Raw genomic sequence first — 72,089 nt, 5'->3', positions numbered from 1 at the left:
GACTCCTCACTAAGCAGGTCATCTGGAGAAGCTCCTGTGCTTCTCCTGTTGCATATTTGCTTGGGTGATATTTCCATCATCAGCTGGCTCTGAAGCCAGGACCATGGACAGAGAACTCTGCTTCTTGGAATAACCAGATGCCCTCCATAGCCAGCTGCTGAAATCAGTCCAGTTCCTTTCTGCTGCCTGGCTTGGTACATGCTGGGCCGAGAGTTGTCCGCAGAGAACTTTCAGCCTGATTGGGGGGAAAGTTTGGGGGCGGGCAGGCAGGGGAGTGGGTCTGGCTGGACACTGAGGAGCTGTGACTGGACACTGATGATGATATAATTTATTACTTGTACGCTGCCCATCTGACTAGGCTGCCCCAGCCACTCTGGGCAGCATCCAACAGAATATAAAAAGAGACATAAGACATTAAAAACTTCCCTAAACAGGGCTGCCTTCAGATGTCCTCTGAAAGTCATATAGTTGTTTATTTCTTTGACATCTGATGGGAGGGCGCTCCACAGGGTGGGCGCCACCACCGAGAAGGCCCTCTGCCTGGTTCCCTGTAACTTCTCACAGTGAGGGAACTGCCAGAAGGCCCTCAGAGCTGGACTTCAGTGTCCAGGCTGAACGATGGGGGTGGAGACGCTGTATTGTGTTTCTAATATTTGGTTGGGAGCCGCCCAGAGTGGCTGGGGAAATTGTTGTTGTTGTTGTTGTTGTTGTTGTTGTTGTTGTTGTTGTTGTTACTACTACTACTACTACAATGAACTCTTAACCATGTCTACTCAAAAGGAAGCCCTACTCAATCCCATGTAGCTCATTACGAGGGAAGTGGGTTTAGGATGGCAGCCTAAATTGCAAATTTGTCGTTGCTGTGGTGGAACAGGTACATAAATGGAAAAATAAAGAAGGACCTCAAGTTTTGGGAGATCAGAGCTTGGATATCAGTTATGGATGGGGAGAGGAATTTGATTCAGTTCACCTTTATAGGTGAACCTGCTTAATTCACACATCCGGAAACGATACAAAGACCAACATACAACCATCCTTCAGAATTTGCATTGCTATGAATTTTGCAATGCACATAATATGGACCAAAATGCATATACTGGAATAAAAGGTGCCCTAAAATGCACGCATTAATGAAAAAAAAGTATTAAAAACACATTCTATGAAGGAGAAATTGCTTTGCAAAAATGTATATGTTAGGCAAAATTAGATAAGAACATGTGTATATTAGAAGAAATGTGTTGATAAACTTTCATGCTGACTTTATTTTTGAAAAAATGCAAACTGATGTAGAAATGTGGCGAACTGACTGTAAGAATGGTAAAATGAGAAACTGAGATTGACAGATTCACCCATCCCTAGCCTTTGTAATTGGCCAACTGGATCAGTCCCCGAGCTATTTAAAAACAACAGTGACAAAGTGGATTCCTGGTCACCCAGAACAGCCCAGAAGTCATTCCCACTTGCTCACAAGCCATGTAAAAGAAGTTAATGGAGCTCTCGGTATAATTTCTGAAAACTCCCCTATCTGCCTCAGCTTGCTCCGTGCAGCCTTCTTATCGATTACTTAGTTAACCGCTGAAAAATGCATTGGCAAAGGATGTGGTTCCATACAGAAGTGCTCAACAGGCATTTGCAAATACAAATGCACCCATTAATAAAAGATTTGGGCCAAAGAGCCAGGCAGTTCGTGTGCCGACATGCATTTGCCAACATAAATAACTCCTCCATTGACATTCTGGTCTTTCCCCGATAGGAAATGGAATAACTTAAAGAGTCCGCTACATGACCTAAGAGATGGAGACATGTTCTCTCCAGAGTCGCTGCAGCAAAGTCCCGGCACGTCACGTACGCAAAGTAAGAGAAGGAAACAGTTCCATTTATCTTCTTGCAGGGAAACTGTCTCAAACTGGATTCTTTTAATACTAACATTTATAATGGGGAGATGCTACACATTTATTGCCAGAGGGTCCAAGTCCCCAAATCGCCATGACCCTGAGATTGGATCTCCCTTCTTCAGGGGATGAGATTGAGGACACTGAACTGGAAGGCCATGCAGAAACACTTCCACGAATTGATACTGTAATGCTGACAGCCCTACCAACTCAAGGTTGCCACCTTGCGACTCTCTGACTCAGAGGACTCCATCACAGAAGCCCAAATACAGTTGTACCTTGGAAGCCGAACGCTTTGGCACTCGTATGTTTTGGCTCCCGAACGCCACAAACCCAGGAGTGCTCCGATTTGCGAATGTCCTTTGGAAGCGGAACGCTGGTGCAGCTTCTGATAATAATAATAATAATAATAATAATAATAATAATAATAATAATAATAATAATAATAATATAATAATAATAATTTATTTATATCCTGCCTGTCTGGCTGGGTGGCTTCCAACACAATATTAAAATACAGTAATGCATCAAACATGAAAAGCTTCCCTAAACAGGGCTGCCTTCAGATGTCATCTGAAAGTCTGGTAGTTATTGTTCTCTTTGACATCTGCTGGGTGGGTGTTCCACAGGGTGGGCGCCACTACCGAGAAGGCCCTCTGCCTGGTTCCCTGTAGCTTCACTTCTTACAGTGAGGGAACTGCCAGAAGGCCCTCGGCGCTGGACCTCAGTGTCCGGGTAGAATGATGGGGGTAGAGACGCTCCTTCAGAAATACTGGACCGAGGCCGTTTAGGGCTTTAAAGGTCAGCACCAACACTATGAATTGTGCTTGGAAACGTACTGGGAAGCTCCTGCAGCCAATCGGAAGCCACGCCTCGGTTGTCAAATGTTTTGGAAGTCGAATGGACTTCCGGAACGGCTTCCAAGCTACGACTGTACAACCAGAGTCTCTACTAGGCTGCAGGTAGCTATAGGTAAGCAGGTAGCCCCTCGTTTTTCCAGCGTGAGGATAGTAATGTTTGGCCTACCTAACAGATTGTCTTACGGGCTGCTGAGAGAAATGTACGAAAAGCTCTGAGCACTCTGTTGTTGGTTGGCATCTGTCTGTCTCAGGAGACAGCAGTGGAGAAGTGTGCCTTTGGGGGTGAAGTCAAACCATTGCAGACTTACAGCGCCTGCTGTGGCTGTAGAGACTGAAGCAGGAGAGAGATGTTTTGTTGCAGCTGGGGCAGATGAAGGCATCCGGTTGTGCTGCTGCAGATGCAAAATGCCATTTTTTCTCTCCTCTGTGGTCATCCCTCCTCTGGCCCCTGCTAGGGATACACAACCTGACTATCTGTCTCCAGGCACTGTGGTTGCCTGCAAGGGATTCCCACACAGCGGGCTTGATGATGTCAGCCTTCATGTCATGTTGCAGACATCTTTGTAATGTAGTCTTGGTCTGCCAATGGGTCTGGTGCCAGAAGCCAGTTCCCCGTAGAGGACGTCCTTGGGGATTCTGCCATCTTCCATTCTGTGGGCATGACCAAGCCAGTGTTGACGTCGCTGAGACAGGAGTGCGAACCTGCTGGGAATGTGCACTTGGGAGAACACATCTCTGTTTGAGACTCTGTCCTGCCATGTGATGCCCCAAATCTTCCTGACACAGCACAGGTGGAAGGTGTTGAGGCATCGCTCCTGATGGTTGTAAGTTGCCCATGATTCACTTCCATAAACCAGCGTGCTCCACATGCAAGCCTCAGTAAGACATACAAATGTCAAGAATGGTTAATACAAAGAAAGATGAGCCATTGTGCAAGAGTAGAGGATCTCCCTTGCATGCAGAAGATCCCAGGTTCATTTTTGGCATCTCCAGGTATGGCTGGGAGAGACCCTTTCCTAAAATTCTGAAGAGCCACTGCCAGTCAGTGTCGGCAGTATTGAGCCAATGTCACTAATCCTGAGCTTGATGGACTAATGACCTGATGCAGTATAAGGCAACATCCTGTAGGGACGCGGGTGGCACTGTGGTTGAAACCACTGAGCCTCTTGGGCTTGCTGATCAGAAGGTTAGCGGTTCAAATCCCCGACTCTTTGCTCTGCCCTGCTCCTGCCCACCTAGCAGTTCGAAACCATGCCAGTGCAAGTAGATAAATAGGTACCACTGCGGCGGGAAGGTAAACAGACTTTCCATGTGCTCTGGCTTCCATCACAGTGTTCTGTTGCGCCAGAAGCAGTTTAGTCCTGCTGGCCACATGACCTGGAAAGCTATCTGTGGACAAGCGCCGGCTCCTGCTGCCTGAAAGCAAGATGAGCGCCGCAACCCCATAGCCGCCTTTGACTGGACTTAACCGTCCAGGGGTCCTTTACCTTTACCTTTCCACAGTATATTTTTCTATAAAAAAATGTTTAGGGATACTCTCATTTTGACTCAAGAAAATCACCATTTTATAGTTCAAATCGGGGAAAATAAATACAGTAAATGGACAAAAGTGCAAAGATTCACAAAATGTTTAGGGGTATGCATACCCCTGCGTGTCCCCCCCCCCTGAAAAAAAGCACTGCCTTTACCTAAGGCAACTTCCTGTGCCTCTGTGCTCTTAAGAGGTTTTAAACAGAAAATGTCATTTGGGGTTTTTAACCTCACAGAATCTCTTTACTACAAAACCTAAAGGAAATTCTGAGTTTCATTCCTTTGCCACAAAGGCGGAACAAGAGAATTAAAACTGACATTCCCTTGGTTTAAGATGCCGACAGTTGGTCTCTTGTTAAGTACCCCAGTGTATTAGCAAAATAATTTTTACCTCGGAGGAGATTAAGAGGAAGAAAGCAAGACTACTTCGCAGACCCATAAAAATATGCCTGTATTCAATGCAGTTGAAGGTGGGGTGGGGGGGTCCGGGGGGGAAGTGTAGAAAAGGAAAGAAAGATGTTCTCCCTTAATGCTGGCAGAAAAACAAAATTGGCATTAGAAGCTGTGGAGAAGCTGAAGATGTGTTACTATGGTTACCTCGCGTGAGCAACCCATTCACTTCCCAGTGGTATGGTACCCTAGGGTAGAAGCAGACAACCTCAAAGAGCGAGGCCTTCCCAGAAGGCATTGCAAACAGAGCAGTGAAAAGCAGGTCTAGGAAAGGGAGGGAGGGAGGAGCGTAAGAAGTAGAGAACGGCTGCAAGAAAGAAGGAAGGTGGGAGACAGGGGTGGATGCACCTGCCAGTTTCTCCCAGTTTCTTGTTTCTTCCAGCCATGCATTCAGTTCTTCATCAGCATGCAAGTCCTCGTGAAAACTCATCAGCATCCGAGTGCTATTTCCTTCTAATTTTGTGGCTAATTTCGCCTAATATACACACCTCTACAAGCAATGTTCCCTTATATATTACACCCTTTTGTATTGTTAAAATAATTCTAAGGTCCCAAATATAAAAGAAACGTTCATAAATGTACAAGGCAAACACACACATAAGTATATAAACCACGTGTCCGAAATAGTACGGGAGAGCAATCCTGAAACCGTTATGACTCCCCCAAATTGACCTCAATATATTTCTCTGCAAGGAGGGGGGAAATGGGGAAAGCCTTCCCTTTGTCTTTTTGCTTATAAATCCTGTTTTAAGGACGTTTTTGTGTATGAATAGGGTGAGCCTGTGACCTGGATTCAGGAATTAAAAGTATTAGCCATCACAAAAGAATGGCCAGGCTGCCCAGGTAAAGCAATCAGTGACTATTAACAGATATTCTAGCAACCAGAATTTCTGCTGGAGTCTGCCTCCTTCTGTGATGTATGTATGACATATTGGGGAGTGGTCTTGGGCTACAGGGTGGGCAATTTCAAAAGTCTGTATAAGGGCTTGCGCACCATTGTTCTGGGTTCTCTCCTCCCTCCTGCATGTGGTGAGTGAGGACCCTGTTGCAACAATTCAATAAAGATCAGGCTTACTAGCCGCTTTGCTTCTCAATATTCTCTGGTTGGCCTCTGTTATTTTCTCCTACCAATAGGGAACCCAATTAAGGACTCTATACAGGTTCTTGGATACCCCATAAGGGAAAGGGAGCAATTTGTTATTTACAAAACACACACACACACATTTTTATGTATACTTTGTCCTGCTACATGCATTTCTGTACACACGACTGGCAAACTGCACTGCAAAATTGGGAAAAGTGTGAATTTCAAAGGGCAGCTGTGTTTCAAGTTCACATACCATTTGGGGAAGTACAAATTAGTTAAAAAGGTAAAGGGTAAAGGGACCCTTGACCATTAGGTCCAGTCGTGGCCGACTCTGGGGTTGTGGCGCTCATCTCGCTTTACTGGCCGAGGGAGCCGGTGTACAGCTTCCGGGTCATGTGGCCAGCATGACTAAGCCACTTCTGGCGAACCAGAGCAGCGCATGGAAACGCCGTTTACCTTCCCGCCGGAGCGGTACCTATTTATCTACTTGCACTTTGACGTGCTTTCGAACTGCTAGGTTGGCAGGAGCAGGAACCCAGCAACGGGAGCTCACCCCATCGCAGGGATTCGAACCGCCGACCTTTTGATCGACAAGTCTTAGGCTCTGTGGTTTAACCCACAGCACCACCTGCGTCCCTTCACAAATTAGGTAGGTTTGCCTTTAAACGCAAACTGCACTGAATTTCTTCCTCAGCCTGTCCCTCGCCCTTTCTGAACTGACCCTTCATCCTACTACGGGCCAAATCTCAGGAGGGCCATTTTACACTGGTTATTTAATGCGATGATTGCACAACTGGTTCTGAAAAAATGCACGAGCCTTTCCAACAACCGCTTCCCAACCTGGCTCAGATTGCCTCTTCCTGAAGGAAAATAAGGGGGGAAATAAATCTTGTTTGGTCTTTCAGCTTGGGGAGAGAACTGGGGTGGGGGGTTAATCTTGTTATAGATTTGGAGCCTCCCCCCCCAAAAAAAAGACCCTAGAAATTAATAAATGATAGAATTTTGATTATTTGGGATAAGAATGGGGAAAACAAGCTGCAGAGGAATTCCTGGGCTAGACTATGCAAAACATAGCTAGGGCCAATAAGAAACAATTGAGGGCCACTGAGGGCCATTGACAATGCAAGAGAACTGTTCTTCCTCCTGCCTTGAGGTGTGAACAGAGACAGGGGTTTGGAAGGCTGCCAGGGTAACTGGGCATGAGGTGACTGGAAAAGAGAGTCTTGAGCAAGGGTTGCTGGGAAGAAGGGAGAGAAAAGAGTGGGATTCATCTTGGGCAGGCTGGCCGAAGGCTGGCTGCACTGCTGTGAGGGACAAGCTCCTCTTGAAATGGCCATGCTGTAAGATCTGGACTCCTTCCATGCAGATTGAAGGTGTAAATAGGTGAATAAACCATATTTCTTAAAGCCACGACAGTCTCCGCCGTGTCTTAATTCTCCAAAGGACCACAGACCCTGGAGTGAGCGCCTGGAACCCTCTGGGCTCCTGCCACCGCTTGGCAGAGAGAGGGGGAGGCACCCGACTTTTGTAACAATATGTACAAAGGAGTTTTTTCTGCCTTATTAAAGAGCAAGAAGGCGGCTTTGAATTAAATGCCTATGAAAGGCTTGAAGGTCAAGGCAGGCAGGGACTCTGGAAAGGTTAAGGGGGCATGAAGAGGTTCTGAAAGCAAACATTCTGTAATAAGGGGAGGAGGAGGCAGTTTGTCTCTACAGCAGGGACGTCTTTAGCAGATGCGGCGCCGGGGTGCAAATATTCCCTTGATCTGGACACTATGCTTCTGAAACACCAGTCCTGAAAGATCTACATTGGCTCTCAGTACGTTTCTGAGCACAGTTCAATTTAAAGGTGCTAACATTTAAAGCCCTAAACGGCCTCAGCCCAGTATACCTGAAGGAGCGTCTCCACCCCTATCATTCAGTCCGGACACTGAGGTCCAGCGCCGAGAGCCTTCTGGCAGTTCCCTCCCTACGAGAAGTGAGGCTACAGGGAACCAGGCAGAGGGCCTTCTCAATAGTGGCGCCCGACCTGTGGAAACAACTCTCTGACTTTTAGAAGACATCTGAAGGCAGCCCTGTTTAGGGAAGTTTTTAATGTTTGCTATTTTGTCGTGTTTTTAATATTCTGTTGGGAGCCGCCCAGAGTGGCTTGTGATTAACCCAGTCAGATGGGTGGGGTATAAATAATAAATTATTATTATCAGTGCTTTTTTTCTTTAAACAAATGTTTAGGGGTACTCTCATTTTGACTCAAGAAAACCACCATTTTATAGTTCAAATCGAGAGAGAAAAATACAGTAAATGGACAAAAGTACAAAGATTCAAAAAAAATGTTTAGGGGTGTGCGTACCCCTGCGTCCCCACAGAAAAAAAGCACTCAGTATTATTATGATATTATTATTATTATTATTATTATTATTATTATTATTAGAGTTGCAAGAGACCAACAGGTCATCTGGTCTAACCCCTTGCAATGCAGGAATCTCAGCTAAAGCATCCATGACAGATGGCAATAGCAGTAATAATAATAATAATAATAATAATAATAATAATAATAGTAATAATAGTAATAATAATAATCCTATGCTTAAAAACCTCATCTAAGAAGCTTCCTAGGAGACCTTGAGCTATTCACTGTCAGCCTATGTCTTAGGGTTGTGAGAATAAAATGTGAAAGAGAAATCACAGAATCATATAATTGTAGAGAACCACAAAAGAAAACCAAACTTGCGTTTTAAAAAATTGGTTCTACACAGAATACCTGATCAAGGGAAGGAAGCAGCATGAACAGGGATTTTCTCTTGGGTCTGGTGGCTGTCTCTGCTCTGAGCAAATCTGAATGTATTCAGTGGAGCTAAGTTCCAGGTAGGTGGGGTTAATTTATTAACTGCATTTATATCACCTTCCAAAATGGTTCTCTCTCTGCTTCCCAAAGCAAATCAAAACAGTTAAAACTGTAAATTAAAACTGAGACGCAATATGCAACATTATCAAAAATATGTCGGGTGAATACTTTCCCAAAACTATACACTTTAGCATATAGGCACTGCAAATATAACACACACACACATGCTTAAACCCAAGGCAATGTGGAAAGGGTTTGGAGTGTGGTTTTTAGCATTCAGGTTTGATAAATGGGAGGGGAGGGGAGATGCTGGGCGGGGGTGGGGATCCAAAGAAAGGAAGAGAGAGTTTTGGGGGAGAAAGGCAGGAAGAGATCAAGGATTCTAGCAAGCAAGCAAAGGAATACACATCACACTCCAGTCCCACCCAAGACACACATATAAGTAAACAAAACTCTCCACGCCTCCTTATAAACCTTCCCCCTCCCTCTGCAGATTCTTTGTTAGCGGCGAGCCAGCAGTAAATCACACGGAGTGAGTGCAGTTAACTCTTTATTGGGGGGAAACAAGATCTGTTCAGGAGTGGCAGGCCTAATGAATCCAGCAACTCTTCTTGCATCTATGGAGCAGTTGGGAGACTGAAGGTCCCCACCTTCTTGTAGCTGCTGAAGTCTTTCCAAGGTTTCCCCCAAGAAATCTGAGACTGTGCCTGTGTGCCTGCCTTTGCTCCTCCCGATTCATGCCTCTCCTGGTCCTGGAAGACCAGAGGGGAAGGGAGCTTTTCGCAGCAGGAAGGGGAGACACCCATGCTTCTTCACCAGCTGGACTCATCTCTGTCTCTTGGTCTGCCTCCTCTCCCTATTTCCCCCCACAGAGCTACAATTCCTAGAGTGGTTTAATACAGTGGTGCCCCGCAAGACGAATGCCTCGCAAGACGGAAAACCCGCTAGACGAAAGGGTTTTCCGTTTTGGAGGTGCTTCACAAAACGAATTTCCTATGGGCTTGCTTCGCAAGACGAAAATGTCTTGCGAGTTCCTGCAGGGTTTTTTTCCTCCCCCCCCCTTTTTCCCAAGCTGCTAAGCCGCTTATCAGCTGATCCGCTAAGCCGCTAAGCCGCTAAGCCGCTTAACAGCTGATCCGCTAAGCCGCTTAACAGCTGATCGCTAAGCCGCTTATCAGCTGATCCGCTAAGCCGCTTAACAGCTGATCCGCTAAGCCGCTAATAGCGCTAAGCCGCTAAGCCGCTAATGGGCTTGCTTCACAAGACGAAAAAACCGCAAGAAGAAGAGAATCGCGGAATGGATTCTTTTCGTCTTGCGAGGCACCACTGTAATCAATTCCCCTTCCTAGGGAACTCTGGGAATTGTAGCCCTGTGAGGGGAAATAGGGATCTCCTAACAATTCTTGGCACTCTTAACAAACTATAGTTTCCAGGATTTGGGGTGTATGTGTGTGCCATAACCGCTTTAAACATTTAGTGTGAATAAAGCCTCTGTGGCCTCAGACTTAACAAACTACAGTTCCCAGGATTCTCCTCCTTAGTTTTAACATTTCCCTTGTAGAAGTCAGCTGGGAGGAGGGTGGGGACAAAGTACAAAAGACAATGGCTGCCATTGGCTCTGACTTAGGGATGCTGGAAAATTTCGATGAAAAAGGAAACAGGAACAGAAATCACCAGTGTTGGCTTATTTGTCCCATGTCTGGAAAAGAACTCAATCCAGTGAGCACTATTTGCGTTTGCTGTTGTTGTTGCTTTCTGTCCACAAGCCATATGCAATTTATTACATTTCTCCTCCCGGCCATTTTCATTGTGTTTCCTTTGTGCTGAAATGAACGGGGTGGAATGATGTAATGACAAAACATACAAAACGTCATTTACCTGTTTTCGCCGCAGCAGATGGCAATAGGAATTATGTTGGTTTTGGCGGAAGACGGACCGCAGGAGAACGGAAATGCAGCACAACGTGGCAAATACAGGACGCAATAGAAGATGTTGCCTTCTCACAACCTTGTTGGGACTACCTGTTCTTGGCTCTGACTCCACTTCCCGTTGGCTTCTCGTCTTTTGGCCCACCAGCCCCAATGGGCACAAGCCACCACTGACCCTGGCCATTGGGCTAATGGAAACTGTTATGGGCCCCTCAGTTGTCAGAATCTGGCATGGTTTGGGTGTTCCCAGGCAAAGGAGGAAGGAGAAGGAGCTGGTACCAACCAGGTGGAGGGCCTGAACAGGAGGAGCTGGCATTGGAGCTGGAGGCAGAGGGGGAAAGATGGTCTTGTCACCAGGTACCAGGTAGGGCCTTCATCAGTGGGACACACCTGCTCAAGTGGAGTGCCTGCATGGCAGACCCATAGGGCAAGAAAATCCCATGAGTGAGCTCTTCCCCTTTAAAATTGTGGCAGTCGTCAGGATTTTAGTGCGCCTTTCTTCTAAAATACACATGTTTTATGATGTAATTTTGGCTTACCTGTTTTGACAAGCAATTTCTCCATTAATCCATTCCGGAATTCCATTCCAAAACCAAAGCGTTTCAAAACCAAGGCGAGCTTTCCCATAGAAAGTAATGCAAAATGGATTAATCCATTCCAGACTTTTAAAGACAACCCCTAAAGCAGCAATTTAACATAAATTTTACTATCCAACAAGACCATTGATCCATAAAATGAAAGCGATAAACAATGTACTGCAGTCACACAATCAATCAATCAGTAGCTGAACAGGGTTCCACACAGCCACAAAAACAAAACAAAAAAGCTGCAAAAACAACAAATGCAAAATAAAAAGCAAAAACAGACAGATCTCAGCGTAACACTCAAATCGGAAGTGCAACACTCAAAACGGAGCACGTTTGGCTTCTGAAAAAAGTTTGCAATTGGAACACTTACTTCTGGATTTGAGGTGTTTGGGTTCCAAGCTGTTTGAGTACCAAGGAGTTTGAGAACCAGGGTGCCACTGTAGTTATATTTTCACAAATAGATCAGTTCTTATCATAGCAGTCAACTTTTCCCTTTTCTTGCAAGGAATCCTATTCAGAATAAGGGAATTTCCCTTAAAAAAAGAGTAATGTTGACAGCTATGGTTCTTATGCACATGTTCTTGAAGGACGTTCATTTTTTGTGCCTATCAGGTTCTATCCAACGAGGGTCCACTCAAGAGGAGAGGTATTAATCAACCTAAGTTGTTCATAGAATCATAGAATTGTAGAGTTGGAAGGGACCCTGAGGGTCAATGAGTCTAACCCTCTCAATGCAGGAATCCTGGCCCAAATTTTCCCTGGGTGAACTCAAATCACCAGCCTTCTGGTTAACAGCCAGATGCACTGACCTGTTGCACCACCTGGAGAGTAAGCAGATCCATCAACTTCAGCAGGTCTACTCCAAGTAGACCATGCCGTGATCAACTCCCACCTGGAAACCAATGTCCCCACTGTGGAAGGACGTGTGGATCCAGAATTGGCCTCCACAGTCACTTACGGACTCATTGTTAAAACCATGTTCATGGAAGACAATCTTACTTGGCTAAGAGGGATCGCCAAAGAAGAAGACTCCGAGTAGGATCAGCATTGGATACATTTGTTAGAGACATGTGGGTTTCAAGGATAGCTGTGCTTCAATTCACATATTCTTTCAGAAAGTGCAAATTAGGTGAAAGCTGAACCACACCGAATTTTTCCCTGATGGTGAGGTTTGGCAGCTGCCTGGCAGTGCCAGTCTCTGCTCCTGGTCTTGCTCTTCTTCTGCCTTCAACAAAACTTCAGTAATGGCAGAAATTGAGCAGGTAAACATTCCCTGGTGTGGAGAATTTAAAACAAGGGTAGGCAAACTAAGGCCCGGGGGCCAGATCCGGCCCAGTCGCCTTCTAAATCCGGCCCGCTGACAGTCCAGGAGTCAGCGTGTTTTTACATGAGTAGAATGTGTGCTTTTATTTAAAATGCATCTCTGGGTTATTTGTGGGGCATAGGAATTCGTTCTCCCCCCCCCCTTTCAAAATATAGTCTGCCCCCCCCCCAAGATGTGAGGGACAGTGGACTGGCTCCCTGCTGAAAAAGTTTGCTGAACCCCAATTTAAAATGTTGTGCTCATAAAGGCACAGGAGCAAAGTGGGCAGCGGAAAGGTGGCAACTGTAACTTACTCAAAGGCTTTTTCTCAACTTCTTAAACAGAAACTGTTGGGTTAATTATCAGCTTGCATCCTGGCGGCATCAAGAAAATGATCCACTGTCACACTCGGAAGTTGGCAAAAAATATATATTATTATTGTTATTATTGTACATTATATAACAGCACATTCAGTTTCTAGAGCTATACATTTTATATAACATTATTCTCCAGAGCTAGGTATTTACCAAGGGAGAAGAATATGGAGCGGGACTGAGAGAGAACGGAAAAATAATCTTGCTATTTGCTAGCTCTGCATGGCTTTACCTACAAATCATTTCAGGTTGATCTATGCAGCAGTGTCGTTTTTTAAAAAATACATATGTATATATTATTCTAGTCTCTGAGACCGGACTGTACAATTATATAACATATAGTTTAAAAAGCAATAATTTACTTAAAGATTCTTTTCTTCTTCTTTACAAATATTTACTGTGATATACATTTAGAAATTAATTCCCAGAGGAACAACCCCTTCTGTTCCGCCTGGCACCCACCCAAGCAGCAGCTAACATTTCACCCTTTCTTATTTTCTTTTTAAAAAAAGAACAACAACAACCCAAAACACAACCAATCATACAAGCTGTTTTTTTTAAAAAAAATAATACACTCAATAAATAGGTTTTGATTCTATCTCCTTTTCACCCTGTCCTCACCTGCCTTTTGTTGTTGTTGTTGTTTTTGTTCCACAAGCAGTGTTTCAGAGTGGTCTGCTGGGTCAAGGGGAGGGCAGCAAAATAAATCTCAATTTCGAAAGGAATCAGAGGAGACACAAAATGGCACCTTATCCTGAGCCAGGCCATTGGTCCATATAGCTCAGTGTTGTCTAGACCGACTGATAGCGCCTTTCTGGGATTTCAGGTCTCTCCCAGACCTACATGGAGATGCCAGGGATTAAATCTGAGACCTTCTTGCACGTAAGACAGATTCTCTGTCACTGAGCTATGGCCCTTTCTAGCATATACAAACGGAGACTGGTTAGACATGGGACTCAGCTACACAGCTGCGAATAAAACGTTTTAAGTGCGTTGTAAAGTGCATTATACAAATGGGACACTAGACGGCGATGGTGAGCTATGGCAAATTCAATATATTTTTCAAAACGTTTTTCAAAAAAAGCATTTTTCATAAATGTTTTTTATATGTGTCTAGATTCCACCATGGACTCACCACTTCCTACTGTGTGAATACTTAACAGCACTAAGACCTGCACTAATTGGGAATACAACCATTTATCTTGATTTCAAAGTAAGTTCCAGTTCTTCAGCTAGTTAGTGCGGTTGTCACTAGTGAACATACATAGGCTCCTTAAATGGCTTTAATGGTCGTGCCCTCAAGGAATTCTGGGAACTGTAGTCCTATGTGTGCAGACATGGCTGTAATCTTAATCCTTTCAGACTCAGGGCCAGTTTGTAGCCTAGGTGTGGGGAACTCTTGGCCCTGAACTATTACTCCCATCATCCCTGGCTACTGGTCACGCTTGCTTGGCCCATTCATGATTATTATTATTTTACTGCATGGCAGTCAGGCTGTTCTTGTGACCTACCTTTAATAATTAATTCAAGGATGGCCAAAGTGGTGGCCTCCTGGTGTTATGGGGCTACAGTTCCCACCGTCCCTCTCCATTGACCACGCTGGCTGGGGCAGATGGGAGCTGGAGACCAACAGCCTAAGCAGGGCATCCCATTGGTTTTCCCTCTAGTAGCCCATCCTGGCTGACTAGCTCAGGACCAATACATCAAAGATTTTTTAAACGGAGAATGCATGATATCCCCACAAAACAATGATTCCAGGAAGTGGGAGACCAGGGAGCTTTGACTAGGGATGGATCAATCTATTGATTTTGGTTTCTCTCGGTTTCTCATTTTTTCCAAATCTTAAATTAAGTTCTTCACATTTCCACACCAGTTTGCGATTTGTTGGGAGGAGGGAATGTTTTCTAACACACACATTTTTGGGCACACATTTTTGCTTAATTTACACATTTTTGCAACACAGTTTCCCCCCAAATATTTGTGTGTTATTTTCACCAATATATGCATTTTTAGGTATAGTTTACTGCCAGGTTTGTTTGTGGGGTTTTTTTTGGGGGGGGTACACATTACTTAGCTGAAAAACTGCATTGCAAAATTCCTAGAAGCGCAAATTTCAAGGGAGAACCGTGTTTTGGTTTGTCTGTTGTTTTGGGAAGTGCAAATTTGGTTGGTTTGCCTTTAAATGCAAAGTGAATTGAGTTTCTCTCCCCCCCCCCAACAGCTATTGAAATCAAACTGGTGCAAAACTGGTGAAAGTTTACATTGTATATATCCCTGGTGCATAAATTTAAGCCTCAGTGGAGACACCGCACCGTTTCTCTGTCAATTCGTTTGAACTTTTAATACATTTTGCTGTTCAATTGTTCTTTTTGAATGTTGTATTGTAAGCCTCCTTGAGCCTATACAATTTATTTATCTATTTATTTAGTTTCAGTTCCAGAAGACCGCTTTCCACCATAAACGGAGAAGTCAGGGTATCCTAGGATGGCTGCGTTTCCGTTTGCGTATTGTTTTAGATAGTGCAAATTAGGTTGATTCGCTTTTAGACGTGAACAGAGTCGAATTTTGCACCCCACACCATCCATAGCTATGACAAGCAAACTGGTGCAAAACTAGTATAAGTTAGGTAGAAGAAGAGGTATGCTGAGAATGTATATCTAAGCATTGGTCAGTTCACATTCTGTGTAGTTGGTGCCTTTCCCTGGCCTCGATTAGGCATGCCACCTTGAACTCAAACTTTTGAGGTGTCTTCACTCATTCCTCCTCCACACGTAACATGAATCTGCCAATGTTCAGGGAGTCTATGTGCTCTAGGCTCCCCACGGTTCCTAATCACAAGGAAAACTTATGCCTGTGTGAATGCAACCTGCCTTTTCAGATGTTCTTCTGAACACAAGGGATGGTGACTGGGAGCGGCTGCCGAGACCACATAACACCGGTCTTGAAAGACCTACATTGGCTCCCAGTACGTTTCTGAGCACAATTCAAAGTGTTGGTGCTGACCTTGAAAGCCCTAAACGGCCTCGGTCCAGTATACCTGAAGGAGCATCTCCGCTCCCATCGTTCTGCCCGGACACTGAGGTCCAGTGCTGAGGGCCTTCTGGCGGTTCCCTCACTGTGAGAAGTGAGGTTACAGGGAACCAGGCAGAGAGCCTTCTCGGTAGTGGCACCCTCCTATCAGATGTCAAGGAAATAAACAACTATCTGACTTTTAGAACAGTGTTTCCCAAACTTTTTTGGGCAACGGCACACCTGTTTACTGAAAAAAAATCTCGCGGCACACCACCATTAAAGCCCCGCCCCGTGACGTCAGCGCGCAGCGTCACGCCGGGAGGGACGCACGAAAGCTATCCTATGTAAATACGGATTTAGCCTCGGTTTGCTCTGGCTTTGAAGCTAAAGGTTAAAGGGGGGGGGCAGAGAGACGTGTAGACCCGTTTGCTTAGAAGTAGGTCCCCAGTGTTTCCCCATGGGGTCCCAAGGAAGAGCGGCGCCACCCGATTGGATTTCCTAAACTCCCGCCCTGAGCGCTGGAGTTCCGCGTAACCCAAATTAAACCCGGTTGCTTACACTCTGTCCAGGAGGACGCACAATCCCCGCTTGACGGATGGGTCTGTTCCAAGGCTGGCTCCGCTGGCAAAGCCGGCTTGCTGGACGCCTCTTGGCAGGGAGAGAAGCGGACGGACGAGTTTTAAGAGGCTCTCCGTCGCTCCAGAAGAAGGCAGGGCGAAGATTTCAAGGGGCATCGCTCCGGCTGCTCCCTCTCCCGGCGCGCAGGAGCGATGCCTCTCTCTGGCTCTCCCTCCGCGCAGGCTGAGGGAGGGAGGGAGGGGCGCGTGTGACCCGTCTCTGCTGGGAGACCAAACCCAGCGAGGCAGAGTCGCGCGGAGGCGCCCAGGCAGCGCTGCCGGCTGCGAGGAGGAGCGCCAGGCAGCAGCAGGAGGCGCGGCCTCTCCTCGCCGCCGCCGCCCCGCCTCTCGCCGCCGACTCGCCCGCCTCCCTCCAGGCATCTCGCGGCACACCCGCCGATGTCTCACGGCACACTCCTGTGCCGCGGAACACCGGTTGGGAAACACTGTTTTAGAAGACATCTGAAGGCAGCCCTGTTTAGGGAAGTTTTTAATGACTGATATTTTAAGGTATTTTTAATCCTTTGTTGAAAGCTGCCCAGAGTGGCTGGGAAAACCCAGCCAGATAGGCGGGGTATAAGTAATAAATTATTATTATTATTATTATTATTATTATTATTATTATTATGCCAGTGATGATGGGTGAAGGTGGTCCTTCTTACCTTTGTGTGTTTGTTACACATGTGGAGGGGGAACGAGTGAGGAAATCTTTTATTATACGAACAGGGTTTCTAAGGCTACAATCCGACAACATACCTACTTAGAAGATCCATTGAACTCACTGGCATTTACTTCTGAGTAGGCACGCATAACATCGCACTCTTAAATGAGTCGTGATTATGCATATTCTTATGTTAAAAACAAACCTTAAAGAGTGTAAGCTGAGCCAGGCATGGGGCACCTGTGTGTCTCTTCTTGGACCTGAACTCCTATCATCTGCAGGCAGCATGGCTGATAGTTATGGATAATGGGAGTTGGAGTCCAGCAACATCTGGAAGGTCCCAACATCCCTGACCCCAAGTCCCATCAATGAATGTGCCAGCTGTTGAACCAAGTGAAAGGAAATTCTGGATTAGTGACTCTGGAACACTAATACTTTCTGGTGGCTTTTAGGGATTGCCAAGGAGTGGGCTGCATTATACCAGCACTCTGAAGGAACCCACATGTTTCTGGGATAGCCAAGTACAGGCAACGGCGGACTTGGGGGTCTCAAATTTCAGCGGCACCCTGTGCGACGCCAGAATTTGGTCCACCTCTCTCGCTCCTAGCTAAATCATAGTTGCAGCGCCCCTGAGGTTCTTGGACAGCAGCCTAAGGCTTTCGGGAACCATTGCAACAACATGATACAGTGCATGCAACATTTAGGCTTGCCAATTTTTATTTTTACTTTCACCAGTCCTTCCTCCTTCTGCGCTTCCAAATGTTGTTTGGTGTGCAGGCTTTCGCAGGGAATGAAGCGTCTCTCCTCTCAGAGAGAAACCTTTGCACCTGCTGATCTCTGCAGATCAAACTGTTGTAGCCCAGGGTCCAAGGAGCATGCCCAGGCTGGCTTTTCCTGTCTGATCAGTTGGCAGCCTAAACTCACCCAGGGCCTTAGTAACCAAATTCTAATTTTAGACAGGTTTCCCTCCCCTACCCCCAACTCTGCCAACCTCCTCCTCTCTGCAAGCTGTCAGGGAACATACTATGTCCTTCAACTCCTGCCAGCCTTTGCTCCCAGGCAAATTCAGCCAGGGTGAGACTCTCTCTGTTTCTGTTTCTCTCTCTCTCTCTCTCTCTCTCTCTCTCTCTCTCTCTCTCTCTCTCTCATGCTTTGCAATAACAGATAACGTTGGGGACTTGGGAGATCGATATTTGCTTGGAATGTGTGCCGTGCGAACTGCATTTATTGCTTATGATCCGCTCTGTGGGTCGGTCACACGCCTTCCTCCAGATGGCTGGACAAGGGACACCCACCGCGACTGGGCGGGAAGAACAGGGTGTTACTCGGAAGTAGCAAGAGGGGGAGAAGAAAGGAAGAGATTTACGCAGTATGGCTTTTGGTGCAAGGCCCAAGAAGCATGCTTTGGGAACAGAAAACAATTGCACCTCTTCCTCTCTTTTAAGGCACAGCCCCTTTGGAGCCCAGGAAGTTGGGGGAGTCAGGAGAAGTAATCTGGTTCCATTTTGTCATCCTCTGCTGTGGTTAACAAACAAATAAATCAGAGCATCTTTCTGTGGCAGAGGATGTTCTAAGGGAGGGCATTGCAGAGGGGGTCCAACAGGACATTGTGTGGTACCTGAAAGCAGACAATCCAAATTGCACCATACACACTCACACTCACACTCCCATGTCCCAAGATAAATGTAAGGAAAAACAAAAAATTACTGAATTTGCTAAATGAGTGTTAATTTCCTTCACTTTTATGCACAGGGAGGGAATCTATGGGATTCCAGGTTTTGTTGGACCACAGCTCCTATCAGCCTCAAGAAAATGAACAATGGTCAAGGACAAAGGATGGGCAAGCCATTAGTTTTGGTTCTTCTCAGTTTCTCATTTTTCCATTCTTCAGTTCTCCACATTTCCACATTATTTTCCTATTTATTTTTTTTAAAAAATAAGGTCCTCATGAAGGTTCACCAGCATTTTATGGTGACTTTCTCCTAATATATCAGTATATATATATTATATTCTCCTAATACATATTCTCCTAATATATATGTATAGACACTTATACAAAGCAATTTCCCCAAATGTAATGTATTTTTTCATAATGGCTTAATATTTTAAAAAACTGTTTGCCCTTCCCTTCATGTTCACTGTGAGTCTGAGAAGAAGAGTTTGGATTTGATATCCCGCTTTATCACTACCCGAAGGAGTCTCAAAGCGGCTAACATTCTCCTTTCCCTTCCTCCCTCACAACAAACACTCTGTGAGGTGAGTGGGGCTGAGAGACTTCAGAGAAGTGTGACTGGCCCAAGGTCACCCAGCTGCTGCATGTGGAGGAGCAGGAAGCGAACCCGGTTCACCAGATTACGAGTCCACTGCTCTTACCTCCTTGATCTGTAAGGCGGCATAACACCCCCAAATAAATACAGACATAAACTACATCTGCACACAATTCAAGCACTCTCATGCCGCCTTAACCCAGCCATGGTCCCCCCCAAAGAATCCAGAGTACAGTGGGTTGCTAAGGGTGCTTAGAGTTGTCCAGAGGCCCCTCGCCAAGCTACAATTCCCAGCAGCCATAACAAACTACAGTTCCCAGGTTTCTTTGGGGGAAGCCAGATATATGTTGTGGATGTGACCTTAGTCTGCGTGGCACCTCGTTTTAGCTCTGCACATCCACATTTCCTATGATAATGTGAATGGGGGATTTGGACTGCAGTCCCCATCAGCCCCAGCCAGTATGGCCAATGGTCAAGGGATGTTGTGAGTGCTATTGATGTTTTATTGTGTTTTCAATATTCTATTGGGAGCTGCCCAGAGTGGCTGGGGAGGCCCAGCCTGATGGGCGAGGTATAAATAATACATTATTATTATTATTATTATTATTATTATTATTATTATTATTATTATTACGGCAACTTCTCTGGAGGGCCACAGTTTCCCGATGCCTTTCATAGGAGGAAATTGGTAGGTGAGGGGGCAGTGTCTAATCCTTCCTGTGCCCCTGTGATCTTTCCAAAGGACCCTCTGAGAGTGGTTGTCCTACGCCTGGCCCTACTTTCAGTCTCAGGGCCTGTCTGAGGAGGGGGGGACGGGAGGGAGAGGGTTGGGTCATTTGAGATGAGCGGCTGGAGGAAGGGTTAAGTGCTTCTCCCTGATTCCTCTTGATTCCTCCCTGCACCTATCTCCCCTTGCCCTGCATTACCAACACAGGATAAATAAACCACAGGGTTGGGGCTCCCATGTTGAATCTGTAACGTCTAGTCCTTCTCTACAATTTTTTGTGTGTGGATTTTCTCCCTCCACTTTTGAGGACACCAGGCAAGAAAACTGAAAGCTTTTCCTAAATGAAAATGTGTTTTGTTTTGTTTTTAAGAAAGAGAGAGAGAGAGAGAGACAAAAGAGCTTTGTTGCTTTTGTCGACTTTGGACTTCGTTCCCTTCTAAAAAGCAATCGCTTTTATTGTGTGAAAAACAATGTTTTTGGTAAATAGTTTTGCATGTGGGAAGTCAAACAAAAAGATTAAAAATAACCTCCCTTGCTTTCCCCTCAACAATAAAAGTGTACTATGAGCTGTAGGACTTCAAGTGCTGATCTAGTGCAACAGAATTACATCTCCAGGCAGTACATGTATATATTACATATATTAAATATAATATAATTTGTTCGTTCATGTTTTGAAAAACAACAACATGATTTTGCTACCTGATATTTTCTCCTTTTGAAATTGTATAGTGCTTAGCTTTTTAAAAAATAAAATAAAAATACCCTCATTTTCAACAGGGAACATAGAGACAAGGAGCTTGCCCACATTTCCACTTGTCCTGTGCTTAGAAAGCACGGGTCCAAGCACTTTTCTGCTTGACCCACGCTTCCCAGGCATGGGTCTGTGCAGTTTTCCCCTTGCCCCACACCTGTCCCAGGGAAAGCCCACTCTTTAACTTTAAACCACAGCAAACAGCAATCAGGAGAAAACCTGAATTGCCGTCTGCTCCAACTGATGGCTAAAGAACTGTTGTCCCTGGGATAACGTTGTAGGACAAGAGGAATGAGCCTTAGATCATATCACTCTGGATTCGATGATACTCCTCCTGCACAGAGCCTCAAACTCACAATGGTTGGGTTTCTAAGTTTGTGTTGCCGCCATATTGAATCTGCCCTTCAGTATGTTCTCTTAACAGCTTTGTTAACACTGGATGTTCACAACACTTTGAGGCTGGCTAGGGTTTCTCAGACCATGCCATTCAGTGGTTATTGCGATTAAACCTTGGGTTTTTTTGTTTTTTAAAAAAACGCACAACAAAAACAACACCCTAAAAACCATTCTAGCTCTCAGGCATTCCTATGGCACTTGCATTGTTCTGCATAATTTGAATTGGGTTTCGTTGAGGAGGGAAAGAGACCGGGGCAGGGGGAGAGAGACCCTTGAAAGCAGTTACAGGGGCCCTGGGTCATATTTCCGACTCCCTTCTGTAGGATCTTTGATCCAGAGCTACGGTGGCCTGCAGCGTCTCAAATTCAGGCTGGTTGTCTGAGCCTGGGTCGCCCAAACCTCTGCTGTCGTCATCCTCCTCCTCCTCTTCCTCCTCATCGCGGCTCATGAAGGCAAGCTCGTTCTCGTAGCAGAAAGAGTTGGTGCTGGGGAGGAGGAATTTGTTTTCCATCAGGTCCTTGGCACTGCAGCATGGGGTCGACGGGACCTCATACGTCTTGTGGAAGTGCGAGTAGTCAACTTTGTACTGACATTTCTCCTCAAACAAGACGGGCTCAAAGCGGTGGCCCCACAAGATCTCGCTGGACAAGTAGGAGCTCCGGGCTTGTGTCGTCATGGCGGTAGCTTCCACCATGCCCTCGAGGATAACCACGATTTCAAAGTCGTCCGTTTCCAGATCCTGCCGGCTAATCCCAAACAGAGGGCTCTCTTCGTTGATCTCGTGGAGGATGGTGAGCGGAGACACTAAGAAAATACGGTCCAAGCCTTTGTCGAACCCGACGTCGATATCTATTTGGTCAAGTGGGATGTATTCCCCCTCTTCGGTGATCCTGGACTTTATTAGCTGAGCTCTGACATGAGCCTCAACAATGTGACTTTTCCGCAGGTTCCCCACTCTCCACATCAGGCAAAGCTTGCCGTCCCTCATGGCTATGACCGCATGATGGCTGAAGAGTAAGGTTTCGGCCCTCTTCTTGGGCCTAGCCATTTTTGCCATGATGGCACCAATCATGAAAGAGTCTATGATACACCCCACGATGGACTGGAGGACCACCATGAAAACAGCGAGCGGGCACTCCTCTGTCACGCACCGGAACCCGTAGCCTATTGTGGTCTGTGTCTCAATGGAGAACAGGAAAGCGGCCACGAAGCCATTCACTTGGAGGAGGCAAGGGGTGAACGTTTCGTCCTTGACTGGCTTCTCGATATCTCCGTGGACAAGCGCTATGAGCCAAAAAATAAGACCAAACAACAACCAGGACACCAGAAAGGCAAGGGAGAAGAGCAGGAGCATATATCTCCAGCGGATGTCCACACACGTAGTGAACATGTCCGCAATGTACCTCTGTGGTTTGTCATCCATGTTGGTAAACTCAACGTTGCATTGTCCGTTCTTCTTAACAAACCGGTTCCGGCATTTCCTCCTTGTGTGGATCTTACCGTTGCCAAAGCCATTCACTCCCGGCATGGTGGTCAAAGTCAACCCGTCTTCCTCAGAAGATACGATGCTGTAAGGGTTAACTCTACCTGCACTCATCCCTGAGCCGAGCAGCAGTGGGGCGGAAGGGTCTCTGGACTCTTTGGGGGGGGCGTTGCCCTCGGCTCCCTCCCAGTCTTGACCCTATGGGAGAGAGGAAGGAGCCCTTAGATTTTGAAGTGCTGCAGACAGATAGATCTAAGTGGAGGTTCTGCAATGAGAAAACAAAGACACATGGGTTATCTCTCAGAAACGAGAAGTTGTGATAGCCGCTCCAGGAATTTGCTTGAAAGGTAAGGTAGATAAAATAAAATCATATTTCAAACTTAACAAGGTTCAAGTTTCTCTCTGGTTTTGTCCATGTGCAGGAAAAGCAGGTAGGGTTGTCTCCAGCTAAGGTCTACACCATGGGTAGGCAAACTAAGGCCTAGGGCTGGATCTGGCCCAATTGCCTTCTAAATCCGGCCCGCGGACGCCCCAGGAATCAGTGTGTTTTTACATGAGTAGAATGTGTGCTTTTATTTAAAACGCATCTCTGGGTTATTTGTGGGGCATAGGAATTTGTTCATTCCCCCCCCCCCCAATATAGTTCAGCACCCCACAAGGTCTGAGGGACAGTGGACCAGCCCCCTGCTGAAAAAGTTTACTGACCCCTGGTCTACACAGACATGAATTAACCTAAGGTAGCCACGCCTGTTATCTTCAGGAGGCCTACTCTGAGTAGGACTATCACTGTTTACAGCTCAACATTTTGAAACCGAGTGCAGAATTATGCATCCCCAGAATCTCAGTTTCATCAATTAGAAAAGAAATAATAACTATTAATAATAATAATAATTTTATTTTTTTATACTCTGCCCATCTGGCTGGGTTTCCCCAGCCACTCTGGGCTGGGGAATCAAGATACTAGCCCTCATGGGCATTCCTTCAAATAACAGTCGTTGGTACTTAGCTTCAACAGAGCTACAGCACCAGACACTCCCAAAGCTTTCAGACAGATGAAATGGATAATGAAACATTAGAAGTAGTATAAACTGTGCAAAGTGGCTACTATTTCAGGAAGATTGACCGCTTTTTAAAAACTTTAGAAGCATTGAGTGTGCACTTGTTCCATTGAAGGTGCGTTTCATCCCCACTAATAATAATAAAAATAAGGATGGTTTCTGAAGTGTTGAAGAATCTGTGGCCTTTTAAATGTGTTTGTGGGAGGCGGGGTTATTGGTTTCTTTGCTTTTCTTCATTATGAAATTTGTGTTCTCATTTTGCATCTAGCTGGGAGTGTCAAGGAAGCATAATGGAGAGTGGAGGGGAGGATATACAGTACATGGAATTTGCAAGAGCACAACAGAGCAGGGAACAGGATAAGTGGTCGTTTTCGTGACAAGGCGAGGCCCATCGAACAACCGCATTTGCAAAATGCACCTTGGAGCCACAGTGTTGACGACATGCCTCCGAGCTTCCTGATCTGTTGTTGCTTTGAATCTCACAGCTAGACTGGTCAATAGAGTCGATTGCTGTAATCACTGCCATGGCCAGGGGGGAGAGATGTAACGAAAACACTCTTGCGGTCACGTTGAGGGGCTCTATGTCAGCTGGCGAGGGCGGCCTCCTACCACTCGCTGAGCACTGCAGAAACCGGAAGGCCAAATCAGTTCACGGAGCAGACAAAGGATCTCGGGAACAGAAGGACGTGTCAGATATTGAGTCTGAGCACGAGTCCATCTAGCCAAGTATTGTCTGCTTATGGGGGTAGCCAATGTGATATCCTCCAGACGTTGTTAGACTACAGCTCCCATCAGCCCCAGCCAGCATGGCTGATGGTCAGGGATGATGGGAAGTGGAGCCTCCAGGGTCATCTGGAGGTTGCCATGTTGATTAACCCTAGTCTTCACTGGCTGGCAGTCAGGGGCATCTTGCCCATAGAGGCAAGTGGCGCCTGGTGCCAGGGTGTCAGGTTCTGGAGGGCGCCAGGGAAGAGGTGGAGGCTGGACGCGGCGCCTCCCGGCACCAGATTGCTGCCCTCGCCCACCTCCGCCATGCCACGCTGAAGCAGCGCCATGCCCAGAGCCTCCGCCTGCCATGGCCATCACGGCACAGGCGCCAGGGAGGAGGCAGACACTGGGCGCAGCACCTCCGGGCATCAGCTCGCCGCCCTCGCCCGCCTCGCTGAAGCAGCACCGTGCCTGGAGCCTCTGCCTCTTCCCCACCGGAGGAGCTGCCCTCCAGCTGCTGCCCGCCTCCTCCAGCCCTGCAAAGCTGCCAGCAGTGCCGTAAAAAGGTCGGCAAATCTGCGAAATGGGTGTGGGCGGCGCCGAAGGGATCTTTGCACCACGGTGCTGGATATACTTAAGACGGCCCTTCTGGCAGTGACTCTTCTGGGTTTTGAACAGCCCTCCCTGGGAATGTCAGGGGCTTAACTTGGAGTCTTGGGCATGCAAAACACATGCTTTACCAATGATCTGCATGATTTCCTTGCCCCATCCAATGCTCTCAACCTCCAGCTCATCCGGTGAAGCACCAAACGTCTTCCCGAACTAAACTGCCAACTCTTCAATCCCCGGCATTTCCAGAATGGGATAGCAAAGTCCGCTGTCTGACAACAAGCCGAGGCCCTTCTGGCGGTTCCCTCATTGCCAGAAGCAAAAGCTACAGGGAACCAGGCAGAGGGCCTTCTCAGTAGTGGCACCCACCCTGTGGGATGCCCTCCCATCAGATGTCAAAGAGCTAAACAACTATCTGACATTCTGAAGGCAGCCCTGTTCAGGGAAGTTTTTAATGTGTGACATTTTAGTGTATTTTTTGTCTTTGTTGGAAGCTGCCCAGAGTGGCTGGGGAAACCCAGCCAGATGGGCGGGGTACAAATAATAAATTATTATTATTATTATTATTATTATTATTATTATTATTATTATTATTACCTGAAGCACTACTGTTAATCAGTGTAGACAGTACTGACCTAGATGGACTGAGGTGCTAACAGCTTCCTTTGCTCCCATATTTGTATGTAGTTGCGATCACTTTTTCTCCAAACAGCTCAGAGCAGCTTCCGTCTGGTTCCCGTTCAGCCTCCAATCAAGGCAGCTAACTAAGCTAGAAGCTGCTTAACTTCAGCTGAAGAGCTGTGCTCTGTACCTGCAGACCGCCCTCTGAACCACTAACACACCTGGAAACTTCCTGAATTATCTCAGCAGGCATGTGGGTCCTGAGGAAGGGGTGTGGCTCAGTGATTAAACATCTGCTTTGCATGCAGAAGGTGGCACCTTCAATCCTCAGCAGGCAGGGCTGGGAATGTCCCCCAAATGAAGAATGATCTGACTCGGTTTCAGTCAACTGCCTGTGTTCCTCCCAACCCAGAATGAAACACATAATCTTGCACTCCTGTCGGATTTGCTACGAACTACGAAGGCATTAGAAGACAGGCCCCTGTTGTGTTAGAACAATCCTGTGCGGCTTACATGAATTCTCTACAGAATTCGCCAATTGGCCCTTTAAGAATGGGACCAGAACGCACCTGGAAGTTGCTTAAAGGTCTCCTTGATTCTTGGATTCGGTTCCCTGCAGCTGGTTTGGCCAGGAAAAAGAGAGAGCGCAAGAGGAGCTTTAATTGAATTTCTAGCTTATCCCTAGAAGACCCCGTAATCTCTTTAAATACAGCCTCTTGTCAATTTCCTTTCATCTGCTGTCGGTGGTTCTGTCGGTGTTATGAAATTCATAACAAGGGAAGGGTCTGGATAGAGACATAGAAGGCTGTGTTAAGACCATTGGCCTATTTAGCTCTGTATTGTCCCACACTGATGAACAGCAGTCCCCCCTCCCTGGGGTTTCAGACAGGTAACATTATCAGCTGTACCTGGAGGTGCCAAGAATAGAACATGAGGTTGTTGGCATGCAAAGAAGATGATCTCCCACTGAGTTGACAGTCCTTTCCCATGAAGCCTCTCATTGGGTGGACAACTCAAAACTGGGCAAGGAATTTATCCTCCCTTCTCTCACCTGTTACCAGAACAAGCATAAATAACCAATTTCCTGCCCAGTGTTGATTTCAATTCGTTCCCAGCATGGGTCCAAGGGCTTTAGAATACCTGTTTTGTGGTTTTGGCTGACCCATTTAATTTTTTTAAAATTGTTTCTGCAAATCAAAGCACATATATCTGGGGTCACCAAACTTTTTGGGCCAGTGAGTTCCTTTGGGATTTTGAGGGAAATGCAGTGGGAGCTAATCAGGAGTGCCCTTTAGCAGCCTTGCCTGAGAAACCAGGAACAGCTGTATTTGGATCAGATTAAACCAGCCACTGCATTGATAACCTTGAGACTGGACTACCGCAATGAGCTCTATGTGGGGCTGGCCTAAAAGCCCCATCTAGAGCAGAATGCGGCAAAAAAGAACTGCAGGTGTGGACCTGCCAAGTGTTCCTATTTTCCAGGGATGTCCTTGATTTACAGAAGCTGTCCCGGTTTCTGATTTGATCCCAGAACATCCCACTTTTCCTTAGGACGTCCCTATTTTCACTGGAGAAATGTTGGAGGGTACGGAGTTATCCGACCCCCGAGCCGTCTGAAGACAATCCTGTATAGGGAAGTGGTTTTTTTTATTGTTTATTGTTTTATTATGTTTTTATATACGTTGGAAGCTGCCCAGTGGTTGGGACAACCTAGTAAGATGTGTGAGATATCAATAGTAAAATTATCATTATTGAATGGGACGTCCCTATTTTCACTGGAGAAATGTTGGAGGGCATGCATGTGATATCTCTGGCAAAACAGCTGCGCTGCTGCCCATATGCTACAGGGCCTAGTCGGAGGTACTTGTACTAATATACAAAGCCCTAAAGAACTTGGGTCCAGGATACCTTAAAGACCACCCAAGCTTTTCCTGATACTTAGTCAGAATTTCCTTTCTTGCAACTTGAATCCACTGGGTCAAGTCCTACCCCCCAGAACTGGAGAAAACAAGCTGGCTCCATCTTCTGTGTGACAGCCCTTCAGATATTTGAAGATGGCTATCATCTCCTCTCAGCCTCCTCTTTTCCAGGCTAAACACACCCAATCACCTGGAGGAGGGCTGTGAATTATCCCTGTGTTCCAGAAGCCGGACTGGCTTCAGCTAGTAGTCAAGCATTTGGTGTCATTGGTCCCATGGTGTGCAACACACACCCAGCTGAGATTTGGCAGGCATCCTTGCTAATTTTCAGGTTTTTCTCAAAGTCCTTTTTACGCCAAAAACTCTATTCAGTTGTTTAAATTTTCCTAAGATGAGCCAGACATAGTCACGATTATTTTTCATTGTTTTAAGGGTATTTTATGTCCCATCGTCTTTGCATACATTGCTGTACTTGATGTGTTTTCTACCACTGGGCAGTTTTATGAATATAAGTTATAAAGAATTAAAAAATGGAATAACAAAATGGCGGCCACGGGGTGTGTGTGGCATAGCACAAAATGGCTGCCTTATCTAAACGAGCATATAAGGATACAGGAGCACAAAATATCTCTCATATAAGGATATAGGGTCACAATCTCGCACCCCATCAGTGGAGGAAAACAACATCTACAACAGGCTCCCGTGAGCTGTTATTAAAAATAACAAGAGAGTATATATTTGTACTTTTCCTCTGTTCAGAATGGAAGAGTGAATGTGGGGTCCAATGCTAGAATCAATTCAATGTGGGCATGTCTGAATGTGTTTGAGGTAGGAGAGGCCGAGGCAGTACAAGGAACAGAGCAGGGACAGCAAACAGCCTCTCGTTCAGTGACGATTTTTGAGGTGGTGTTTATCTTTCTTTATTTCACATCATTTGCATACCACTTGACTGTAATAAAACCTCTTAGGTGGTTAAAATGTCGCTGGATGAGCTTTTGATGTATTTTGTAATGTTCATTGTTACACCCCCCCCTCCCAGTTTTTAATTACATTTGTGTTTTACCCCATCAAGTCACTTTGAGGCTTTTTATTGCATAAAGCGACTGATTAACAATGGATAATGATAATGATTAGGGCTTTTTTTTCCCCCAGCCGGAACCTCCAGGTGGGTGCCATTATAAGAGAACAAGGGAGACCTTCATAGTCTGTTCCGACACCTCTTTTTCTAGAAAAATAACACTGATGATGATGATACAGATTTACCTATTTGTAGAGAATCCAGCTTGAGGCTGGATTTGATACTTTGAATTCTGATGTGAACCAACCTACCGTAATCACCTTTTCCTCCCTGCGCTATTGTGCTGATTGGAAAATATCAACCAGCTTTCCCACCTCCCAAATATCCGGAGGTGGTTTTTGGTGCAAAAAAAGTGCCAAGATCCCTTTATAAAAACCCACCTATCTTGAGGAAGGAATACATTTAGGAACGGGCTACGGTCTGCTTCCCTTTGATGTGCATCAAGGCAACGCTCTTCCCAAAGAGTTTGGGCAAAGCAACAGTTACAAAGGGAAAGGGAGGGAGGAATTAGTGACCTCCAACAAACTAGAGCTGCTTTATCTGATGAGTTTATTACTTAAAGCAGGGAGGCGGCGGGGGGGGGGGAGAGATTACGTAACTATGTGGCTGTTCTTCCCTCCTGGAGAGATCATCAGGCTACCCGTTCAATTAATCCTTCCTAATTCACTGCCCTTGGGGACCTTCGGCAGAAAACAACAGAAATCGCTTTCTGCTTTAGGCCAGTGCTTGCTTGGGAGCTGGGCAAGGAGCAGGTTCAGTGGCCTGCTGGCAAAGCCCCCCCCCCCCCCCAGCTCTTTTGGGCAAACAGTGTCCAAAGGCTCTGGGAGCTTTCTGAGGGGCCGGGGCAGCAGGAGGCTGAAATCACATGTGCAAAGGGTATAATGATCACAGCGGAAACTTGCAATTGCAGATGCCACAAAGGGACACAGAGGGGGAAATGACTGATCACTCAGCACAGGGACAGGAAACCCTTTTCGGCCTGAAGTCCATGATCCTTTCTGGATTACCCTCTAAGGGCCATGTCCCAGTTGTGGGCGTGGTCAGGTGTGAAGATGGGCGGAGCGACGAGTGCGAATTTTACCATTGTGCAGAAGGCTGGTTTCTGCACATGCTCACTAACCCCTCTCTTAGACCCCCCAACATTTCAAAGGGAAAAACTGGGAAGCCATCTTCTGGGACACCATTGTCCCCTTTTTCCCTCATAAGAGGACAGCGACCATTTTGGGTGATGCAATCTCGCACAATTTTGTGACAGAAACTTGCTTCTTTTCAGGCACAAAAAGTGACATCGCGGACCCGGAATAAAGCTCTTTCTCTGGGGGGAAATTGCATCACAAAATCAACCTGCGAACACATTTTAGAAACCACAAATCATCAATTTTGAGAGAAAAGAAAAGAAAAGCAGAGCATCCTGTTGCTAAACATTTTAATTCTGAGAACTGCAGCCTGTCTGAGTTATCGATAATTGCTATAGAGATGCAGACAGATCCAACAACGTTAGGAGAAAGGAAGAACTTCTGGATGTAAACTCTGAGCATATCAAGACTGCAGGGTTTCAAGCTAGAGTAGAGTATCAGCATCTCTTAGCTTCAGTGGCTTCAAAGGTCTTTTGAGCAGTCCATTCTCAAAGCTCTATAACAGCCTCCTTGGAAACAGCATAATTTTTATCAGAGCAACTGATGAAAGCAGAAGCCAAAATATTTTGCTTTAAGAATTTAACATTTCTGTTTTGTTAGTCACTGCAATATGCATAACTACACACGTACACCACCACCAAAGAGCAGGTACATATTTCAACACACGGTATACTAGGATTTTAATAAGCCGATGCATAGTTATAGTTTCCTGGACGTAAGCTCCTTTGAACTCTGTGGGGCTTACTCCTAGTCACACAGAGGCAACTTGGAGAACACACTTGGCTTTAACAAAAGCTCTTCAGCCAGCTGGAATATAACCTTTAGCTTCCACTTAGACATGCAAACCATCTTGCACTGAAGTGTCACCATTTAAACCGCTAGTGTGAAGAAAGGACCCCATCAAAGAAAAGGGAAGAAGTACCCAGCTTCTGCTTATTTTTGTTTCCTTTCCCAACTCGCTCTATGCTAATCCATCACTAACAAAGCCTTCTTGTTGCCTCATTCACCTTTGTGACCCCGCCCACTTTTGCCTCTTGCCCCACCCACCACTGGCATGCGGCCTCTGTAAGGTTGCTCAGACGGAAACGCAGCCCACGATCCAAGAACGTTTTCCCCGGTTTAAGAGAGTAGCTTTACACCAGGGATAATGAACATCGTGCCCTCCAGATATGATGGACTAAAACTTCCAGCCAGCACGGGTAATGGTCAGGGATGATGGGACTTGTAATCCAAAATTAAAGGAGATAAAATTACATACTATTTTGCACATAGTTCAGGGTGGAAGACCTGTGGATATTCTAATAATAATAATAATAATAATAATAATAATAATAATAATAATAATAATTTAATTATACCCCACCCATCTAGCTGGACTTCCCCAGCCACTATGAGCGGCTTCCAACTAAATATTAAAATACAGTAATGCATTAGACATTAAAAGCTTGCAGAACTACAGCTCCATATATTCCTGACCCTTGGCCATGCTGGCCGGGGCTGTTGAGAATTGGGAGTCCATCAACATCTGGAAGGCCATTGACATGGTAGTGAACAACCATATCATAATAAACTTGCCCCCAGATGAAGAACAAAACCCTTTTTGGGTACACATTGCTCAGCAAAACGGCTCATATAAGCTTCTTATTTTGATTTAACTCTTTCCCCCAGTACCTTACATTATGAGTAGTAATAATTATGGCAGCTTATTCAGTGTTGAAAACCCTTCGTTGTTTGAGTTACCCTTAAAAACAGCTGAAGGCAAGGATTGCAGCTGAGAGAATACGGCTCTGCCTAGGGCCCCCTTTTTGATGTTATCGTTCCTCTTGCAATAACCAGGAGTATTTCTTCCCTACTCCTCCACAGTGGTATCACATGACATCGAAAATCTGCTTCGGATCCCTAAAGATCTCTCTCGCTGTGCACATAGCCAGGAGCTAAATCCAGCCTTATAAGGAACAGAGAGGAAGCTGTCTTTTACCGAGTCAGGCCACGGGTCCAGCTAGCTCAGTATTTTCTACACAGACTGACAGCAACTCTCTAGAACAGCCTTTCTCAACCTTGGGCCCCCAAATGTTGTTGAACTACAACTCCCATCATCCCTGGTCCCTGGTCCTTCCAGCTAGGGATGATGGGAGTTGTAGTCTAGCATCTGGCAACCCAAGGTTGAGAAAGGCTGCTCTAGGATTTTGCACAGGGGTCTCCTCTGGTTCTACCTGGAGGTGTCAGGTATTGAATCTGGGGCCACCTGCATGAAAAGAAGAGGTCACTGAACTATGTCTTTTCCCCTTTGGTGAGTGGATGTGGCGTTTGTAAAACAGGATCCACCCAAATCCTCTTTCGGATTGGGCAGGATGGGCAAAGCACTATGAGGTGGGCAACTTGTGGTCCCCGGGACGCTGTGGCCAATAGTCAGGGATTATGGGACTTGTAGTCCAACAACTTCTGGAGGGCCACAGGCTGTTATTGTTATTCACATTTTATACTGTATTTTATGCTGTTTTTTGTTGCATCAATTGTTTTAAATTCGTTCTTAGCCGCCCTGAGCCCGGTTTTCTGAACAGGGAAGGGCAGGGTATAAATAAATTATTATTATTATTATTATTATTATTATTATTATTATTATTATTATTATTTTATTCCCATCCCTATGTATACACGAAGGAGCGCCTCCACCCCCATCGTTCTGCCTGGACACTGAGGTCCAGCTCCGAGGGCCTTCTGATGGTTCCCTCACTGAGAGAAGTGAAGCTACAGGGAACCAGGCAGAGGGCCTTCTCAGTAGTGGCACCCGCCCTGTGGAATGCCCTCCCGTCAGATGTTAAGGAGATAAACAACTGCACAACTTGCCAAAGACATCTGAAGGCAGTCATGTATTGGGAAGTTTTTGATGTTTGGCGATTGCTGTGTTTTCATTCTAAGCTGCCCAGAGAGGCCAGGGCAACACAGTCAGATGGGCAGGGTATAAATAATAAAACTGTTGTTGCTGTTAAGGAACCTCAACTCCCTCTCATTGGTAAGCCTCCTTTGATTTTGTAGGGCAAAGCTACCTCTCTATCTGCCTTATCCCTTGTACACCCCGTAGATCGCTGCGGTCTGTGCAGAAGAAGAAGAGTTTGGATTTGATATCCCGCCTTTCACTCCCCTTCAGGAGTCTCAAAGCGGCTAACATTCTCTTTTCCCTTCCTCCCCCACAATAAACACTGTGTGAGGTGAGTGGGGCTGAGAGACTTCAAAGAAGTGTGACTGGCCCAAGGTCACCCAGCAGCTGCATGTGGAGGAGCAGAGACGCGAACCTGGTTCCCCAGATTACGAGTCCACCGCTCTTAACCACTACACCACACTCCTGCCAGTTTCTCCTGCCAGTTCCAAAGATCTCAGAAATTTGTTCTGCAATAACTAAGAGCAGGGCTTGTAGTGTGGCTGCCCCTGTTCTGTGGAACAGCATTCCTGTTGAAATGCGAGAGAAAAACCTTTGCACCCAGCCGGAACACCCAGAACACAAGAACACAGGTCCCTTCCTTCTATCTGCAGCATTTAACTTCCTTCCACAGGGCCTGTAAGATAGAGCTATTCCGCCTGGCTTTCAACTTGAACTTAGCCTGATCTTTTATTCCCCTCCCCTTTTTATGAAGATTACCCGCTCTGGGATCCCACAGCTAAATTTCCCCTGGTCTCCACGCTGGCCCAAATAGGACTAATTTATCCAACTAGCCCTGGTGATAATCTAATGTTTATTGGATGGGTTTTCCCCCTAAATTGATTTTTGAATTCTGAATTTATTGTTATTCACGTTTTATACTGTATTTTATGCTGTTTTTTGTTGCATTAATTGTTTTAAATTTGTTGTTAGCCGCCCTGAGCCCGGTTTTTGAACCCGAAAGGGCGGGGTCTAAATAAAAAAATATTATTATTATTATTATTATTATTATTATTATTATTATTATTATCAGATCAGACCATCGGTCCATCTAAGTCAGTCTCGTCTGGCTGCAGCTCTCCAGGGCTTCAGGTGGGGGGGGGGTGCTGGGGAATGAAAATGAGACCTTCTAGACACAAAGCAGATGTTCTGACACTGAGCTATGGCACTTTCCCTGCGGAGCAGGGCAGGGAGATGGAAACGAGAGTCCCATCATATCCATCTCTCGGCTCTCTGGCTGCTTTCGATTCCTTGCTATAATGCCAAATGTTCCCAACCGCTGCCGTTGCATAATTCTTTTGCAAACATCATGTGTAGCTCTGCATGGAGGCATGTGATCCTACTCCTATCAATGCAGCCCTCCCCAGCCCATGTCCCCAGAGGCTAATAACTTTGAAAGAGGGGCAAGTGTGAGGGTATTCGGTGAGGTCCCTTATTTATTTACAGAGGCCGCTGACTGCTTCACCTGAAACACATTCAAAAGGGGGAGATGGTGAAGAAATTCTGATTGTTCCAAATTGCTTGGGGGGAAAAGCAATCAAATGTACTAGTCTCCTCCTCGCTCAGTTCCTTTTCAACGCTCCCCGTTCTGAATGAACTTGGTGTTTGGGAGGGAGAGAAAGGTAATGAGCGAAAGCAATTAGTCATCAAGTATGAGCCTTTAAGAGGAAAAATTCACCAGCCAACTTGGAATATGTTGGAAATAAACAAGTTAGAATGTGAAGGGTGCAATTTGTTTATATCAATCCCATCATATCAACTCCCTCTTCCTAACCTCTGTCAGACTCAGCTGAAGGTAAGATCATAGATTCATTCTGAACTATACGTTTAAAGTCACATCATTCCACAATAAGCAGCCATGGCTTCCTGCAAAAAAATTCTGGGACCTGTAGTTGGTTAAGGGAGTTGAGAGTTCTTAGAAAACCCCTATTCCCCTCCCTGGGAGAAGGAATTGATTGCTGAACCACTCTGGGATGCAGTCCTCAGACCAAAAAAGGTCCCTCAAGCACAAAGATTCCCTCTTAAAAGGATCCAGCTGTTCAAAGTGCAATGACAGGGATATTTCCATTTGTAACTTAAGGGTTGTTTCTCTTCTTGTTCAGGTCAACTAGTCAAAAGGGAGATGGGAACCAGGCAGCGTTGCAGGATCCTCACTGAACCAGCACCTTCTCTGATTGAGTTTTCCTCTGTATGTTTGGTTGAATGTCTCCCTGCTATGTACAAGGCCTGACCAGAGAGCGACAAAAATGTCTCTGTTCCTTTCTCCTCAAGTTTCTTCAGTTAAGTGGTATCAGGAGTTTTCTTTCTGGACACCATTTGTGTTATTTAAGTGACTTTGCTAGCACCCACTTAGACTGGGGGGGGGGGGAAGGGACATTGAGTTGGAAATGCAACCCAGCTTAGGGTCCACCTCTCTTAAAATAACAAAAAAGCTATATGCTTTAAATGTATGATGTGTACAGAGCCTTCATTGCAAAATTCAGAAAAGTGTGAAGGATAGTTGCATTTTGGTTCTATTATTATTATTATTATTATTATTATTATTATTAACATTAACATATTAACATTACTAAAACAAACTAAACAATAACACACAAACAATTTAAAGGGTCATAGATTGCTTAATTAGCCAAAGGCCTGGGAGATGAGGAATGTTTTTGCCTGGTGCGTATACAGTGGACGCTCAGGTTGCAAATGTGATCTGTGTGGGATGCACGTTCACACCCCACAGTGTTCACAACCTGTGTCTGCGCAGACGCGGGTTGCAATTCGGAGCTTCTGCACATGTGCGACCGCCGAAACCCAGAAGTAACCCGTTCCGGTACTTCCGGGTTTCGGCGGTCCACAACCCGAGAAAACACAACCTGAAGCAGCTGTAACCGGAGGTAGGACTGTAATGGTTTGGGAAGTGCAGATGACATGAGATAGTATTGAAATGGGAATCAAAGGGGTACAAAATCTCTCTCCCTATCATAGCGGAAAAGCAATAAGCAGAACTTCCATAGCCCCCCCAAATCAGCTCCAACATCTATTTTCAGATGAAAGAAGTGTTTCATGGACTATCCCAGATGCATCTCATTTGCTCGCAGCACCAAGTGATGACTGCAACATTAAATGGTGTCTCACATCATTGAGTTGACTGTAGGATAGACTCAGATGCTTCCACCTCCAAAGGTGAGACGGGTGTCTTCAGAGGTCAGGGCCTTCTCGCCACTGGCCCCCAGACTATCAACAGAACAGGCTCCCCAGTCCCAACCATCATGTTTCTACATTGCAATCTTTTCCATGACGGTTAAAAACATCTCATTGGATATGCCCAAGCTTTTAACAACATCTATTTAGCAGTTCTTCTGTGAAATCCATCATTTATTTACTCTTTAATTGGCTCCAGTTTCTATTTTGTTGTTGTTTTTATTGCAACGCAATGTGTTCTTAAACCATTGACTGCCATCTGCCCCCGGGGTGCCGGTGGAAAACTGACAGAAAGGCAGGATATAAATGCTTTCAAACGAAGTAAATAAATGTGTGGATCAGCTCTCGCATACATCACAAAAGCCTCTGGGAAAAAAGGGTGTTGGTGCACTGCAAATTGCAGGCAGACACACACACACACACACACACACACACACACACACACACACACACACACACCACACAGAGAGTTAAATGTAATCCATGCTCTGGAAATGGCTTACTGCTTCCACAAATTGACAGAGCCCCTCCATATGCATAAGAAAAGGAGGCACAGGAACCTGCCAGAGCCTCAGATCAGCTGCTTTTTGTCAAGATGGTTGCTGTCAGCAGGTAGCAGCGAACCTGCCGATTCCAATTTGAAATCACTCGCTGCTCAATTGCAAATGTAATTTGCAGTTTCCACATTGGCCAGAGGCCCGTCCTCACCGCAGGAGCTTGGAGGAAGCTGAGCTGAAGGAAACAGTTTGCAAAAGTGCATGGAACGGAACGCATTGCCAGGATGCAGCACGGCAGGACGGACCCTGGACATCAGAGGGCCATGGCCCCAGGTGCAAATTTATGAGGGGGCGCAACCAGGCGCCCCTCTACAGGCTCCCTCATCGAGGCTGGAGCTGCAGGAAGGCAAGCCAGGCCTTGTGGGTGAACATATCAGACGACACAGAGATTCTTCAAACAGCTCTTGTTTATTCGCAGGTCAGAACAGAACTGAACTGAAGGGTTCAGCCAGCCTGCTTATATAGAGCTCCAGTACAACGTAACTGTAACAACTTTCTGTAACTATCCAATCACTGAACGTCACTTTTGATCCCTTATTTGCATATGTGGACCTGAACTATCTACAGTATCCCCCTGCTGGCCCAGGGTGAGAACTTCAGTACATAACACTGGCAATGGCGCCTCCTTCTCCTCGTGGCTGGAGAAGGGACGCCCACCACGTGCGCTCCATCCCTGGGCTGGTCTAGAGAGAGGGAGAAGAAGGGGAGGGCATCGCCTCCACCCTGCCTGCCAAACCCACCATAGGGGGTGCAACACTTGCCTAACCCCGGCCTGCCAAGGAAATTGAAAAACATCTTTATGAACACGACAACGGCAGCAAGAGTCTTAATAGCACAAGGATGGAAGAACAAAGAAATCCCAACGAAAGAATTGTGGTAAGAGAAACTGATGGACTAGGAGGAATTGGCGAAGTTGACACATAAACTACGTGATAAGGACAACTTAACTTTAAAGAAGAATGGGAACTTTTTACAAAGAAACAACAAAGTGAATTGGACTCCTTGGCAGATTTTGAATAAACACTCACAAACTTTTTATTGGTAACATATAGATAGATAAATTAAGGATCTTTACAATTTTATAATATGCAGAGAATAACATGTGCTGAAAAACCAGAGAGAGGAGCTGAGGGAAGTCCGGGGGGTGGCGGGAGGGTGGGGTTTTATTTCTTGGGGAGGGGGGGAGGGGAAAACGGGGAGGAGAAATGAGGATGGCGTGTTTTTGATGAATTGTTATGTTGAAATTCCTAATAAAAAATATTCAAAAAAAACCCACACACAAAAATCACTTGCCTCACCCTGGGGTCCGGCAACCTACCCAGGTGGAGGGGACCTCTTCACCCACCAGACTCGTCTCTGCCTCTGGGCCTCCCTCCTCTCCTGCTTCTGGACTGCTCTCTGCCACAGACTCTCCCAGCTCACTAAACCCTGTGACCTCTTCAGCTTCTGACACCTCCCCCCCCCCACTGCCCCAGTCTTCTCGTTCTTCTCCCTCTAATGACTTAGCATTGCCCCACCACCAACCCCCAGGCTCTTTCTTCCCTTGGGGGTTCCCCAGCTGGTGCCTCCCACCACTCCTCTGTGTCCAACCAGCCCATGACACCCAGCCTGAAACCACGGAGAGTCGCTGCCAATCAGTGTCGACAATATTGAGTTAGATCAGTGGTGCCCAAACTTTTTTCAAAGAGGGCCAGATTTGATGAAGTGAAGGGCCAACCATGTTGTTGACCTTTTTTTGGGATTGAAGTTGTTGAGGTTTTTTTTTAGGATTTTACCCCGAATAGGCCCCCAAAATGGACTTTGGACATGCCTGAGTTAAATGGACCAGTGCCCTAATTCAGTATGAGACAGTTTCCTATGTCCCTAAGTATGGGTGGAAGGTCTACTCTTTGCACAAGAGCCTGGGGAGCCTCAGGCTCAAGGAGCTAAGTTGAACTGGGCCTGGACTGGGCAGCCTTCCGAGCAGAGGACTCTTTCAAATAGAGGTCTGTTCTCTGTAAAGCAGGACATGGGGCTACAGAACTTTCTCCCTCCGGATAGCTCAGTTGGTTAGAGCGTGGTGCTGATAACGCCAAGGTCACAGGTTCAATTCCCCATACGGGACAGATGCAAATTCCTGCATTGCAGGGGGTTGGACGAGATGATCCTCAGGGTCCCTTCTGACTCTACAATTCTATGATTCTGGCTAACTTTCAGGACCACGCCACATCTCCAAAAAAACATATGGAGAGATGCAAATGAGCCCAGCTTGGCAGTGGCTAATAGACACAAAGGAAGTCCTTGAGAAGAGCTATCCATCTTCCCTCATTAAAAGGCATCCCGAGAGGAGAGTTAGATTAGCAGACGTGCTCAGGTATGCTGAGGAGAGACGATTTCATTGCTCACAATGAGGAGACTCTAATGAGTTGCATCGCAACCACCAAGCAGCTTTTATTGTGACTTATGTCTGGAGCGCCCACTGAATGAGCACAGTTGCAATGGGGATGCCTTTGCAACAGCCCAGTGAATGACAGATGGGGTCATCCTCTCCGTAGTTCCCATAACCATGTTATGGAGGTAGGAAAGGAGAACCAGACAAACAGCCGTTGTGTCTACTGGCATGTTGTGTTCAGAGTAAGGGTGGATGAGTCTGTCAATTTGAGGCCATGTCCACACTACATTTCATTATATATATATTTTTGAGGTGGACAAGGATCCCCTAAACTCCTGGGTGCCAGAACCTCCCCCTAATTCCTGGATTTAGTAAACGTTAGAATTAATCGAGGCTTGAATAAAACGTGCCAAACGTGGAATTCAGTTTATGCAAACGAACCAGCTTGGCAGTGCTAGCTGAGTGGGGGTCACTGGAGGGAGGAAGGCTGATGGTGACCAATCGTTAACCCATCAAGGAAGCCATTAAGAGGGTCAAGAGGTACTGGGCAAGGAGGGATGGGGTTTCCTCCTCCAGCTGTGTGTTAGTGGGAAAAGGCCAGGAGGGTTTATGATTTCAGGTTTGGATGAGGGAAATCGTTTTACTATGTTAACAGCGAGAAGAAAGAGGAGGAGGAAGAACACATTGTCTGAAACAGGCTGCACAAGATATCACACATTGGCAAGGTATGGCGGTGATGGATGTAAAATGTTTGCCTCTAATTTGATCAATGATTTTTTAAAAAAACAAACAAACCACGCTCTCTGTGTGTGACCTTTGTAGACCTGACCTCAGCTTTTGATCATGTGGGGACAGGAAGTTAACTCCTGATACAACCTATAAATGCAGACCCCTGAGTGCTCTGCTGGCTGAGATCTTTCTATTCTTTGAAATAAATACCTTTCAGGGAAGAGATATTGATCAGTTGGTGGCAGCGAGTGTGGAGGGAGGGAGTGTGCTCCTCGTCTCCTAACATCTTGTAGCATTAGCTTCCTGTTCTAATAAGTCCTGCCCAATTAGGCTACATAACACCAGCACGATCAGTTCCAATCTGCTATTTAATGTTTTGCTAGGTCCTCCGCCCCCCAAATCAGCGAAACGGAGAACTGGCTTTCTTTGAATCTTTAAAAGGAGGATTACATGCCCTCCAAGGGCACTGATCCTCCAGGGGCAGTCCCGGAATTATGAAAGCCATCCTGGCTTCTGATTTGATCCCGGAATGTCCCTATTTCCCCTTCCAGTGCTACCGCCGCACATCTCAGGGACCAAAATGAGCCGGTGTTTGCCCCAAGAGGCAGCTGTGGCTGTGAAGGAGCATCCCGTTGCCTCTTCATTGCCTTTCCCTGGCCAATGCTGACAACGTCCTTTCTTGGGCAGCTCATAGCGGCTGTTGGAGAATAGGAGAGGAGAAGGAGAGTCTGCCATCGCCAAGGCCTAGCCTTCCATGATGCGCTGGCTCTGAGGGGTAGGCAGAGGGCAGGGCTGCCCTCGGCGGGAAGAAAGGGGGAGCAGAACGAAGCACAAGGGGTCTTGATTTTCTTTTCTTTTTTTAAAAAAAAGTCTTGTGTGTCTGTTTCTAATCTTGCCCCTTTCTAAAATGTATTTGTTGGTGTTTGTTTTTCTCTTTGTAAATTTATCAAAGAATAAAATTAAATAAAACTGGGCTTACGGGGCTTTCTCAGAACGGTAGAGGGTGCATGTGTTGTGTCCTGTTGGTTAAGTGGCGGTGGCATTTGCACTTCTTATAAGAAATGCTCTATTATTATTATTATTAGTTATGCTTTGTGGCTGGGTTGGGTGAGGGACACAAAAAATGAGGGGGGGTCAAGGACGGTCAGCTGAGAGGCATGAGAAATGCCCCTATTTTCATCTGAGGAATGTTGGAGGGTATGCCCTCAGCCTAATCTACCTCACAAAAATGGAAAGGGGGAGAAAATATGCCACCTTCGGCTCTTTTGGAGAAAAGCTGGGATATAAATGCAGCAACTAATAAACAAATCAGCCCCAAAATCCAAAACTGTATTTGAGGTGACACAATGTCAGAACAGACAATTAAAGTTCCGGTTTTCTGCTTCTCGTTTCAACAGGAGCATTAGTAAAATGCATGTTTTATAAAATGTTATATATCGCACACACACACACACGACTGGATTCACCCTCATCCACATATCATATCATCACAATTACTTTCGGCAAAAGATTTGTGCATTGCAGGGCGTTGGGCTGGGTGACCGCCGTGGCCTCTTCCAACTCTGCCCTTCAAAAATTCTATGGTTCTCTTGTTTCCCTTCCTTTGCACTCCTTCCCCCATTGCAGGCCTTTCCCTCTCGTTGGGGAACAAAGCCACGCAGGCCGGCCTGAGCATCTGCCACTGACAGGTTGCTGTTGGTTTCCTTGGCGACTGGTGGTCCCTTCAGCTGTGCAAGGCCTCCTCCGCTGGAACCACACTGACCTTCCAACTCCAGCTTCTCCAGGGTCGCTACAAATATCCCAGGCATTTGTTTCCTCATTAGCTAAAAGGTTGAAGGGAGGAGAAGAAAAAGAGCAACTCCCCACAGTGCTCTGAGGGTCGTGAGCCCTGGAGTTGCACAAGCTTGGATGGCGCTGTGAGGACAGCTTGCACGCACTGCCGTATCAAAGCCCGCAAAGTGGTTTTGCCTCACAGGAGAGGATAGCACAAAAGGTTGGCCTCCGAAGGGACAACTGGACTTTTCTCCTTGTGGAAAAGTCACTTCGAACCATACAGGCAACCCTACATTTATGCAAGTTCAATATGTATTTTCTCTGAATTGTAATGCGTTCCTGCAATATTGCTTGGATGGATGCATGCATTTTTATGTACACTTTATGGCACACATCTACGGTATGTGTTACTTGGCTAAAGAAGGTAAAGGTAAAGGACCCCTGACAGTTAAGTCCAGTCGCGAACGACTCTGGGGTTGCGGCGCTCATCTCGCTTTACTGGCCGAGGGAGCCGGCGTTAGTCCATAGACAGTTTTTCTGGGTCATGTGGCCAGCATGACTAAGACGCTTCTGGCGAAACCAGAGCAGCGCACAGAAACACCATTTACCTTCCCGCCACAGCAGTACCTATTTATCTACTTGCACTGGTGTGCTTTCGAACTGCTAGGTTGGCAGGAGCAGGGACAGAGCAATGGGAGCTCACCCCGCCGCAGGGATTCGAACCGCCGACCTTCCGATCGGCAAGCCCTAGGCTCAGTGGTTTAGACCACAAAATTTGGAGAACTGCAAATGTTGAAGGCTGGCTTCGCGTCAGTTTGCGTAACGTTACAGATAATGCAAACTAGGGAGTTTCACCTTTAACTGCAAACTGAATTGAATTCCTTTCTCTATTCCCCCCCCCAACTCCATTAGTAAGACTGGTCTCATCCAGACTTCCCTTTGTGCTGTGTTTCTAGGCACAGGTCAGCACTTCAAAGCCTTGTTTCTGAGCATTTTGTTTTTCACCCCAGCACTTTCTCTGTGAAAACCCACTCTTTACCGCTGAATTGGCATAAACAGCAATCTGCAGAAAACCCGTTTATTCCGAATCAGCGTTAAAGAACAAGTTTTCATGGGGAAAACGGGGGAGCATTTGAACACAGCACTTTAAAGTGCAGACCTGTATCCCAATAATATTTGGGATAGATCTAGTTCAGAATGACTAACTGGGCTTAGAAGAGTTGCAAATGGGGAACTGAGCTATACAGCTGCAAATATAACATTTTAAGTGTGTTTTAAGTGCATTATACGAATGCGACACTAGATGGTGATGGCGGGCTTAGGGCAAATTTGGTATATTTTTAAAAACTTTTTTAAAAAGCATTTTCATAGCGTTTTTTTTTAAATATGTGTGTAGATTCCACTGGGGTCATAAAGGAAAATACCTTTGATGAAACCTGGCCTCCCTTTTTTTCATACCTAAGGGGAAAAGAAAGTAAAGCTCTCCCACCAGCCTCACAAACCTGTCTGTGGAGAACCCCTGTGGATGACCCCACTGTGACCCAATGCAGACTTTCTGGCTATAACAGCAAGCCTGTTTCACTGTTTATCTCCCCTACTCTAGCACCCAGCCTGATGAGGAGCTCTGGAGGACTTGAAAGCTGGCTATTTTGCGACGTTTCGAGCTGTCCTAAATAAAAATTGTGGCTTGCGGGTTTTTCTCCTCTGTCATGGGAAGCTGCCTGCAATTACTCTTACAAAAGAGAGTCTTTCTGATGGGTTTTCTCTTTCCTAGGTAGGACTATTCCTTGGGACCTGAGGCTCAGACGCCCACCCCCACAACAAGAGAAAGGTTTTCAGCCTAGTCTGTTTGTTTTTTAAATGGAGCAAGCCTGTTCATCGGCCACATGCCCTAAAGACGGAACAAAAGGCGATACTTAGAACCCCACAGAGAAGAGACAGGGAGGGTCCATTCCGAAGAATGACTCTTCCAAGTGACTGAGCTCTGAGTTCCATTAGTCGCTGCTGGAAGCGACAGTGAGCATCTCATACTTAGTGGGGTGCAGCTACACCTCCAGCTACACAATGACACTCCTTTTTAGCAGACGCTGCCTGTGGCAAGACGTTGCTTCCACAAGGCCTTTCTTCGCAGCTCGCCCCACTCAGACCTGGTTCAGCAAATCACTTGCAGAAGGAGAGAAGGGAAGGAGGAAAAAGCAACCACCCGCTCCTGTAAGGATTTAATTTTAGGAGGATTTTTTAACAAGGTGGCAGAAGGTTGATTTGGCCCCATCAGTTACTCCATTAGCAAGCAGAGCCATAAATTATCCTTCACTCCGCAGCCCACAAGCTCCCACAAATATACACACGAGAGAAAGATAATATGCACACACAAAGCCACAGAACGTTCTCAGATACCTCTCCAAAATGCATTAAAAGGCTCCCCAGTTAGAGGTGGGTGTTTGACAAGGTGCTTTTTTTTTTTTTTTTTTGTATGGGGGGAAGATGGGGGATGACACAATAATTACAGGATTTTTGAGGCATTCAGTTGCACAGATATTCTTTCCCACAATCCAGATTGTGGCGGGGAGGAAATCTTGTAGCTGAAACAGCTGCGTTGACTTAGGGGCAGGGACTCAGCAAACCTGTCAATATCAGTTTTTCTCTTTCGGCTTCTGCCTTCTGGAAGCAGGTACAGGATTATAAAGACTAGGACTAGCCGCCTGAGAAACAGTTTCTACCCAAATGTGATTTTGGTTTTAAACCATAGCTGTCAAGCGTCCCTTATTTGGCGAGACAGTCCCTTATCCCAGCGCCATGCCCCGCTGCTGTCCCTTATTGATGATGTCCCTTAAATAAGCTACTGAAGGTAATGGGGCCCTTTCTATGTCCAGCTGTCCTTTGTCAACAACAAATTGTTGCTTTTTTGTGTTGAATATATGCTATATGGTAATTTATGGACCTAATAGGTATCTAAAGCCATTTGCACGCAACAAAATATGTATTTTATCAAAGTAATTGTTGATCCCTTATTTTGGCTGCTGATCCCTTATTTTCGAGGCTGCTGGCCCCTTATTTTCAAATCTGTAAGTTGACAGCTATGGTTTTAAATGCATTGTAAGGAGTCTGTATGGGAGTATATTGTATTTTAAAATGGGGTATCAGAGTTTTTAGGGGGCTAACCAGGTTGGGATAGCTGGGATAGCAGGCTTGTTGGTTTCTGAATGTCTCATGTAGATTTTTCAATTTCGTTGTTCTGTATGGGACAATGACAATAAAGATTATCGTATTGTTTCTGATATTCCCAATCTGTCACTGGTGTCCAAGGAGCGTGCTGGTCAGTAATCACACAGTTCAAAGTTGGAGTTTGAACAGTTTCTTAGCAAAACTATGAAAACCAGTTGCTGAGACTGAAAGACCCCAGCTCCTCACAGCCTAGTAATCGGAGACTGTGGCTTCCTGCAGCCAACCTTTCATCCACCTATTTTATGTCTCTTCTGGTTCTGGGAGATAAGGGAGGAGGGGAGCTTGTTGCAGCAGGAGGGGGAGACACCGATGCCTCTTCCCCTGCCAGACTCATCTCTGCCTCTCGGCCTCCCTCCTCTCCTGCCTCTGATTCTGGCCTTCTTTCTGCCACAGACTCTCCCTGCTCACTAAGCCCTGTTACCTCTTCAAACACCTCCACCTCCCAGTCTTCTCCTAGGGACCCCAAGGCTCATCTACTCCAATGCCCTGCAATGCAAGTAATTTAATACATAGTTCCAAGTACTGCACACAACGGTCAAACTCCTAAAACATTTTCAATAGCTTTTTGTCTGTTTGGACACAAATATTTTGAAAGAAGCATTGACAAAAATACACAGCACAAAGTCCTATCTCACTTCTTTAAAAAAAAAATAGTGTTATGGGAAATATCTCCCACCCCGTCAACTTCCTCCATTTGGATTGATACAGGATAATTCTGATTTATATATTTAACCTACGGTTTATGAAACAGCTGTACAGGTTTTAACAAACTCTTCTCCATTCTATGATTCTGGGGTTTTAATTGGTGATCCCAGGGCTGGAACCTGGACCCTTCTAGCATGCAAGGCAGCAACTCTGACACTGAGTTATGATCACCTTACCCCTCTTTTCCAGCATGATATATGGGCACTATATAATGTATATACTGTATATGCCTATCCTTCTAAAAACAGTGTTGAGTCAAAACCAACGTTGCTTGCAACACTCAAGCAGCCCTTTTGGTTTTGCAGAATGCCTACAAGCCAAGAGCGGTGGACTCGTAATCTGGTGAACCGTGTTCGCTTCCCCGCTCCTCCACATGCAGCTGCTGGGTGACCTTGGGCTAGTCACACTTCTCTGAAGTCTCTCAGCCCCACTCACCTTACAGAGTGTTTGTTGTGGGGGGGGAGGAGAATGTTAGCCGCTTTGAGACTCCTTTGGGTAGTGATAAAGCGGGATATCAAATCCAAACTACTACTACTACTACTACTCTTCTTCTTCTTCTTCTTCTTCTTCTTCTTCTTCTTCTTCTTCTTCCTTCCTGCCACATTGGAAATGGACACATCGTTCACTGGACAAAAGCAGCACAGGACACAGTCCTGGCCCATGACTATCCCACTTCGGACTACACGTGGGGAGATTCTGACAGGGAATGACCATGGGTCAGTGGTCGACCATCTGCTTTGAGTACAGAAGGTCCTGGGTTCAATTCTAGCCTCTCTGGATGGAGCTGGGGGAGAACCTTTTCTGAAACCCTGAGAACTGCTGCCAGTCAATGTAGACCCAGCATTTCCAACAGATAGATCGTGATTTATGTGTAGATCGCGGGGTGTTCCCAAAAAAACCATCCCAACTCAACAACTTTGGCTGCCTAAAAAAAAGCTCCACAACAACTTGGGGTAGAGCACTGCCAGTCTTTTTACAATGGGTAGATCACAGCCAGTAGACCACAGTCTATTGGGAATTGGACGTCCCTGATGTAGACAATAATGTAGACAATACTGTGCTTGATGGACCAATGGCCTGACTCTGCATAAGGCAGTTTCCTATGTTTCTATGTGTGGGACACGGGTGGCGCTGTGGGTTAAACCACAGAGCCTAGGACTTGCCAATCAGAAGGTCGGCGGTTCGAATCCCCGCAACGGGGTGAGCTCCCGTTGCTCTGTCCCTGCTCCTGCCAACCTAGCACTTCGAAAGCACGTCCAAGTGCAAGCAGATAAATAGGTACTGCTCTGGCGGGAAGGTAATCAGCTTTTCTGTGCGCTGCTCTGGTTCGCCAGAAGCGGCTTAGTCATGCTGGCCACATGACCCAGAAGCTGTACGCCGGCTCCCTCGGCCAATAAAGCGAGATGAGCACCACAACCCCAGAGTCGGCCACAACTGGACCTAATGGTCAGGGGTCCCTTTACCTTTACCTTTATGTTTCTATGACATATGCTCCCCCCCCCCACAAAACCCTTCAGACACAGAAAGCTAGCATGCCAGGGGAAAGTACTGTAGCTTAAACTTCTCTCTGAGGCGATAGTTTTCTATATACAAGGAGCGAGCTGTACAGAAATCTCATCCATTCAGCTCCTGAAATAAACAGCAGAATCATAGAATTGTTGGAAGGGACCCTGAGTGTCATCTAGTCCAACCCCCTGCAATGCAGGAATATTCAGCTGTCCCATATGGGGATCGAACCTGCAACCTTAGCGTCATCAGCGACATGCTCTAACCAACTGAACTAAAAGCAGACTAGTCTAATTTGTACTTTCTGAAGCAATACACAAGCCAAAACACAGCCATCCTTTGATATGCTGACTTCTCCATTTATGGTGAAACGCAGCCTACCTAGATTGAAAACAATAGATGAATACATTCTAAAGGCTCAAGACGTCTCACGTTATCAAACACGAAAAGAACAACTGAACAGCAAAACAGATTAAAAGTTCATCCAATTCAAGCAAATTTAAAGAGAAAAGGTGCAGCACCTAGAACTTCCTATAAATACCAGGGAGCATAGAAACCACAACACAACAGCAGCTCACCAGGTCAAACCTCTGTCGGGGGGGGGTGGGGTGGAGCGAGCTCTTCATCCGATTGCACTTACTATTCTTTTCGAGGAATCTGATTTCTGCAAATTGCAATTTAAACTGACGTGATCTGCAGCTCCCAGAATAATATCCACATCGGTGCATAACTATCCTTTGGATTCCAAACTTTGTTGCAGCAGTTCTTCACTCAAAAGACATACCAAAAAAACACACACTACAAATGTGTGTTTTCTCTCTGTGCTATTTTTTGCTAGTCTGTTGTCACACTGGTGATGGGCTGTGCAGGCTCCAGGGTGAGGGGAGCAAAGGAGGCAGGCAAGGGATGTGGTGAACAAGTAAGGCAGCAGGCAAGGAAGCGAGGCTGGCAGTGGGGCAGGGGAGCAGAGTGGGCAAGCAAGGGGGGCAGCAGGCAAGCGAGCTGAATTTCTGGTGCACGAGTGAACTGTGATATCTTTCAACATCGTGATTTATCATCAGCTAAACGTCTTGATATACCGATATATCACAAGGTCTGGAATAAGGATGGAACTATATAGGGACACGGGTGGCGCTGTGGGTAAAACCTCAGCACCTAGGACTTGCCGATCGTCAGGTCGGCGGTTCGAATCCCCGCAGCGGGGTGCGTTCCCGTTGTTCGGTCCCAGCGCCTGCCAACCTAGCAGTTCGAAAGCACTCCCGGGTGCAAGTAGATAAATAGGGACCGCTTACTAGCGGGAAGGTAAACGGCGTTCCGTGTGCGGCTCTGGCTCGCCAGAGCAGCGATGTCACACTGGCCACGTGACCCGGAAGTGTCTCCGGACAGCACTGGCCCCCGGCCTCTTGAGTGAGATGGGCGCACAACCCTAGAGTCTGTCAAGACTGGCCCGTACGGGCAGGGGTACCTTTACCTTTTACATTGATTATTGCTTTCATTTTATGGATCAATGGTCTCATTAGATAGTAAAATTCATGTTAAATTGCTGTTTTAGGGGTTGTTTTTAAAAGTCTGGAATGGATTAATCTGTTTTGCATTACTTTCTATGGGAGAGCACGCCTTGGTTTTGGAACGCTTTGGTTTTGGAACGGACTTCGGGAACGGATTAAGTTTGAGAACCAAGGTACCACTGTAGAGGCAAACAGCATAATGTCGTGGCTACTACTACTACTACTTCAGAGTCTAAAACTGGGACGTTTTTACTTACTTTTAACATAGGGTTACAACTGTTATTTTATAGTACAGAGCAACAGCGGCAGCAGAAATCACAAGGGAAGCGATAACCGGCTTCACAGTTTCCCCCCCCATCACAGGTTTTTTTTATATAGCACACACATAGGTTGCAATTTGTGATATATTGCGATATATTGTCAGATATTATGAAACCATTGTCACAATGTGGATTTCCAACCAATTTTGGCTATAACGGCAACTGGTTCGAGTTCCTACCCTCCGGAGTAGGAGAAAACAAGCTTGCTCCCTCTTCCATGTGACAGCCTTTGAGATATTTGAAGATGGCTATCATATCCCCTCTCAGTCTCATCTTTCCAAGGCTAAACATACCCAGCAACCTTGTCTGCTTGTGGGCTTTCCATAGACATCTGGTTGGCCACGGTGAGAACCGGATGGTGGACAGGATTGTCTAATCCAGCATAGCCCTTCCTGTGTTCTTACGAATGAGCAGATGTGAAATTGACTCAGACCAGAAATAGACTGGTCCCAAATGTCAACACATGAAAAGCATTCTTCCGAACCTCATCCTGTTTCTGAACCCACTGCAGTCAGAACATTAGTTTTATGAGCTGGGTACACCAGTCAGTGTTGTGGCATCTCCCATACATCATGTTTTGCCTGGTGCAGACAAGCTGTGTGGTTCTGAGGTGGCCGGGGACCGCATCCTTCCTCTGCCAAGTGGCTGACTCCCAATATTCTCCTTTCAGCAAGTCGGAAGCAGTGAATAATAATAATAATAATAATAATAATAATAATAATACAGTGGTACCTCGGGTTACATACGCTTCAGGTTACATATGCTTCAGGTTACAGACTCAGAAATATTACCTCAGGTTAAGAACTTTGCTTCAGGATGAAAACAGAAATCGTGCTCCGGCGGTATGGCAGCAGCAGGAGGCCCCATTAGCTAAAGTGGTGCTTCAGGTTAAGAACAGTTTCAGGTTAAGTATGAACATCCGGAACGAATTAAGTACTTAACCTGAGGTACCACCGTAATAATTTATTATTTATACCCCTTTCCCAGCCACTCTGGGCGGCTTTCAACAAAATATTAAAATACAGTAATGCATCAAACATTAAAAGCTTCCCTAAACAGGGCTGCCGTCAGATGTCTTCTAAAAGTCTGACCTTTGGCAACTTTCTTCTCCCTGTAAGGCTGGCATCTTGACCAAATGCCCCTTCAGTCCAATGACCTCCCCACCCTTTCCATAAAACCACTTGCTCCCCCTGCCTTTCTAAAACCAGGCACAGGTACATAAAACAGTCTTCCTTTGCCCCTTCCTGCCTTCTGCTCTCTCCATATGAAAAAGCTTACACTGTAAGCTCACCGGGGCAGGGACCTCTCCTCTTATTTATGTCATTTCACAACATTTATATGCCACTAGATTGTAATAAAACCTCCAAGCTGTTTACAAAAAAAACTCCCCAAAACATTAAAATTATCAACAGGACGGCTGAAAACAGATATTTTAAAAAACTCATTATTATTTTTTGAATGAACAGTGAGCAAAAAAAGAGAGGTTAAGCGCATGTCTGCATGTTACATGTTTGCATTAGGCTTGCCTAAACAAAAATGTTTTAAGCAGGTGCTGAAAAGTTCACAGCGAAGGCACCTGCCTGATGTCAATTGGCAGGGAGTTCCAAAGTCTATTTGGTCACCATGCTTAAAGATCAGTTTCTTACCAGTGCAGGAGAACTATTATGGGGCACCTGTATTCCGTTATGAAAATATTTCTAAATTACCTCAAGACTCTTAAGCTCAGGGCTGTGAGTTCAAGTTCCAAGTTGGGCAAAATATTCCTGCATTGGACTTAGATGACCCTTGTGGTCCCTTCCAACTCCACAATTCTATGAATCTAAGGATGTTAATAAGAAGCAAACTGAAATAAAAATGCCTGAAGAGGTATTATCAAGAACCAACAAGGACAGGCGCCCATACAGCTTTTGTTTTTGTGTGCAGCAGGGTCAGAATTCCCCTTTGCTCACTTAAAAGACTTGCAGGAGTGAGGTTCTAATTGAATAAGGACCCCACATAGGAGGCAACCAACATATTGCCTCAAATTGTGGTTCCTTGAGGGTCATTGTTCAGTGTTGAGCAACCAGGCCAAGAGGTAAATCACAAAATATATGACCAAATAAAATCTGAGGCGCTTTGCGATAATTTATTTAATGGAAGGGGAAAAGGTGTGTCTTTGGTCATATAGGACAGATAGAAATAGATACAGCTTATATTTTAATCAAAAGATTATTTCTATTACAATCTATGATAAAGATTATGGATCAAAATATTTTTTTAAAAACCTGATTTCCTAAATATCTCTATTGCTTTCTGTGAACCTAGCATGGGTGAGCATTTAAAAAATAGGAACATAACAGGTTGAAGCATGGGTAGACAAACTAAGGCCCGGGGGCCGGATCCGGCCCCATCGCCTTCTAAATCCAGCCCACGGACGGTCCAGGAATCAGCGTGTTTTTACATAAGTAGAATGTGTCCTTTTATTTAAAATGCATCTCTGGGTTATTGGTGGGGCATAAGAATTTGTTCATTTTTCTTCTTCAAAATATAGTCCGGCCCACAGGGTCTGAGGGGCAGTGGACCGGCCCCCTGCTGAAAAAGTTTGCTGACTCCCTGGGTTAAAGGTTAGGTACTGAGACCCTGAGATAATAATAGCCTCATTTGCAGACATACACAAACACAGCATCACCTGAATTCCACCTGCGGTTGTCGTTTGCCCACCGAAACCCAAATAACCGAGGCCTCTCTCACGGACACAGAGGCGTATATTTTTCCAAACAGCTGGACTTGAAATACACACTTCCATGTCCTTGTCTCCCTCCTTAAATTCACACATATGCTCCTTAAATTCACACATATGCCAACTGTTGGGCCAGGATCAGATAGCAGTCACAGGATGACCGGAGACGGGAGGGTAGGGGGAGCCCGGGCTTTGGCCCCACAAACTCACACAGTGAATGCCGTGGCTGAATTTGACCTCCCTTCCCCACCTCCCATCCCAAGGAAGGAAGGGGGGAATATGATAAAGACTTCAGGGAGGGGAGGGAAGAAAACACAAAACTTCGCCTCAGGAAGGCTGCATTTAGCAGCCTTTGAGGATCTCCCAGTCTCGCCGTGGCAGACTTTCAAAGGTTACAGTGTACCACACGGAGATATTGAGTTACTCCAGTTTCTCAAGGCGGGTGGCACCTGACAGGACAGACTCAATCTAAGAGAACTGAGAGCCAGCTAGCTGGCTCTCAGCCCACCCTCAAACCACATTCAGGCAACGGCTACACAATTTTTTGCCTTGTCATTTTGTGAAGCTGCTGGAGACCTTCTTATTTAGGCCAGCCTGACCAGTTGCTTAGAAAGCTTTGTTATCAGAATTCTAAGGTCCCAAATATAGATGAAACGTCCGTAAGTGTACAAGGCAAACATATACATAAGTATATAAACCACGTGTCCGAAATAGTACGGGAGAGCAATCCTGAAGCCATTTTGACTTCCCCAAATTGACCTCAGATATTTCTCTGCAATTGGGAAAGAAATGGGAAAGCCTCCCCATTGTCTTTTGCTTACAAACCCTGTCTTAAGGGCGTATTTGTGTATGAATAGGGTGAGCCTGTGATCTGGATTCAGGAATTAAAAGTTTTAACCATCACAAAAGAATAGCCAGGCTGCCCAGGTAAAGCAATCAGTGACTATTAACAGATATTCTGGAAACCAGGATTTATGTTGGAGAGCGCCTCCTTCTGTGATGTATGTATGATGTTTTTCGGGAGTGGTCTTGGGCTGCAGGGGGGCAATTTCAAAAGTCTATATAAGGGCTTGCGCACCATTGTTCTGGGTTCTCTCCTCCCTCCTGCGTGTGGTGAGTGAGGACCTTTAATAAAGATCAGGCTTACTAGCCTCTTTGCTTCTCAATATTCTCTGGTTAGCCTCTGCTTTTGTCTCCCACTGATAGGGAATCCACTTAAGGACTCTATACGGGCTCTTGGATAAGGGAAAAGGAGCAGTTTTTTCTTATAACAGCTTGCATGAGTTTTAATTTGTTTTAGTCTCCTATTGCAGTTTTTACTTTTTGTATGTCCTGGATTTTGACTGTAGGTTTTTTTTAGTGATTATATTACCATTTTGTCTTCTTTTGCAAACAACTCCCCTCCCCCCATATCAATGAAAGGAGCGAGCCAGAAGTAAATCGCACTGTGCACGTTTGTGTTAACTCATTATTAACTCATTATTAGGCCTAATGAGCACAGCAACTCATTTCCAGCAGGTCTGGCCCTCATGAAGTGGTTGCAGAAACAGAAGGTCTCCACCTTCCCACAGCTGCCTAAGTGCCTTCCTCTCTAGGGTTTTCCCCAAGACTGCGCCTGCTTGGAGCTAACTTATTTTCTGCCTCTTTCATGCCTCTTCTGTTTTTGGCAGACCTGGGAGAAGGGAGCTTGTCACAGCAGGAGAGGGAGACACCTGTGACTCTTCACAAGCCTAACCTATCTCTGCCTCCTGGCCTCCCTCCTCTCCTGCTTCAGCTTCTGCCTCTGAGTCTGGACTTCTCTCTGCCACAGACACTCCCAGCTCACTGAGGTGGAATCTACACACATATAAAAAAATGCTGTGAAAATGCTTTTTTTAAAAAAACGTTTTGAAAAAGACATTGAATTTGCCATAGCTCACTGTCGCCATCTTGTGTCACCTTTGTATATTTCACTTAAAACGTTTTCTTTTCAGCTGTATAGCTGAGTCCTAAGCCTTGTTATCTCTTCAGCTTCCCACACCTCCTTGTCCCTGTCTGTTCCCTCTTCTCCCTCTGACCACTCATGGTCATCCCACCACACTCCCCTGGACTCTGGGCTTCTTCATCCCACTGTTCCTCTGCAACCAACCAGTCAGTGGCATTAAATTTCATGAAGTAAATAAGTACGTGTAGAGGCAGAGGGGCAGCTGTGAGTCTATAAATGGTGGCTGAAGAGAACTCTGTGGGGAAACTGACACACAGAGAGACCCTGCTTTCCCCTGCCAGGTTTTCCCTTAACCCTCCTGCCTCCAAGTTATTTACTATAGACATGTTCCCTCCTTTACCTTCCTGTTCCCTCCCTCACCCCTACCTTTAGACCATGGGTAGGCAAACTAAGGCCCGGGGGGGGGGGCGGATCCGGCTCCATCATCTTCTAAATCCAGCCCACAGAAGGTCCAGGAATCAGTGTGTTTTTACATGAGTAGAATGTGTGCTTTTATTTAAAATGCACCTCTGGGTTGTTTGTGGGGCATAGGAATTTGTTCATTATTTTTTTCAAAATACAGTGGTGCCTTGCAAGACGAAATTAATTCGTTCCGCGAGTTTTGTCGTCTTGCGATTTTTTTCGTCTTGCGAAGCACGGTGTCGGGAAAGTTTTGGAAAAGCTTCAAAAACCTCAAAAAGCTTTAAAAACCTCAAAAAAAGGCTACCACACCGCGTTCTATGAGTTGCCCCTCGAAGTCAAGTCGCAACTGTATTAACGGTGTTAAGAAAAAGGAAACAAACTTGCAAGACGTTTCTGTCTTGCGAAGCAAGCCCATAGGGAAAATTGTCTTGCGAAGCAACTCAAAAAACAAAAAACCCTTTCGTCTAGCAAGTTTTTTGTCTTGCGAGGCATTCGTCTTGCGAGGTACCACTGTATAGTCCTGCCCCCCACAAGGTCTGAGGGACAGTGGACCGGCCCCTGCTGAAAAAGTTTGCTGATCCCTGCTTTAGACTTTGGGAAGTAGGCAATGAAGACAGCGTGATGATGACTGACTAGTTCAAATATAGAATAGAGAGATAAGGAGTGAGGCTCACACCTGAGCTTCAGTAATAGAAATAGAACACCAGAACGAATGAGGATAATAAAAACAGACCTCACTAAAAAAGCTCAGGCTGCAATTCACTTCAGATTGCATCAGCTCCGAACTGCTAGCAAAATTAAACTTTATTATCTTCTTATTCACATACAGTGATTCCAGAACCATGCGAAGCAGACATATACATAAACAGATGTCTGCCAGCCTGCAAAACGCTTACCCAGGAATAAACTGCATTGACCTCAGTAGGGTCTACTATTGAGTAGAGATGGAAGAGGAATCAATTGTAAATGAATTTATACACATGTTCCATCTCAGACAAGCTTTGCCCACATCAAACCATCTTTTGCATCATCTGCCTGCTTATATCCAAGCAGCTCATGAATAGGACACACATAATACACAAAAAAGAGTCACACCCATGATGTATTTCTACATCATGATTTTATAAGTAATAAAATACTGAACTGTATTTTTATACAGTTATGTGCATTGTTGAAAGTACCTGTTCATCTACTGGTTACTTTAGGAAACCTGGAATCTATATTCATATGTGTATAATACCACAGATAATAATGCATATCATATGCAAGAATAGTTCATATTTTTTAGCAGAACCGGGGGTTGAGGGAATAACTTGCTTGTCAGCGAGATCAAGGAGCGAAATGAGAATTTTAAGAAAATCTGTGCAGTGAAGCTCAGCATCGAGATGTTCAAACAAAATGCAACCCTACTTCTGAGCAGACATGTATGGGAAGGCACTGCAAAGCAGCTTCCGTTCTCCCCAAAGCCCTTTCAACTTTCCTCCCTGTCCCACTCTCCAGTTGAGCATGCTTCTCTTAAGTGTTCTCCAATTCACTATTTCGGCAGCCTTAACAACAACCCTGTAAGGTAGACTGGCTCTATTAGCCCACATATTCCAGACCACAAGTAGAATTTACACCGAGAGGCAGCGGCTTGCTTTAGCTGAGATTAGAACCTGTGGCTACAGGTGCAAAACTCTTGAACAGGATGATAAGCCCAGGCTTAGCCAGGAGGTCATTCCAGGGAAAACCAAATTTGGGCCCCTTCCCAATTGCCCTGGGTCCTTGTGCCCCAAATGTTCAAGGAACCATGGTGATCATTTGATCCTCCTAGACTGGGGTGCTGTCAGGGCAGGACTTGGGGCAGACAGCCAGAGTCCAACTCGGCTGAATGAACAGGAGGCTCCCCAAATGCAACAGGACTGGCTTTCTCTCCACATCTTGAAGCCTCGTGCCCCAGAGAGAAGCAGAGAACGGTCACCACCCACCAGGCCAAGTTTAAGAGAAGACCATTTCCTAGCCACTGGCCTTCCTTCCAAAGTTAGAGAAGCGCCCTCATCGCATCCAGCACAGCCCACCTGCCAGCCAAACAAGAAGAACTCACTCAAGTTCCCACCCCTGTTTGTCGGGCGAGCTTCCTGTGCCTCCAACAGCTGCGGGGCACTATTTAAAGCAAAAACAAAAAGCAAAGCAGCCGAGGAACCTTCCCCAAGCATGACATCTTCTGAGCGAAAAAAGCAACCCTTCTGAAGGATCTCCCTGCTTGTTGTTATGCAACCATTCATAGCCCAAGTTGGGGGGGGGGGGGAGAGAAGTTGGCAACCCTGAACTCCCTGCAAAAACTGAAAAGAGAGGTAAACAAATGAGAGCTGCAACAAAATGTTGTAGTATAGGATGCCCTGCGCAGGTTTCCAGCCAGCCCCCCCCCGGTTTCTCTCCAACAGTCCATGCCTACTGAGCATGCTCAGTCCCAGTGCCCCCTCCCCAATTAGGACATCTTCCCCCTTATAAAACAAGATTTTTGTACAACAATTCCGCAAAACCTGAGCCTGCTGCCCTAATTCTGAGTGGGTGGTGCTGTTTTTACATTAAAAAGGGATCCATACTCCTGAGAATAAGTCCATTACCTGTATATAGACGATTAGAAATCACCCCATGGGGGCTGTGTGATGACAACATTACGTTTTTATGTATATAGGGAGATACATGGAAATGTAGGGCAAAGGTGTTGTGCAGAGCAAGGCTTCAGAGCCCCAGATCTGCTTTATTTCATCTCTTTTACCACAGAGTCTTTTAAATAGATGGGGCAGCGGACCTGGGGTTCAGTTGTTGTCTTCCTAAAGCTATAGAGTGAAGCTCTTGGCAGAGGTGACATTCGAACTCAAGTCCTAATTCAGTTTGCAAACCAGGGGGCTCACAAAACTCAGCTATCAAATACAGGCAACAATATATATATATATTTAAGAATGTGCAGGATCCCACCTTTCCCTTGTTGACAGACTTGCCAACTTTTTTTTTAAACCAACCTCTGTGCTTGTGCAGCTTGATCTGCAAACATTGGCAGTTGATTGATATTTGCCTCTGTGCTGTGAACAGCTTTGCCTGCTGGTTTCTGGAGAAGGAGAGGCTGCTAAAGGCACAACAACGATTTGCCGCTGAGTAATCGCAACTATCTCCCAAACCGAGCAGCTGCTATCCTACTGGATTTCATTTTAGGAAATCTCAAGTTTAAATCTCTGCCAGTCCTGACATGTGATGGGTGAATTCAGGCTGATAATAATAATAATAATAATAATAATAATAATAATAATAATAATTTATTACTCTGAGCTTAACGTACCTGACAAGGGTACTGTAAGATTAAAGTTCCAGGGCCTTTGCAAGAAAGTTATTTTCAGGTGCAACCCAATCACATGCCAGCCTTTTTACGCTGCACAATTCTAGTTTTGTGTGGCAAGCCTCCTTCCCCAAAAGTTCAGACCTTTAGCAGTAAGACGAGTGATGAGAAAAGGCAGCGGAACGTGTGGGGTGGAGTAATTTAATTTCCCCCCTCCCCAATATAATTTTTTATTGAATTTCCATTTTTTTACTAATTAACCTCAGATTAAATAGTTACATTGTTTCATGTCTTGACTTCCCACCCACACTTCCACAGTCTTTTCATTCAAACTCTTTTCTACTGTGTTATAGATCAAATTCTCGTGTGTTACCAAAATCCCTCTAATACTTTATCATTTTTGTTTCGCTGCTCCTATCTCAAATCCTGCCCGTGATTTTCTTTCATGCTTTTCCAAATAGTCCAAAAAAGGCCTCCATTGTTCTATAAAAAGTTCATTGTTCTGATCTCTTAATATTGCCGTCAGCTTTGCCATTTCTGCATAGTCCATAGCTTTCAAAAGCCATCCCTCCTTTGGGGTGGAGTAATTTAACACCTGCTTGGTTCAACACTGCATACCATTCCCACAAAGAAATAATAATGAAGGTTCAATAAATTAACCAGTGCCATTTAATCTCCCTGCAAGCAAATCAGAATGAATATTGAGCCAACAGGCCATGTAGACACACCCTTGGAATGATATTTTAACCCCTGCATCTTAATAACATTGCTAGAAAAGCAAACGTTCAGTTTTAAAAGGCAATGGGCTTTAGGACTGGTCTAAGGCATTTTGCTGGCATCTTTCCTGTTTGAAGAAGCTGTCCATCTGTCTCAGTGCTGTCTACAGCAGTGTTCTTTGATCTAGGGTCCCGAGATGCTGTTGGACTGCAGCTCCCAGCATCCATCACCATTGGCTGAGATGACTGGGGGTGATGGGAGTTGTAGTCCAAGAACACATGAAGACCCAAGGCTGAAGAGCACTGGTCTAGACCAAGTATAGACAACACAGTAGCTTCCATATATTGTGGACTCCCACCAGCCAGCCACAGTCAGCATGGCCAGTGGTCAAGGATGATGGGAGCTGTAGTCCAATAGCATCTGGAGGGCCACAGCTTCCCCATCCCTGGTGTAGACAATACTGAGCCGGAAAGACCAATGGTTTGATGTGCTAACTTCTTCTGCTCGCTCCTCCAGAGGACAGCAGTGCCTTGTCTAAGGGAGAACATCTTTCAGAGTTCACAGTAAAGTGGCCATGGGCTTAGAAAGGTAGCGTGGCTTGTTTTGCAACTGGATTGGTGAGCCTTGGGTTCAAATCCCCACTCAGCTCTGAAGCACATTGCGTGATCTTGGACCAATGCTTTGGGCAGCCTCTTCCCTCCATCGCTCAGGTGTGGTATAGTAACAGTTCAGGCTGGCACCTGAGAGACCAGGATACAAATGCCCACTTGGCCATGAAGCTCTTGCTAGGCAACTTGGGGCCAGCAATGGTCTCACAGTCTAGCCCACTTCACAGGGTGAACGTGAGGATACCATTTTCCACGGACAATTCAAAGATGTGGCCTTTGGATCTATGAAGGTATGAGTGATGTTTCTGTGCCCAGATTTCCAGTCTGAGGAGGCCATTAGCTGCCCAACCCCCCGTGCACTCAGACTTTGGTTGTAAGAACTCCAACCCCCAAACTCTCAGTATGGACAATTTCCCTAAAAATTGTCAGGTCTCAATAAGGTAAAGGTAAAGGGACCCCTGACCATTAGGTCCAGTCGTGACCGACTCTGGGGTTGCGGCACTCATCTTGCTTTATTGGCCGAGGGAGCCGGCATACAGCTTCCGGGTCATGTGGCCACCATGACCAAGCCGCTTCTGGCGAACCAGAGCAGCGCACGGAAATGCCGTTTACCTTCCCGCCGGAGCGGTACCTATTTATCTACTTGCACTTTGACCTGCTTTCAAACTGCTAGGTTGGCAGGAGCAGGGACCGAGCAACGGGAGCTCACCCCGTCGCGGGGATTTGAGCAGCCAACCTTCTGATCAGCAAGTCCTAGGCTCTGTGGTTTGTGCTGGTAAATAAGCCGCCACATATCTTTCTAAGAACAGGCAGCAAAAATAGATTCTTCGCTTGCGCTCTTCTTACCAAGCAGGCGGCTGCCATCGGAACAAAGGTTTCTAAAACACACACAGCCTCGCAGCTTTGCTGTGATCACACTCTCGCTGCGTTAGCAGGTCTGAAATCGACACGCTTAGGTGCTACTCTGCCAGTACATTTCCCTCTGGGATTCTTGCTCCTCAAAGATGCCTGCTATTCTAGTCCGCCACACCAAGCCAGCCAGCGAGACATTAAGGTGGTAATTGAAGGCACTTTCCAAATATAATACTCGGAGGGGAAATTATCATTGCCAGCTCTTGTAGAGAGATGTTGCTATTCCTGTAGCACAATGGCTTTTTAGATGTGTGATTTTGCTTTTCCTGATTAGCACTATAGTTTTCAGCTTGCCCAGTGGGGACAGGAATACATTGTCAGCTCATTGCTATCTGAGATTGACAGGAAGGTGGATAAGCAAGGAGGCAACCGATGGGGTGTGGGTTGCAAGACACACAGAGGAAGATTTTGGGTTGTATTGCATGCTAGTCCTATCCATTGAAATTCATAGGCATAGCTAACTTAGGATCCATTGAAATTCATAGGCATAGCTAACTTAGGATCTGCTCTGTATAGAACCAGCCTCTATCTATCTATCTATCATCTATCTATCTATCATCTATCTATCTATCTATCTATCTATCTATCTATCTATCTATCTATCTATCTATCATCTATCTCTATCTATCTACAGTATCTATCTATCTATCTATCTATCATCTATCATCTATCTATCATCTATCATCTATCTATCTATCATCTATCTATCTATCTATCTCTATCTATCTACAGTATCTATCTATCTATCTATCTATCTATCTATCTATCTATCTATCTATCTAATCTATCATCTATCTATCTATCTATCTATCTATCTATCATCTATCTATCTATCATCTATCTATCTCTATCTATCTACAGTATCTATCTATCTATCTATCATCTATCTATCTATCTATCTATCATCTATCTATCTATCTATCTATCTATCTATCTATCATCTATCTGGGTTTAGAGTACCAGTTGCAAAAGTTATTTCTCTTATTCTGGATGAATGATTCATGTATATTATGTAGGAAACTTCCTAGTTGTGTCATTGGCATTAGTAACACTCTTTTTTTCTTTTTTGAGTTATAGGGAATTTTATTTTTTATTTTTATTTTTATTTTTTATTAGCTTTTCACATTTTTATACACTTTAACTCTAACCAATTCAAACATTAAATTACAAGCTTCTCTGAATTTTCCCTCCCTCCCATAGGTTCTTATATTTAAAGTTTAAGTTTTCTGCATCTTATCCTTTATCCAACTACTGTATATCCCTAATTATCACAATCCATTTCACATTACAAATGCCATTACAATTAGTACAATTAGTAACCCTTTCTAGTTCAGCGGGGTCAGCCACTGGTGGCTGCGGAATTAAATCTGGCCCAGTTGGTAGACCATGAGACATTTAATCTCAGGTTCGTGGGTTCGCGTCATACGCTGGTGGGTTGGACTAGATGACCCTTGTGGTCCCTTTCAACTCTACATTTCTAAGACTCTTTCCTTGCTTTTAAAGACATAAGACAAGGCAACTCATTACTCCAGAAGAAACGGGGTAGGGAGGGAGAAACATCTCTAGAAATGGAGTCTTAAAACAGGTAATTTGGTGAAAGGAAATCTAGCCTGATAGCCTCCTTGTCTTCTCAAAGAGTACTGCCCCCCCCCCCCAAAACCCCTAGCTGAATTCTAACATGTTCTCACTGGGCTGTAACCAGCTAAGTTCTATGTTGAGCAGAATCATTGAAATTAATGGACCTGAAGGAGTCACGCCCATTAATTTCAATAGGGCTCCTCTGGGTAAGGATAGCATCGAATAAAACCCATAATCATTTAACGTAGATGTGTTGCCTCTTCAACACCATTAATAAATGCATGTATGTATGTATTTGCAGACTTAAAATGCATTCAGGATAATAATGAAAAATCAAATTACTTTCAAGGGATGCTTATAAAAACAGGGTGGTTTTTTTTAAAACAATCCTCTCATTTAGGAGGAGGACTGATTCCCCCCCTCCCGAATACAGTATGGTTTTATTCAGTATATTATTGAGTTGTTCTGAAACTCAATAAAAATGATTTTTTAAAAGAAAACCCTCACATTTAGCATAATCTTATGCATGTTTTAGCAAATGGAAGTCCCAGTGTACTAAATGTTCATTCCTCAGAAGTGAGGTGCATCCCAGTCAGAGGGGTGGGGTACAAATAAATTATTATTATTATTATTATTATTACAGTTCTAATGGGGGTGGGGGTTGGTGCCAGCCAGTACAATCAGAATTTTTGCCCTTTAAATGCTTTTTTTATTGATCATTCTCCAAATCTGTAAAAGTGGTTCAAGTGAGTTCAGAGAGGTGAACATTCAGGATGGTGAACAGAGGCTAACAGCACAATCCTGCGTGCATATTATTATGTACACTATGTTCTATGGGGCTTGCTCCCTAATAAGTGTGTCTATTTAGCACTGTCACTTTTACGATCTTGTGTGCGCAAAACACACACACACACACAAACACACGAGCTTTGGGAAAGTTTCAAAGCAGATCCAGAAACGCAGAGGTCACGATCACAGACATCGCAAAGGAGCTTGGAACAAAAAAACCCCCCTGGTTTTGTTTTGTTTTTAAAGCAGTGCAGAGACTATAAAGGATTTACAGTGCAATCTTGTACACGCCTACTCATTCAGCTTGCTGGGACTTACTCAAAGATAAATGTCTATAGGGTTGCAATGTTTAACATGGTGTAAACTTTAGACGGTTAAAAACAGCAAGTGTTTTAAAAGGCTATTTCAGTCCCCCAATTATTTTAGTGCAGAGCATATATCACCAATGTAAATGATCTCTCAGGCCAGAGGACCAGAGGAGCATGGCTATGTGAAAACCTCTGGTGCTTTTTCCTTTTTCCTTTTCTACTTTCCCCCTTATTTTCCTAGACTCTTTTAATCTAGATCCTGCCTTACTCCAGATCTTCCCTCTTTCGGAATATCGAACTCTGCACTGTTTGGAGTGCCCTCCAAAATATTCACCTGTCTGTAAATTTAGAGCACCACGCCCTCTTAAAGCAGTTGCCTAGAGGTCTACGTCTTTATCATCACCTTTACCCTTGCATTGGACAGGTAAGGTATTTTGTTTTGTGGGAAACACTTCTTTCGTTGAATCCATACTGTCCTGTTTTGCTTGGATTGGATTGGGTCATTTTTGGCTATGTTTGCAACATCCATTGAAAGCAAATTCCCTCCCACCCAAGAAGTCTAGGAACAAGGGTGCTGGTAATTGTACCTTTTAGGGGTAAACTACAGTTCCCAAGATTTTTTTGGGGGGGGGGGTTCCATGTATGTAACACTGCCCTTAGCACTGTTTACTTGTTTTTATAATGGCATGATGATATTATCAGAATGCACCCTGGAACATGGTGGGGAAGGGCATTCAATATATCCTACAGTAATCCTTATTACTATTAGTTTAGTAGCTCAGTTCTTTGCAGGTTTACTCAGAAGCCCCCCTGTGCCTAAAGTGGGCTTTACCCCCTTAGATAAGTGTCTGTTTCATATGGCAATGGATCTGGCCTCGGCACAGGGGGCAAAAAGGTCAACCGCAGTTCAGCAACGGACCACTGGCTGGTGGCCTCTGCTGGATCACACGCCTAATATCTACAGGTTACTGGGATCCTGGCAAAGAACAGCGAACTGGTTAGGTCTCGGCCAGTTCCAGCAAGCCATTGACTTTTGCTACTTAAGCAAAGAGTATACACACTGAGGATCATTCAACAGAGATTAGTTCTGCTTTCTCTTGCAAGCGAGGCTGAGTCTGCCCTCTTGCTTCATTTAAAACGCATCTGTAGTCTCTCTCTCTCTCTCTCTCTCTCTCTGTGTGTGTGTGTGTGCGTGTGTGTGTGTGTTGTTAAAAACTGAAAGGCTGAACTGTGCTAGATTATCTCCAAAGCTCTCTTCTATCTCTCCTGATTCTCTGACTCAAAGCATGCCCACGCCGGTGCTATTTCACCTTTGAGGATTCCTCCGGTTCCCGGAAACTGCTCCTTCCCTTCCCTTCCTCGATTCTCTGCCTTCATTTCATAGCTACAGATTGTGGCATGACTGAGTAATTCACTATGAGATGGCTCTTTTCAGTTCCTTCTGAAAAACTTGCTAGACCGATACGGTCCCCTGCAGCTCTGTACATATATTATACATTGGTATGCATCGATTTGCAACTGCCTCATCGCCCCGTTCATCACTTACCTCTCACTGCATGGATCCCACCAAATCCCAAAACCTTCCTGTAAGTCCCGAGAAAGTAGGGATCCTCCTTAGATCTTCCTTCTTTTCCCACAAGACTTGAGCTGTGCTGGCCCTCGGGTCGAAAATCCACCGCTCCATTTTAACCACAAGGGCAGAAATCTTTGGAAACAAGCAGGGGGGGGGGGAGAAGAATATCCAACTTTCCCCCCTACTCCTCTGGAGGAAAATATATATGTAGTTCCTCTTTTTCTAAAAGAAAACAAAAAAAAAACAAAAAACCTAATGCCCAGGAACATCCAATACAAGTGATTTTAATGTCAAACCCTCCTATCCCATGGGAGCTGGCGACAGACTCAAGTGGGGTTGGAGAAGGGACAGAGGATCCATCTTCCCTTCCCCACGAAAAAATAACAACAGGAATAATAAGTCTTCTTTGAGTTCTTCAGTTTAATCCCGGCTCAAACCTTGGCTGGCTTGCGCTTGGCGTGGTAGGAAGGTGCTGTCCTGACTCTCACAGTGGAGTTGTGGTCACTTTCTCCTCTTTTGCTGTGTGCTATTGGTGGCTTGGGCTATTTGATCTGGGGGGGGGGGGGGTTGATGCTGCTGCAGTTCAGTGCAGTTGGCTTCCCAGCGAAGGCTCCCTCTCTCTCTCTCTCTTTCTCTCTCTCTCTCTCTCAGCAGAGCATGTAACACAGGCAACCAGCAGAAGAGAAAGAGAGAGGAGCTTTCCTTCCCACACTGCTCCACTCCCTCCTACTGCTTCGCTCAAGAACAGCAGCTGCTGAATCTCTCTCTCTTATGAGCCACAAGTTCGGCTTCTGCATTTCCTCTTTGGCTACTTGGGCTGGAGCTTTTCCAGAGCCTGTTCCCTCCCCCCACGCCCAGATTATTTCACCCACAGCCACCATCGCCTTTGTTTTCCCCCTCCCCACCTTCATCGCTGCATTCTCTCAGCAAGAAACCGCTATCGGCCGCGGTCCTTTTGTGTGTGGGGGGGGGATGTTTCGAAATGTCCAATTATTCCTGCCCCACATGGCGAGAGAGAAGCTATGTACTCCTTAAGCAGCTTCAAACACAATGGGATCGTTTTCCCATGCTGTGATTCAAGTGGCTTTTTTCTTACGTCGCTGTACGCACCGGGGAGGCGGCGAGGATGCCTTCACGCGATGTGCATTACCTGATTAGTTTTCCCACACCAAACTCCTGCTCAGTGAAGTTGTCCTCTGCGCATGTTCAAAGGCTGTCTCAGATGTACACACCTCAGCTTAACCACGGCTTACCTTTGCAAATCAGATGGAAGCGATATTTCCCAAGAAATGACAGGATGCATACGGATTGTGGCTGGAACTGAGTGTATGCAACTGCAAAAACCAGCCATGGGAGCACATTGTTCAAGAGATGTCAGGAAGAGTTGCTGCGCTCACTAGGCCTGGCTTCCTGAGTTCTCATTTTCTTTGAATAAATTCACTGGCACCGTGTGAGTTATTACTGACCTGGTCCTTGACACCCGCTCCTGATAAAAGAGACGACATGGATCTACATACATTCTGTACATGCTGACTTATATACATGTAGATGCAAATGTAGAAGGAATTGCTCTACTTCCAATGAAATAAAACCCATCCTGTCTTAGTGGGGAAGAAGGTGAGTCCTTGCTCCTGCTCAGGCTAACTTTTCATGTCCTAACTGCTGGTAGGCAACTTCAGTTGCCATTTCCCCAGTGCTCTCCTTCCTTCTCAGGCATCCCTTTTATTGCAGATACACGACGATTTGTGTCCTTGATGGCATTGGAGCAGTTAAACACCATCTCATAGCAAATACGCTTTGCGCCTGCAAAAGCTTCATGGCAGGCATACTGCTTCATTTCCGTTCAGCGCCAGTTCCATATCTTCCTGCTGAAATCCCAAAATGTTTATACCACAAATATTCTCAGGGTCCTGCTTTTGTTCCACTTACTGAAAGAGCGTCTCTCCAGGCAGCAAGGGGAAGCATAAAGTGGTCATTTGTGCACAAGGCAGTCCAGTATAAATCTAGCAAGGATTCACTGTACAGTGGATGCTCGGGTTGCAAACGTGATTCGTGCGGGATGCACGTTTGCAACCCGCAGCATTCACAACCCGCATCTGCGCACAGGCGGGTTGCGATTCGGTGCTTCTGTGCATGCGCAAAGCATGATTTAGCGCTTCTGCACATGCGTGGCTGCTGAAACACGGAAGTAACCCGTTCCGGTACTTCTGGGTTTTGGCAATCCGCAACCCGAAAAAACGCAACCTGAAGCAGACACGACATGAGGTATGACTGTAATTATATAACACACACACACACACACACACACAAGCCCTCCAATCTGGAGGGAACTTTATCTTTAAGCCAGAGTTGGACCAAAGAGCCCTGCAAATAGAGAGCTGCCCTCTGTGAAATAAGACACTTGGTCATTCTACAAGAGAGCTAAGAAAGTCCAACTCCCTTGAGGGAGTATAGAAAAGAAGCCCTTTATATATCATCTGGGTGTGCTCTCTTATGCTGTTTACCCATTTTAGGAATGCTTTTGAAGTTTCAACTTAAGTTTTTCAAAATCCTCATCGGGGTAGACTGTATAGTGTAAATGAAAAATATACCGTACACTGACCAGTTTTATCCTTTGAGGAAAATCTGTAGTCTTTCTTGAAGGCACTTAAAAAAGATATAGACAAGATTCCCACCCACCCCTTCCACAATATCTCGATTGATCCTTGTTTAATTTTTAGCCTTTCCCCAGATATATAATAGAAGTTACGCCTGGCTGTTCCACACCCTCCTTTTTAAAAAAGCAACCATTGCTGTTATGTGGCAAGGAATGGGAAACTCTGTCAGTCTCTGCTTCCCTCCCTTTCTCATTTTTCCTAAACTTGAGTTCAGTAGCTCTCCACGTTTCCACATTTTTTCAAGTCCTCATGAAAATTCATCAGCGTTTTAGTATAAATTCCTCCTAATACACACGAGTTCGTAGGTCATTTCCCCCAATAAACGCATTTCCGCAAAGCAATTTCCCCTAATATAATGTCATTTGCACCAATACATGTTTTTTTAAGGGAGAAGTCACTCCTGCTATATGGATTTTTGTAAATGTTTCTTGGCTTGAGAACTGCATTGCAAAATTCAGAGAAGTGCAAATTTCAAAGAACGGCTCTTTTATCGTTTCCCAAAGTGAGAATTAGGTACATCTGGGGCTTCTCCTCCCCAGCTGTAACTCACCAGAGCTCACCTCTCAGGTGGGCACCACTGCCATTCTAAGAAAACAAGGGAGGTATTCACGATGAGATCCAGCTCCTCTTTTTCTAGGAAAATAACACTTTAAATGCAAACTGAATTGAAATTCCCTCTTATAACATGGCTTAACAGCAGAGGACTTGGGAATGATTGGGAGAGAGAGTTCTGGCTGTGTCCCAAAACCTAGCCGGAAAGGATGGGAGGGAGATTTGAGACAGCAAATAAGTCGGTGTATGGAGGGAAATGTATCTTTATTACCAAAACCTTTTAATGACTTGTTTTCCCTCCCTTCCCCCATCATTCTGTCCTCTCCATCATGTACCCTATCACTGCCTTCCCACCCCACTCACCACCCAAGAGCACTTTAGCATTAATGTAATGTCACAAGCCTGGGCATTTATCCGGCCAAACGACGATCGATAGATTCCCTCAGTCTTTTTTCTCTTACATAATGACGAGAGACACTCGTTCAGTGTACAATAAGGGACCAGGCAAATTCGTGGCGAAGGAGAGGGCTGTGTCACTGGCAATGGTAGCAGAAAGGGCACATCAGATGGTGGCAGAGATACAAAGGGTACACCTAAGGGTGGCTTCGCATGCATTCCTAACCCCACTTACAGGGGAGTAAGCGCCACTGAATTGAATAGGGCTGACTTCTAGGTAGACTTAGTCTCCATCTCAACCTGAGCCACCTGCGTTCATTACTGTGGGTTGCATTGTTGTCGTATATTATTATTATTATTATTATTATTATTATTATTATTATTATTATTATTATTATTATTATTATTTGTATACCACTCTTCACCTGAAGATCTCAGGAAGGTGGTGGTATTATTATTATTATTATTATTATTATTATTATTATTATTATTATTATTTCTTGAGTTTATATACCGCCCTATACCCAGAGGTCTCAGGGCGATTCACAGAAAAGATCACAACATATATAATCAGAATAAAAACAACAACCCAATAACACACACGCACACACACACACCGAAAAGAGCCACATTTTAAAACGACATAGGATGTCAAAGGCCTGGTTAAAAATGAATGTTTTTAACTGGCGCCTAAAGGTGTGTAAGGGACGCGGGTGGCACTGTGGGTTAAAGCCTCAGCGCCTAGGACTTGCCGATCGAAAGGTCGGCGGTTCGAATCCCCGCGGCGGGGTACACTCCCGTCGTTCGGTCCCAGCGCCTGCCAACCTAGCAGTTCGAAAGCACCTTCGGGTGCAAGTAGATAAATAGGGACCGCTTACCAGCGGGAAGGTAAACGGCGTTCCGTGTGCTGCGCTGGCTCGCCAGATGCAGCTTCGTCATGCTGGCCACGTGACCCGGAAGTGTCTGCGGACAGCGCTGGCTCCCGGCCTCTTAAGTGAGATGGGCGCACAACCCCAGAGTCTGTCAAGACTGGCCCGTACGGGCAGGGGTACCTTTACCTTTTAAAGGTGTGTAATGAAGGCACCAGGTGAACTTCCCTGGGGAGAGCATTCCACAGATGGGTGACCCCGGGGGAGCTCCTAGTTGATGTACATCAGCAGGACTCCCCCTACTGGTGGTTAACCCTTCCCGGACTTCCAGCAGATAGGCTGGAGTCAGATATAGTCGGTTAGGTCCAATGCCTAAGCCAATACCGCTCATCACCTGTAACCAATAAAGTTGTGGCCTGTTTTAGCCCATTAACCTTAATAATTGTGTCATGTGTCATTGTTTCTACCGGGGGGGGGGTCAGGAACTCGCCACGCAACACACCCTGGACCAAAGAGCAAGGTGTTCTGGTGCAGGAGGCATTTGGCTCTTCAGGCTCAAGCAAAAGTTGGCCAACTCTGCTTCTGCAGACTCTGGCTTAGTGGGCTCAGAGTGAAGATCTCTTTGGCCAACGGCAGACTTGACCAGCTCCTGTTCCTCCTCTGACTCCAAGCTGAAGGCCCAGACTGTGACAGAAGGGAAGGTTGTCCCTCCGAACTGAAGGCAGGAAGGTTGAAAGTTGGCCGAGGTCATGTTTCTCACATCCACGCACAAACCAACTCCGCCGCGTAAAACTCCTGCCAGGAGCTTACATAAAATACCTCGGGCCACCGGAGCGGGCAGCAGATGTTCTCAAGTGAAATCCTTCCCAGGCCGAGCAAACGTCACCTAATCATCCCATTGGCTTCTTGTCAAGATGGTCGCAGGCAATGCAGCAAATACTTTATGTAACTCGCTCTGGTTCATAGTAACGGGCAATTTTACAACCTACTGGGACGGCCATGTGAAGGAGAAGCCCATCTTACTGCAGCTCAGGAACGGGGAACCTGTGCTTACATGTTCCAACTACAGTGCAACTTGCGCTTTTAAAAAGCCTCATGCACAATGGCAGGTCCAGTCAAATGTTATTAAGTGCAGCATACAAGGTAAAGTCAAATAGTAAACCTCAGTCTGAGTCCAAGTTTCAGCTTTCAGTTCAGTTCAGTAAAAAAAAAAAAAACACCACCACCCAGTTAAATGCTAGTTTTGGTTTCAAGAAAAATCTTGCACAGAGTGTTAATCCTCAAATAATCACCACCCATTGTCTACTCCCCACTCCCAGGGGGTTAAACTGAGCCAAAACTAACCCCTCTTTCAAATTCCTACTCACTGGAATTTGGTTTAGCCCAGAAATTGACCCACACTTCCTTGTGTTTTTTCAAACGAGGACCTTCTAGTTGCATTAGGAGCTGGAGGAAGCTAGCCAAATTTGGCACAACCTAGCAAGGGAAGCCGCTCCATAGGCAAGAGGGGAGTCTCTGATGAAGCCGTGGCTCAACCCCAGCGACAAAGTGTCATGGTTAACAAGTGAGTTCTGCAGCTAAGCAAGTTCAGCAGCAGGGCAATCAGGCCCGAGCAAACCGCTCTGCCCCTCTCCCCTTAGTGACCAAATAAATACCAAGCACAGAGGTAAATTAATGCAATGTAGGGGCTGTCCATTGTGTTGTATAGAATATCACATGTGCGGCTATCTGTCTGCTAGGCGGAAGGTGAGGGTGGGAACAATTTCATTCTCTTGAGACCGAGGTGGCTGACCTTGAGAAGCCAAGAAACAGAGAGGGGTGTAATAGTGACATCTCACTTGCAGTGAGGCAGCTCCCCTGCTGTCATGGAGAAAAGACCATTCTTACTTGTGAAAGGGATTTCTGGGCACATGAACAGCTGACCCACGGGGCCTCACCCTACTCTTTTGTCGGAATATTAAGGATTGTAGGAAAGGATATATTGAATAAGTATTATCCTTCCTTCACTCACGCTAGTAAGTGATGTAGAAGAGCAGATTTCCCTCAATATAGCTGGAAGCTAGTTTGCAGATTCATTGGAATCTCCTAAGATTATTTCCTGGTGTCCCCTTTAATCCCTCTTAAAAAAATAAAGACACAAGAGTCTTTCTGAGTAAAGTAGCAAAAAGTTTACTCACATTTCAGTTCACGATATAATCCCTGAAAGACAGGTTTTGCTTAGTGGTTACAACTGTGAGTTCATCTCATAGGGAGACTGAACTCATGTGCTGCTGGCGGAGACCCAGCAGACAGCAAAATTACATTAAGAAAACAAAATGGCTGCAGGAGAGCAGCATGGCAGCAAAAGAGAAAACAAGACAAAAGCTAGACAAAAACTAAACTGAGAAAAAAGCTGCATGACTCATCTCTTTTATGGAGTCAGCCAGGGCCATGCCCATCTCCCAGGTCACATGCAGGAGGAGGAAGCTCCAGACCAGTGGAACAGGAAGTTACACTGACTGGATGTCCCCTTGCCTGTGCCCACTCTAGGAATGTTGCATTTGACTGCTCCAATGGATTACATCCCACATCTTTTTCAAGTACAGTGGTACCTCGGGTTACAGACACTTCAGATTACAGACGCTTCAGGTTACAGACTCCACTAACCCAGAAATAGTACCTCAAGTTAAGAACTTTGCTTCAGGATGAGAACAGAAATCGGGGGGTGGCAGCGGGAGGCCCCATTAGCTAAAGTGGTACCTCAGGTTAAGAACAGTTTCAGGTTAAGAATGGACCTTCAGAACGAATTAAGTTCTTAACCCGAGGTACCACTGTAGGATAAGTGCATTAAGGATTGCAGCCAACCATGGCTGGAGACGGCTCGATTGCAACCTCTTTTGCTGCCACCCACCAGATCCCAATGCAACAGTCTCTCGGAGCCCAACTTTGCATATCCTCTGTTCCTCTAGAGACGATGACCCAGCTGCAGAAGTGAGCCCTGCGGGGGTTCTTTTCTAGAAAAGTACCCCTTATTCGTTTAAAATGGCAAAAAGAATCCTCCGTCTCCAGGTGACATTTTGCTTCTGACCAGCAGGATGACTCTTATAATGAGCTGCGTGACATTCACCCGAGACAGCGAGACAATACACAGACACACAGCCTCAGGGAAGGCAGTTGGGTGATGGGCTGGTCTTCCCCTCAGACACGGGGATAGGCTTGGGATCACTTGTGCGCTCAGAGAGGGCAGAGTGGAGAATTCCAAGGAATTACTGCGATCGCTTTTGCACAGTGAAAGCGTTGCCGCCTCAAAATGCAGCTAGGCGACTCTTTTCCTTCCGTTCCAATGGAACCTTGTTTGGGGAGTGAGAGGGGAAAGCACATCAGAACACACTATTTCCTAAGGAATACAGTGGTACCTCGGGTTAATGCTGAATGCATTATTTCTGATAAATGAGCCACCATACGTCATGAAAATTTGTGTCCTGGCCTCAGTCCTGTATACCTGAAGGAGCGTCTCCAGCCCCATCGTTCAGCCCAGACACTGAGGTCCAGCGCTGAGGGCCTCCTGGCGGTTCCCTCACTGCGAGAAGCCAAGTTACAGGGAACCAGGCAGAGGGCCTTCTAGGTGGTGGCGCCTGCCCTGTGGAACACCCTCCCATCAGATGCCAAGGAAATAAACAACTACCTGTAACTGACTTTTAGAAGACATCTGAAGGCAGCCCTGTTTAGGGAAGTTTTTAATGTTTAATGCTGTATTGTGTTTTAAACATTCAGTTGGGAGCTGCCCAAAATGGCTGGGGAAACCCAGCCAGATGGGCAGGGTATAAATAATACATTATTATTATTATTATTATTATTATTATTATTATTATTATTATTATTATTATTATTATTATTATTTTCATCTACCCATGTACTATCTGAAACCAAAGGGGGCGCATTGGTTGCCAGAGGTGATTCCCCCCGCCTCAGCTCTCCTACCCCGCTATGAACAATCCTCTGCATGAGAAGAAAGGAGAGCGTTGCCTG

The 72,089-nt window shown here is 45.6% G+C and overlaps 1 protein-coding gene across 2 annotated transcripts; it reads right to left on the bottom strand.

The window, feature by feature from the left end:
- Positions 1-18,246: 18,246 nt before the first annotated feature.
- LOC114584631 (ATP-sensitive inward rectifier potassium channel 12) lies at positions 18,247-64,236 on the bottom strand. 2 transcript variants are annotated; one of them, XM_028706641.2, is made up of 2 exons: positions 63,581-64,236; positions 18,247-23,034 (listed from the first exon to the last, which is right to left on the bottom strand). In XM_028706641.2, exon 2 carries the CDS (start codon positions 22,881-22,883, stop codon positions 21,585-21,587), a length of 1,299 nt encoding a protein of 432 aa, XP_028562474.2. In that variant the 5' UTR covers positions 22,884-23,034; positions 63,581-64,236; the 3' UTR covers positions 18,247-21,584. The 2 variants fall into 2 exon arrangements, with proteins under 2 accessions (XP_028562474.2, XP_028562476.2); XM_028706643.2 differs by having other exon boundaries at positions 18,247-22,967.
- Between the last annotated feature and the right edge of the window lie 7,853 nt (positions 64,237-72,089).

This window comes from Podarcis muralis, chromosome 14 (genome assembly GCF_964188315.1).
Source record: "Podarcis muralis chromosome 14, rPodMur119.hap1.1, whole genome shotgun sequence".
NCBI classification, from domain to species: domain Eukaryota; kingdom Metazoa; phylum Chordata; class Lepidosauria; order Squamata; family Lacertidae; genus Podarcis; species Podarcis muralis.
This window is presented reverse-complemented; position numbering and strand designations above follow the sequence as displayed.

What these genes read in the sequence shown, in the direction of transcription:
- LOC114584631 (XM_028706641.2), bottom strand. Translation starts at nt 22,883, where the DNA reads ATGAGTGCAGGTAGAGTTAACCCTTACAGCATCGTATCTTCTGAGGAA.